This window comes from Sebastes fasciatus, chromosome 22 (assembly GCF_043250625.1).
Source record: "Sebastes fasciatus isolate fSebFas1 chromosome 22, fSebFas1.pri, whole genome shotgun sequence".
Taxonomy (NCBI): domain Eukaryota; kingdom Metazoa; phylum Chordata; class Actinopteri; order Perciformes; family Sebastidae; genus Sebastes; species Sebastes fasciatus.
In genome coordinates this window covers 21,265,610-21,337,698 of record NC_133816.1, presented here as the reverse complement: position 1 = coordinate 21,337,698, position 72,089 = coordinate 21,265,610, and the positions used below count along the sequence as shown (strand labels likewise).

Here is a 72,089-nt window from a genome sequence, read left to right as displayed (position 1 = left end):
AAAGCTCCATAACAAACGTGATGTACGTATTTGGTCTCGCACAGTCTCAGCGGTTACCTCAGTGTTTCCTCCGCCTCACATTGGTTACACCCATGGCAACTCAGAGCATCTCCAAACAGGCTGACTCCACATAAAGTCACATCACTCACAGGGATGCGCAGACGGTTCAAAGGAAACTGGAAACGAGCCACTGGATCTGGTCGTCTACAGGTTGGCGCCTGTTAAAAGCAGCTCGTCTGAAGGCACCTCAAGAGTGACGGATCACGCTGGCGTTTTCTCCGTGGAGCGCCGGGGCTCACCTCTGGAGCGAAGGCTCAGTTTAGTCTACACCTGGAGCTGGTTTGACAAGGATGGACTACTGTGTGGCTGAGACCCAGAGAGACACTAGTCTCAGACAGTTGAAAAAGCGTGGCGCACAGCATTACCTTTTTTTGTCGTTGTTGTTAAAGATGCCCAATCAGACAGAGCGTTTTTTGCAGTTTGCCGTGTCTGTTTCTGTTGTTGTTGTTGTTGTTGCTAGGCAACCATCGAACGAGTGCTTAACACAAACTATGAACTGTACACAACCTAATAGTTAATAGTACAGTTTAAATTAAGGAAAAACTTACCTTAACTTAAATCTCAGTGCCGCACTGATTTGCCTCCTCCTGTTCAGATCATGTAACACAATTTGCCGTCTTGGTTTGGACTACAGAGCCTCCGTGTTGGTGATTCATAAATATAGGCGCATCTTGATTGGTTGATGTGTTTATTCAAGGTAGCCCCGCCCTAAAGCATCCCCTGCTTTATGGTCTATCTGACTCTAAATGGGACCATAATTTACTAAATGAACATCATGCTGTATTGAAGAAGACTTGAAACTAGCGATTGAGACCATAAACTCATGTTTACAATGTTTACTGAGGTAATAAATCAAGAGAGAAGTAGGGTCATTTTCTCATAGACTTCTATACAATCAGACTTCTTTTAGCAACCAGAGGAGTCGCCCCCTGCTGGCTGTTAGAGAGAATGCAGGTTTAAGGCACTTCAGCATTGGCTTCACTTCTCAGAGTCGGAGGTTGCCCACTAGTCTGATCAGCTTCTCACTGCAACTACACAGATTTCTCTACTGTGAAACATCAGAGTTTATGTACAACTGAGTGGCTATAAACTCAGCTTTTTGGTCTCTCTCGGTCTTTGCTTCTCATTCCATCTTTGATTGCATTTGTGATTATTGTGGAAAAGTTTTAGAGACACGCACACACACGCACGCACACACACACACACACACACACACACACACTAGTCCCTGGGGACGGGACCACAGTCTTGTTTGTCTCTGAGGGACGGGGGAACGAAGTGGAACGTACATTGTTTTCAAACCAGGCGCTCTCCGCAAATATCTCCCCCTCGGAGCTCGATGGGAGGAGAAGATGTATTTTAGCGGTGTTGTGTGTGTGTGTGCGTGTGTGTGTGTGTTGGGAGGTGGGGGTGGGGGGGTAGTAGGAAAGGTTGCTTGGTTTTTGGTCACGTCGGTGTGTTTGCCAGCAGCTCAAACCAAAGCACAGCTGAGATCCCTGTTTGGCTTATTTTGATCTCTCTTTCTTTTCTCTCATCTGTTTTCCTTCTTTCTTTCAGACCTCCTTCTGTCTCTTTCTATCTTTTTTAACCTTAAACTCACTTTCCCTCTTGTTCCCCTTCTTTTACTCTATGTTTTTATCTCATTCAATACATTTTACATGCAGTAAAGAAAGTCAAGGTCACTGGAAGAGATCAGGTGAATTGCCCTGTCACGAATTGTTGCTTTAAAGGAACAGTGTTTAACATCGTTGTGTTTTCATTACATTAGAATGAGCAACGTAGTCATTTTAAGCCAAACTATGATGTCTTTTTTACTAAACCTAAACCAATGGCTTTGTTGCCTTAAGCTTACTAAGTAGTGTTGTTGCGTTTTTTGTGTTTCTTGTTTCAATTTACAAATTTAACCACGTGTTTAAAACAGTTTAAAACCTCAACCGTAGTTTGTGAGAAAATCAGTTTCCCTCGAAACGTAGCTGAGAAAAAAAAAATAATAATTGAAAAATATATAAATTAAAAAAAACTAAATAAATAAAAAAATAGAAATAAAATAAATACAAAATTAAATAGTGAAATTAAAAAAAATTAAAATTAAAATTAAAAATTAAATAGTAAAATTAAAAAAATTAAAATAGAAAATAGAAAATAATATAAAAATTTAAAAATGAATTTTTAAATTTTTTGAGAGACAGCATCGCATTACCAGGACTCCATCTGAACTAACGCACCAATCACAGAGCAGCTTCTCTCCTGTCCAGACCACTAATTTGCATAAATGGTCAGCCTGCAAAAATAGTGATGACTTTTGGGAGAACACAGTCCCTGATGGATGTGTCTATAAATCCCCCATGCACATTTAGTTTCCATGCACATGTGTGGTTTTGTATATATATGTGTGTGTGTGTGTGTGTGTGCATGTGTGTATCAGTGTGTGTTATCGTGATTTTCCATATATTTACGTATATGTGTGTGGATGTTTGACAAAGTGTGTGTTCATCGTTCGCCAGCTTTCCAGCATCTTAAGCCCCCTCCAGTGTCTCGTGGCATCAGATGAACTTCAGCAGAGTACTGGGACACAAACCAACATCCCAGTTGCTTCATTACAGACCATCATACCCGCTCTGCTCCCCAGCCAACAATATGACAACAGTAATATTTTACCCCATCGCTTTCTTCTCCAACAATACATGCAGAAGATCTGGGATCTTTAAGGGGGGGATTTTGGTGACAGTAGGAATCAGAATCCATGAGATTTAAAGGGTTGGTAGAGATCTGCTGGAGCTCAGTTGTTACGTGGCATTTTGAAATGAATACTGGGTAGAATCTGGATACTACGACGGCGTATTAGGTAAAAAATAAATAAATTACGGAGCCAGGAAAGGGGGGTAACATAATATTCAAGAAAAAACTTGGAGAAAGTCACAAATTTATGAGAAAAAACACATGAATTGTTATGAATCATAACCATAGCCATGTTCAATACTGTTGCACCTCCTCACTAATGTGTACGTGTGGCATTCTCTATTTGCTGTGGCATCTGTGATGTAATGAGGTTGATCCAACCTTGCAAAGTAAAGCGATGTGCTTCCTTAACAAAAAAGTGTTTTTCTCATAAATTTACCACTTTAATTTAAGAAAATATCCAAGTTGTTTTTATCATAAATTAGTGAGATTTTTCTTGTAAATTTACCACTTTAATCTCTGAGAATATCTTAGTTTTTTTCTTGTAAATGTATGACTTTGATCTTGGAATTTTGAGTTTTTATCAGAATATAACCTCCCTTCCCCGGCTCCGTAATTATTTTAAATAATCTAATAATAATTTTCTTTTCTTTTTTTACCTAAGATGGCCCTAATATGCCGTCTTCGGATACAGTCTATAATTTGTCCCTTTTTTTATGTATTATTTTGTTTTTATTATGTCTTGGTATTTATTTATTTACTTACTTACTTAAAATACCAAATGCTGATGTTCAGAGCAGTTGAGCATGTGCTTTGTGCTTTCAGTGTAGCCGACCTGGGAACCCAAAGTGAACTAAGCTTAAAGTGATACTAAGTACAACTACAAGCCTGTAGCTCAACTTCAATAAGAGAAGGAGTGAGTAATTCTTGCCCAAAAAAATGAATGAACGTAGAGACCTTTTCAAGTACATACAAGATCTGCGCTGGTATGCACTGTTTCCAGGAAATAATCACATCCTCACAGTCTTACAGCTCTCACCCTCTCCCAGAGGTCTGCGTTGCATTTTTGTATTCGTATCAGTGATCAACCATGTGAATGAATGATAACAGCCTTCTGAACCTACTAGTAGGTGTAGTAGGCCCCTTCTAACCCATATCTATGGGGCTGATAACTGCTGATAATGCACATTTAATTGGCTGATAACATCCGAAGCAGGTGGCCAAGGCAACATGTTGTCTTTATGGATTATAACATGTTAATCTGTGACCTTTAAAGGTGCTGATTTTGTTACCTTTTGACAGAGCCAGGCTAGCTATTCCCCCTGTTTACAGTCTTTATGCTAAGCTAAGCTAGCCAGTTGCTAGCTGTAACTTCATATTTAGCGTACAGCTTTGAAAGTGGTATTGATCTTTTCATCTAAAACTATTGCTTTAAATCAGAGTTGTTTTTCTTTATCATAGACTCACTCCCTTTAGCCACTTAAGACTTTCATCCGTACTATAGTAGCACTGTATCGGCTAATGGCAATGCAACGACATTAGCTAAGTACTTCCTCCTCATTACTGAGGCTATGATTTAAACTGTCTCTCTCTCCAGCTTGTGTTGGCACAGACACTATACAGCAGAAATAAAATATGAACATCTAGCTCAATGACAAGCTTTCAGCACTTGGCAGCATTAAGATCTCGACTGCTTGAAATCTACATTAATGAGAATCACCAGCTTCGTCCATCAAAGAGCCCAAAATGAAATAAAAAATGTACTTGGCTTCTGTTAATTTACCTGGGCGGCCCGCCTGGATGTTAGCTCTATACTATGTGGGAAACGCCGGGTTTGTAAATGAACTCTTCAAATGTCAGCACATGTCAAACTCGCATCTGTAAGGCTGGGACTCGTTTGGTTGCGAGGTCATGTAGGGAGTATTTTCTCTTCTTCTTTCTCACAGTTTGTTGGACAGCCAACAGTCAATCCACACTTGTTTTGTCCAGTTGGGTTTTGATATGAAATATGTTTCTTAATCAATCTGATATAAAAACAGAAAGTATCCTCGTACTCTATTTGCCTTTTCTGCCTTTCAACTTGTCCGTTTTTGTTCTTGCATTTTTTGAGTTTTATTCAAAAATGCCACGTCCACTTGTTTAAAAAAAATACAGTTCAAGGCGCCGAAGGTGTCGTTTCAACCGGATGTTGTGACGTTCTTCGACGTAAAGGATGAAGCTTGTAAAATAGTTTGCGGCGCAGCTGTCACGCCCTGAAAAGTAGGCGCGTGGGAACCCCTTGCCCATCGCGATAGCGTCTCTCTTGCTTTTGAACGCACCTTATGAACATCTACATTGACAACAATGGATTAGAGGGCTCCAAAAGGCAGCATGTGAACGGCCACTACTTCTGTCACCTTTTATAAAAAGCTTTCCTCAATTTTTATCCAGCAACAGATGATGTTTTCTGATCATTCGAGACTGCCCATACCAGAAAAAAAGAGTTCTGGTTTGTTCAACTGCTTCAAACTCATTACTGTATGTTTACCTGACAGGTGACCTATTGTGGTCGTGTAAGGCATTAATGCTCAAAGTTTATTGGCTTTACAGCCTTGGAAGGGTTATACCAGTCATTCTCTAACTAGTTATTAGCAGCCGTTGATTTTGCTCATTCGCATCCCGGCTACAAGTGTGGCTTGTCGTGGGTCAGATTGAGGTTGGGTGACGTTTCTACCACAAACGAACCGCCCCAGAATTCATTTGTGACCAGATCAAGACCACTTCCTCCAATGGGTCGCCACCCTCGTCCGATTGTTGTGTTCACATCTGCCCAAACGAATCGTACCAAGATGGAAAGCAAACCTGAATCTGATACAAACCAGAGTAAACGATGTAGCTTTGAAAATGCCTTTAAGTCTTGTCACAACCCAAATTTCTGTGTAATTCACGAAATCGTGAATCAGAAAGTATAACGCTGTGTAGGGAGGATGTCGGGGTGGACGGCTGGGTCAAAAAATACCGGCGTTCGTGTCCCGTGTGAAACCAGAAGTCAACGTTGATTTATTCATCACATAACGTACGTACTTAAGTAGCGCCACTTCTGAAGTTATTTTAAGCCAAACCACAATCTTTTCCTAAAGCTAACTAAGTAGTTTTGTTGCCTAAACCTAACCAAGTTGATCTTTTCCTGAGTCTAACTAAGTCATTTTAATGCCTAAATCTAAGGAAGTAGTTTCCTGTGAAGATGGAAGTTTATTTTGAAATGCATGTGTTGCTGGACATTTGTAGGAAAACACACGAAAAACGAGGATATAACTTTTCCGTACGATATCATACGAACCGTTGCATGAGAATATGTTGAACCAGGTAGTTTTTTGTGTTTTTGAGCATAGACCTAAGCTGAATTAAAGTGGTACGGTATCTCAGTGGTTAGAACTAAGTCCTTCCTTTCCTTCCACAAAGACGTACAAGTCAGGTGGATCAGAACCCGAGATGTTTCCCTGCCTCGTGCCCAGTGCATGCTGGGATATGCCCCAGCTGCTCAGCAGCCCTTTAAGGACATATAAAGTATGGGAAATGAACTCTTCACTTCTCTGCGTGTTTGTTTCTTTGTCTTTCTTCTGCTAATGAACAACAGCGCTGCTCCTCTCCTCGTTTCCATCTCTACATCTGTCTGTCTCTTTCTCCCCCCTTCCCGATTCCTCTATCTCTTTTTCCTCCCTCCCTCCGTGTCTTGTTCTCTTTTCCATAATAATTAGCTCCCCTCCAGCCCAACTTCAAACCCTGTGGTCGGAAATCTGCATTCCGAGGATGGAGAGAGGCTGAGGAAGACGAGGGGAGAAGGAGAGAGTTGGACAGAGAGGGAGGGCAGACGGCTGAAAGAAGCCATTGTTCCTTCATAAGAGCAGATAAGAGCCCAAGAACTGGAGGGCAAGTGTAGTCAAAATAGTCAGCATGATGGCACTGATAAAGAGAAGTTTTCTTCAACAATTTAGATGTTAATGGGCCGATAGAGGAGGTTCGCTAGCAGGGCCAAGACACAGATCCGATACACACCTCCTCCTTCTATTCTTTTATTTCCATATCTTCTCTTCCCATTATGTCCTCTCTTTTACATTTCTTCTCTCTCTCATCATCCTCTGTCCTGCCTTGCTTTTTCCATCTTTCTTTCATTTTTCCTTTCCTTTTTGCTTCTTCCTTCCTTCCGTCGTCTTTGCTTCTTTTCTTTTTGACCTTTAGCTATCATAGTCCTTGTTTTTTCTTCTCCTCGTTGTCTTTTGTCCAGTCTTTCTCCTCTGAAACCTGTAACATCTGAGTCCAGCTTTTGTTCTCTTCATCTCACCTCCTTCCTCTTTAACTTTTTCTTTTCTTGAGTTCATCACCCAACCATAGTTTCCTGGACTTCTTCTTTTACCTCTTTCTCTGTCCCCCTGTGATTTATTTGTGGTTGGTTGATTGATCGATATAAGACACTTGAGAATGTGAGAGATCCATTAAAGTGAAATGTATTCATGTAAAATGAAACAGGATATCTAAAAAAATTCAGAGCCTACTTACGTCATTGTAAAAAAAATACCAACCAATCACTTTCATTGAACGGCGCTGCCCTCATCTCCCTGGTGATATGTAACTGGCAACATTATGAGGTTCAGCTTTCTATTATCAATCAGCTCTATTGATTGGGGACCAATTTGACTCCCCTCTTGTGGTTTGGGGTTTCAACGATTATGAGGAAAAAAAGCACTACAATGAAAAGATCATGTTTCTTATTACTGGCATGTCAAAGTGTCATCGTTGAGCTATTTCATCCACCAGGAAACACTTTCTTGAGATAATCTGATTTATTGTAAATTTTTGGCATGAAACATTAAATGATGAGATAAATAATACAAAAAATATCTGCACTAACATCAAAGACTGCTTGAATTGGGAAAGAAATATCTGTAAATACAGGATACTATAGGCAACTATAGTATGTGTGGACATGTGTAAGGGGATATGCAAAAGCTGTACACATAGAGTATATTCTACCAACACACAGACCTTGTGATCAATAGAGTGATGTCATACACGGTCTGAACCTGATACTGACTTCATTACTACCTTCATCAATAATTCATAATCAGCTTCTGTGGGGTTAAACTCATAAATCAATGCACATTGCTTTTTTCAGGTCCAGTTTCCCATCTTGCTACATATCTGTTTTTTTATGATTTTATGATCTCATATTTATAGATGCTTATGAAAAACAAATCAAATTTAGTCATATTTTATATTCCCCGCATATTGCATTTTACCCTGTTTGATGATACTAGTACAGTACCCATTGCAGGCCGATTGCTTGGCTCTTTGGCTCCCGGTATTGCTGCTTGCAGTGTTGTTCGAGGGCATGCCCACTCTGAGCGCATGGCCATTCAGGACGCGTGCCCGTTCGGATTGGGCCGATTACCCGGCCCCCAGAAGTGCTGCTTGCAGAGTTGTCGAGAACCACTCTTCACTCGTTAACTCCAGGGAAGTAATGAAGGGTTAGATTGTAACGTTAGTATATCCAGCATCCAGCCGCAAAACTGAACTGCAGTCAACATAATCGACTCAGTCCACAGAGCCCTGAAGCCCCGCCCCCAGTGCTGCACAGAGTGCTGTTCGCTTGTTTATTCAAAGTTTATTAATATTGAACCATGTCCAAATGGCACCAAATTCAACACTGTACTCCTTTGCGTCCCCAGCAATACACCCGCCAAGTGCAAAGTAGGTCGGATGAGCGGTTCTCGAGATGTGCGAAAGACACACAAACACACACACACAGACGGACATATTCCTTGATTTATAGTTAGATGATGCTGCTACAGTGCCACCTAGTTGTCAAATGGCAGCAAATTTGCCATGGTCACTCATAGATCATATCTACACATGTTGCAATAGTACAAAGCATTCAGGAAATATGACATTTCTTTGTAATATAGGCCCTGATCACACCATTTGAGCTAACTTCGTCATAAATTGGGCGTAGCTTATATGGATAGATTTTTCTGGACCCACATTTTTGTTTCTGAGACTTACAGTTCAATATATATTTGTATATACAGTATAATATTATACTCTATTTATATCTCTGTACTTTGCACATTGAGGGACTTAGGTGGCGCTGTTTGGCACTTATATATATATGTAAAATAATACCCAAAGTGTTGTAATAGTGAGGTGTCTGCTCATAGTTATCTTTCATGCCAGGTCATGTGGGTGTTACATCAAAGGATGAGCACATCTTGGATTCACTGCACACTCACAGTGTGAATGCATTTTTATAAGGTGTTCCTGTATATCTGTCCTTTTGGGGACCAATTAGAATTGTAGGCTTTATGAGGACATTTTTGGAACGTGAGGACATTTGTTCAAAGGGGTTGTTTTAGGGTTAATTGGGTGGAGTAATGACTGCGATTAGACATGTAGCTATGATGGTTAGGAGGCTAGGAAATGCATTATGTCATGTCCTCCCAAGCATAGTAATCCCAACACAAGCATGTGTCTGAGTGTGTCTGTGCTTGTGCTTTGAACTCAGTTTGACTCCTGCACCTGCCGGGCTGCAGACGCATCATTACGAGTTCACCTGCAGTTCATGACCCGACTGACACACACTAACACACCTGTGGTAATCCCCACACTTCATCTATGATTTTATCATCCCATCATCACCTCGTGTCACTCATTGTTTCACTTTGTGTTTGTTTTGATATGTCATCAACGTGTCTTCCTGCTTATTCCTTCTTTCCTTCCAGCGCTCTCGTCTTTTTCCTCTTACTCTAACTTTTACTTTTCTTTTCTTCATTGTGCCAGTTGTGTTGTGCAACAGTTTCTTCCAGTGTCTTCCAGTTGTCAATGAGTCATGCCTTTTCTTCCTCCACTGGGAAAGAAGTATTTGATAAACTTGAGTAACTTTATATGTGTTGCCAATTTGATATCAACAGTTTCTAGGGGTCATTGGCAGGACTTCCTGTGGTCCTCGGCAACACTTCAATGTTTCTATCACGACAGAACAGTGCAATAGGTGTATTTTTTGCATTAAAATCCTCCGTATGTTTATCATTGCTGACCGGAGAAAACCCTTGTTTTGATCATATTCAGCCTAGAAATATGGCTCTGGGGTTGGTAGTGTTGGTCAGTCCAATTGTGCAATTTGGTGCAGATATTCGCGACCTTTGTGGTGATACCATTACTTCTCACAAAGCACCATCATGGGGTCAAAATTTAAATGTTTCCAATACTTTGGTCTATGACCAAATATTTCAAAACTAATGCAACTCATATTTAATTAATTTTCATTTTTATTTGAAAAGGGACGATGTACATAAATCAACATTCAAATAAATGTAAACAAGTTAGCTGAGAGGCTAGTTTTCATTGGAAGTTGGTTCATTGGTAAAAAGCACACTCAATACAGTTAAGCAACATTAGTGGACAAAATCCAAATACAAGTACAATATGAGTAGCTTACAGTCATGTTTAAGGTGAATAAACATTGTGTTAGTGTTGACTTGGTGGTTCTGAATACCATTGATGTGATGCTCTGAAGGAAAAGACGGCCTGGCTGGATATTAGCCTCAACTGTACATTGTCCTAATTGGCAAATGTTAGCATGCTAACAAGCTTAACTAACATGTTACAATGAATGCAAAAACTGATAATGTTAAACTGTAAAGAAATGACAAACAGTACCATGCATATTATGAATACTTAATTCCTAAATGTTCAGAAAAAAATAACATGATGAAAAACAAAATGTTTCTTTTGTCTCTTTAACTAATTTTTTTAACATATTTGCTCACTAAACACTAGATATGATATCATAGAATCCCACCACGCTCTAGCTAATTATTACATTTCCTTCCCTATGACTGCTAAAAAAATTTTAAAACTGAAAACTGAGAGATGAAATTGTCTTTTTTTCATGGACAATGAAGTAAAACTTTGAATATTGTTATCAAGCTATTGATCCTAATTTCTGACATGTTGACAATATATGACTTTATACACATTATACACTCTTGTCTACGCTGAGTAAATTATCCAGTCTCTCTTTTTTTTAACCATCACCCGGAGAGCAGTCAAATTGTCTTCACATCAAGCTAAAACAAATATTTAAACCTCACACGTAGATGGCAGTGTTTCTTGACGTTTTCTTTTAAGAGTTCTTCTCATTTGGCAGTCATAGAGGAACTGGGAATATGCAGATTTCATGCAGCAAAATTAATCTTTTTCACTCTTTTTCACTGGCTGTACTCAGACTGTAGAGTGATAGATGGAGGTGCAGCCTTTTCAGATGGGAATTTCTGTAAAAAGAAATATTACATGAATCGACTTGAAAGTCCTTGACATGACAAATCTTGGAACCGCTTTGTCTTTTTGATGGGACTAAGAAGGCAAGCGCCCAAATACCTTCCATCAACCGCTCATTTCCTTTGATATCGATTGCGAAAGAGTGAGTGTCAGCTGGTTGGTAAAAGCCACAAGTTCCTTAAAATGGTTTTCTACCAACAGTTGGGGTTGTCATTCATGTTTTCTTTGGAAGTTTGTCATCTACAAATTGCAGCTGGAGTTGTAGACGGTTTAAAATATCCCACCAGGAGCAGTTCACACATGTTTGACACGGAAAACCCCACGTTACTGCAATGAGGAAAATCACACACCTCATGCAGTACATACCGAAACACGTGGCGATTTACCAACAGCTGCTTCTGCCTGGAAATACTGACACTGGTACAAGGACACGCCTGCAGGCCGAGTCATATGCCAGCAATGAGAGGAACAAATAAAATGCATGCACACACATGATTTCATTTGACCTTTTTGTCCCATCGGCAGTTGATCTTTTCTGTTTTAGTACGTTGGCAAAGAGACACACTCTAATTTGTCTCTTTGTCCTTACAGCAAACAGTCAATCTTCCACTCTTTGATTTTGATATGTAATAAAGTGTAATTACATTTTTGTTCTTTGATGTACCGATTGACATGAGAGTGACATTTCCTGTTATACAGCTGGCAGCTGGGTGCCAACGGTTTCTTCTTTTGCTTTCGGCTGCACACTCACTCTCTTTCTCATGAAAGAGCACTCAGGTTGTGTTCTGGGAAACAGCGTTTGCATTGAGATGAAAAAAATGTAACTGACGCAAAATAACATTTCCTCAACATGTGTCACTTTATAAACGTTGAACAGTAAATTTGCCCCAGGACTCACGATTACACAATTAAAACAGCTGACACTTCCCATAAACTTCCATGTAATTCTTTACTGCACTTCAGCATATTAATACTAGACTAACACACATTTGTAGGCCACAACCTGTCTGGTGGGTCACACCAGCTCTTCATCATACAATTACTAAGCTGTCTAAGTCTCAAACAAGCTATTTACTTAATATGGTCACACCAGTCAAATGTAAGTTAAATATTATCCAGAAAAGTTTTTTGTTGCCTCATCAAATCAGGAAATGATTGTCCCTGTAAAAACAACAGGCATCTCTGCATCATGATGAGCAGTAACTTTCCAAACATAATGGCCTCAACAAAACCAGCGGCATAGTAACTCCAGTAATACCTTACACCAAAATAATGAATATGAAAAAACAACAACAGTGTTACAGGCGATGAAGTGAAGTAGACGTGAATAGATGCAACTTTGCGCTGGCCGACGAATAGACGTGAATACGCGTCCCTCTTGCGTTGAAATGTTTCAACTTGAGTGTTTGACGCTGTTTTGCGAAAATCACTGGTGTTTTTTGACCCACTCATCCACCCTGACCTCCTCCCTGCTTGCCATTTGTCACTCTTTATACTTTTTGGTACACCATGACATGGATTACATTCAAATTGATTTTGCGGGATGTACTGTATATGAAGTACAGTGCATTATTTTTTGTAGATAAAGCTACGAACAGTATGAGAACAAACTGATCAGGGACATCCACAAAAGGTAAAATAGTGGTTATTTCAGTCATAGTTGATGGCGGAAGTAAACATTGCTAAGGTATGTGGTATTGAGGTAAGCCTCTCCCATCAATAAGTTCTCCCATTGGCTGTTAAGGGCGAATATTCGCGAGTTGCAAAATATTCGTAAAAACACTCCAGTGGCCGTATTCGCACGAATAAATGTGAAGTGAAAATCCACTTTGTGTTTGGTCTGAACACACCTTAAGGGTTTAGTTAGAGGTTAAATGTAAATTTTCTCATCTTCACATTCAACTTCTCAGTTTTCTTTATCTTCTCCATTCTTCTCTTTATAGATTACATGTTTAAAGTTTCTAATTTTCACTAATCCAACCACCAGCCAACTGCTCAGAGACATAGGACTTTTGATGTACGTTTCTCTTCTCTGATTTTCCTCTGTTTTATTTTCTCTACATCATCCTGTCCCGAGATGGACCGTCACACTTCTGCTCCCACAGCAGTCTGACTCTGTTGACTCAGTCTGCGTGCTGATTGGTTAATGTCTGCTCTCAGCATTTCTCATGATCCCTCGTACCTGCCGCTGAGGGTTCAGCTGTGTGCTTCTGCATCCAGTCTGCTGGATAATAACTGTGGTTTAATCCTTCAGAAGACACGAGAGTCACAGCTGAGAGGACTCTCTGCTCTCTCCACTTCTCTTTGTCTTCCTTCCTTGTTTTTCATTGTTTCTTGTTCTTCTTTACATCTGTCTAAAAACATCATTCATAGACATAAATGTTTCCCTTTTTCAGACAGTTTACCTCTTGCAGTTGTGTGTGAAATAACAGTGTCATCTCATTTGCAAATGCAAAGTAACAACGTCGTTATTACAACACAGTTCAGACTCAGAGACGAGCGTCATGTAATGATTCATGTAAAAATCCTGTTTATTTGGAAAGCTGTAAGAGACTACGTGGTGTTGAGTTCTTGTTTCCATAAATCATATAGAGTCTAATCATCATTTGTCACGCTTTTTTCATGCTGAATGACTTATTTCCAAAAAACTTATGAGCACATCTCTGGTAAACACAAGATTTGAAGTGTTGCTTTTTTGTGATTCTTTGTGGAGAAACTCAGTTTGACAGATCTGTCAATTAAATCAACTAATCGACTAGTCTGAATTTCTTTGGTCGAGGACAGCCCTATAGTTGAAATATACCAGAATTGTAGCCAAAGTGGTTTTGTTGCCTAAACCTAAGCTAATGTTTTTGTGATATTCAAAACGTCAAGCACGTGTTTACTGCAACCGAAAAGTGACACCGAGGGGTGTGACACAGCGTCGGTATGTGACGAGTTGGGATGAGAATGCGTTGTTTTTTTCCCATTGGCGAAGGCATGACCCACCCTACTCTGCCTCTAATAACTCGTTGCCTTCGTTGGTTGGGTTGGTTAGGTTTAGGCATGAGGAGTGAGATTAGTTAGGTTTAGGGTAAGAATATCAGGGTAAGCCAACCAGAGGCAGAGTATGTCGGGCGTGTCTTGCCTTCACCATAGGAGGGTAAAAAAATATCGCAACCGCTAAAGTACGATGACGTAATTTTTTATAATAATCAGCCATTTGCTTTCCTTCGGGATAACGGGCTGTCTGGACAAGAGAAGGTTTTTTTTTCTTTCATAAGCTGAATTTCACTCTTTATTTTACTATTGGAAGCAAAAAAGTTCTTATGCAGCACACTTTTAAAATCCAGAATACAGTATATATACTGAAACAGTTAAATGTGGCCACTCGGTTCAAACTTAGTGATCTCAGAACTTCACCCCATTCATGAAAACCATCAAATTATGTCCACTCATACAAACACAGTCTCTCAGTTCCCTTGAAGTGGTTCATCTTGGAGTCCTTAGTGTTGCAAACAGTCTCTCCTGGCGGCAAAACTATAAACAAACAGAACTGAACTTCTTGTTCTTCCCACAAGCTTTGTGTGTGTTTGATTGTGTGCATGCACAAGTAGCGTATTTGTCCAAATTGTTAAGCCATTGTTTTATTTCAGTCATATTTTAATTCATGTCATTTGTGAATATTTATATTTGTTTTCCAAAATGACTCATGTGCGTTTGTGCATGCACACTCTCAAACCATCTCTTTGAAGTGTGTGTAGTTTTTCTTTTGCTTTTTTTCATCTGCGTTTCGTTGTAATAGCTTTCTCCGTTTCTGTCTTCCATCAAGCGAAAGGAAAACTCCCGGCGAACATCACAGCCGGTTTTCTTCTTGATGTTCACAAACCACAGTGATCTGCTGGCTGGGAAATAAAAACAGATACGGAGGCATTGAGACATCACTCAGTCAATGTGCTGAGAGTCTAAACCGACCACCAGTTTCTGTGTGTTCCCCAGATGACGGGTCTCGGCCCCATTGTTAGACTCATTCTGAACATTTACAACTAAAAAATGTTGAAAAATTTGATTTAATTTAATGAAGTTTTTGGTCTTCTTTGATCCTGTTTTTCTAAAATTGCATGGATCATCCGCATTCACAGCAGCCGTGTTTAATCCAGTTGAACCGAACCCTGGAGCGCTTACCCGCCTTGGTGCGGTTTGCTTGAGTTGGTGTTTACGCCAGCCTCGAACTCTGGAGCGGACCAAACAATCATCCTCTGGTTCGCCTCCGAGCGGTTATTTCTGTTGTGAACACCATTCACACCAATCGCAGGAAATGTACCATTTATGTGTCATTTCATTGGTTAAATCCCCGTCCTACCGGCGGGGAGTCGGACAGTTTAGACCCAGCAGCTGCCGCTGGCCAAAAGCCCGCTGTTTGGCTCATTTTCTGCAACCACTGTAGCATGAAAGTATGGTGGAATTAGCAAGCTAACTAGCTGCTAAATGAGTAAAATTTAACAACTTTGCTTCATCCACACACTCTTGTCATAGCGTAGTAAAGCACATCACACGAGTCGTACAAAGAGCCAACTCTATGACTAAAAATCCAACGACATTTCCACCGTATGACTTTTGTTTGTTACATGTTTTGTAGTGATGTTTGTGACGTGTTTTCCGTACTTATGTTACATCCGTACTTTCCGTACGTATTGCACTTAGTTTATATACTTATTTTAAGGCCAATCATGATGTTTTTTATTAACCCGAGTGGTTTTGTTGCCCCCAAACCTTCATATACGCGAGAATTATATGATGGAACGGTGCGTCTCTGCAGCGTTTACTGCTATTAACAGTTTATTTAAGCGGAGAGAAGGCACCTGGTCTCACTTGTTCCCAATCCACAACTATTCTGACCGTTCTGATTTACATGTCATTGCTTTCAGTGCTCCGAGCTCGTTAGCATATACAGGCCGCCTGCCATCTGTTTGATTTGCATGCTGGATGTGCTTCTGCACATTCTTCAGGTGGTTTATAAAAACACACAAAGTTGCTTTTGCGCTCTAGTATTATGCATGATTACCGATTCTGGAAGCGGTTTGATATCTTGATCTTCACTGCACCTTTTTGTTTTTTGTATTTTTGAGTGTAGTAACTAGTTGGTGCTCTTTGAATCTACAAAAGAAGAGTTGCTATTGTCACTCCTCCCAAGGAGGAAAGGCTAACACATTGTGATATGTTTTAACCATTTTCTCTTTAGTTAGCTAGAGGAAGGGGAAGCGAACAAAATTCACTATTCGGATATCTTTTTACTTTATACTTTATTACAGGAGTACATTTAACAATCACGGTAACAAAAAAGGAAAGGAAGAAGGTAGACCAAGAGATTCATATTTAAACTAAATGAACATTTTTTTCCTGTAAAAAGAAAATACAAATATTATGTACAGAATGACATAAGACAGGTTGAGAGAAACCAACAGGTGAGAGGAAGGGGAAGTGTAGTCGCATGGCACTTAAAAAATAGACATACCTCGCAAGTGCTTTCTGTTTTCCATAATTAATATCAAATAAAATGCAGTGATAATAAGTCTGAATAACCAAACAAATAATAATTATTACAGTAATCAAATCAACAATATTAACATTTTAAACACTGTTTACAATATAACTGAAATACATAACATTCTAAATACATCCAATATTTACCAAAGACCTTCTCATTTAGGCTAAAGAAAACTCTAAATCTGTAATAGAATAAAAAATAGCATTTCAAATATCTTATAACAACAATATTAATCATACAATAACATTAATATTAGGTTATTAGTAGACGTAAATAGCTGATTTTCCCCATGGCTTGCTAAAGAAATGAATATTGTACAAATTAATATACACTATAATCTATTAATGCTCTTTTTGTTTTCACAAAATGAAAATATTTTAATCAGTATATATATATAAATTTATATATATACTGATTAAAATATATATATATATATAAAGGCGAAAAAAATAGCAAATCTCACTCGATACAAACTATTGCAATCTAGAACTCTCAATTAGAAAATGTACACAAGAAAAGCAGCAAAAAAAATCTATTTTTATATATATTTTTATCATGAAGAAATCAGTGGTGTGGTTGGTAGAAAGAGTGAACAATGTCGAGCACAGGCAGAATCCATCTGGAATGCTATTGGACGACGGGATCATCCAATAAGAAAAGCCCTCTGAGCGTGACCCTGCCCTCCCCTGAAACCTCATTGGTCCTTCTCTCTCTCTCTCTCTCTCTCTCTCTCTCTCGAGCTTCGGTTTGGAACTTAGAACTCTATCCAGGGATTCTAGAATGTCCAAGAGTTCCGCTAACAAGTCCCAGAGTTCTGTTGCAGAAGCTTTCCATATATGGGAAACAAGAACACAGTCCTCCTTCTCCGATTATGGAACACACAAAGCTCTGAGAGTTCTGATTGTGCAATCACCCCCCAAACAATAAATCTCTTATAGCTAATAAAGTTGCTTAAACCATGGAATTTATATTGTTTTGCATTCTTAGCGTTGATTGGAGGAGCAGCAAGACACAAATGTCACCTTCTCCACGCAACTCTGCCCCAAAGGAGACGGGAAAATCAAAAACAGCACACACACATAAAACAGACACAGAACGACAAAGCAACACTCAAGCAGCATGTATTTAGGTCTTCTCCTCTCCATCTCCACCTTATCCCTCTTCTGTCTTTTCCTTCCTCCTCCAGCGTCAGGAAGTCTCGCCGCTTCACGAGAGCGACTTCTTTATCCTCGTCGCGGGATAAAGTCACCGTCCGAGAGAGTACAATCTCAATGCAACTTAAAAGTGTAGTTTAGGTATCGAAGCACAGGTTCAGAGAGTTTACAAAGCAGACCTGGACCTCATTACTTATTGACTTGGATTCAGTTACTTTTATCTTATGTGGTGCCAATTGCGAAATTCATGTCGGTTGATTCTGCTTGCACCACCAAAATTGCTTCCTTGGAGGGTGGAAACAAAATGGTTGCAGAAGGAAATACTAATAAGTCAAGTGAGAGCGAGCGCTATTGGAAGCCCTGATATGTTTTTTCTTATACGGAGAGAAGGCGAAGGAAGTAATCAGTCCAACTCTGAAACTACAACAGTGAGTTAGTTACATTATGAGAGTTAAATACCAAAAAGCAAAGGCTTATTCGTTATTCACCACAATGTCTACTCTGCACCTGAGTTCACACATCACCACGGTTACTGTGATATGCTATATATATATATATATGGGCAACATTTTGAGTCGATGCATATGGGCAATCAATGGGTAGCAGAGACTGAGGAAGAGAGTGATGCAAGGTTTTCGCTAGAGATAAAGACAGATCATTTGCAGGTTATTTTACTCAGGCACTACTTGAATAAAAGCTCCGCGGTTCTTACCCTTGATATCCTTTCTATTGTTTTTTTTCATAATGTTGGTCATTTGAGAACTGAAGCTTATTCCACTGTACGATGCATGAATGGAAGCAATATAACTGTTGTGTTAAAAATCAATGAGGATCAAAAAATGTAGAGGCAGCTTTGTGAACAAAAACAACAGAAATTGCCCATTTACATCCATTCACAATGCTATGTGTTCCACCCGTTAAAATATGTAGCCAGTATATCTTCCCCATTAGAACTACATCCCTTATTTTCTCAGCCCTTTCCTTCACTGCCTGAATTGATATTTGACCCTAATTATTTGTACAAATTTAAGCCGTTCAAAAGTATTTACTGCATCATGATACGGCTGTCTTGAAGAAAAGGTGCAGGGCCAATCGGACAAGCTCGGCAACACAGTGTACCTGTGCCACAACCTGCTACCCAATGTGCTGTGATCCTTTTTACTGCATCTGTAAGCAAGTAAACAATTTGAATCTTGGTGGAGCTTTGATGGAAAGCACAATGCCACCACTGATGTTCAAATAAGCAGAAAACATGAGTTGTATCTGGGTGGCGCTTTGAAGAATTCTGGCTCAAAATTTACCAAATTTGACCATAAAAGTCTAGAACTATCAGTCTATATATCCATCTCTTTTACCCTGCTAGACAACTGAAATGGTTCACTGCATTTGATTAAGCACAAGCAAAATGCTAAAATATCATATTCTTTCATCCTATACCCTGTTTCATCCATCTCGCCTTCCTTCCTTCCGCAACCGTCTTTACTTTTACTTTTCTAATTTCAACACTTCAATTCACCAAAAGTACCACCATACTTCTCTTTCTCCCATTGTGCACTACCCACATTCTCTTTCAAATTATATTACATAGCTTTTTTTTTTGTACATACATTTTGTTTGTATATTTCTTTAAAAAAATACACAGAATAGAGCATAATTAAGAACTTTTTTGGCAGCTTCTTCCTTTCTCAGAGGAAAGTCCCGATCATCATCAGGTGTAACAAGAGACGAAGACTTCTGCTTTTCTTTTAGTCTGAAAAGGAACCTCCAACTTGGCAGAGCAAAGGTGGAGAAGAAAAAATAACTCTGAAATTCTTTCTTTCCTTCCTTCAATCTTCTCCCTAAAGACTTCTTCGATCACTCACCCCACCCCCCCTTACTCGTCAACCCTCTGCCCTTCAAACAGTCGCTCCCAGCAGCTCTTCCGACTTGGCCATGATCTCGTTCTGGTTGGAGTCCAAGCCGTAGAACTTGACCTTCAACCCGTCGACAGGGTGGACCACCGGTACCGTGACCACGCGGGGGAACGACCGGGTGGCCAGCTCGAAGCGACTGGTGCTGGCCAGCTCGATAGCCAGAATGCGAAGGAAGAGGGTGGCGAGCTGCTTGCCCAGGCAGGACCGGACGCCACCGCCGAAGGGAAGGTAGTGGAAGCGTCCCTCTTTGTCTTCTCCTCGCTCCTGGCTGAAGCGGTCAGGGTCGAAGGCGTCCACATCCTTGAAGACAGCTGAGGTGTCGTGGGTGTCCCGAATGCTGTACATCACACTCCAGCCTTTTGGAATCTGGACTCCCTGGAGATGGAAAGACAGAGAAATGATGTCAGTAGGCAAATTTGTAAGGGTGCAATCGTGGATTTCTTTGGTGAAATTAATTCTGGAAAAGTTGTTGCACTTGGGCACATCAGCTTGTAAGGCCAGAGATTTTGGAATTTGGTATCTCTAGCTAAGCATTAGGAACTTTTCTGCAAAATTAGGCGAAATTGATCTTGTTTTCATACCAGCTATGAATAGGAGATGTGGGAATCAGTTGTGATCGCACTTTGTCCTTGGTAAATGTGCCCATAAACCTTGTGTTTTAGGGTAGTTTCCTGTAGTTTAATCAGATGTTCGAAGCTCTTCTTCTTTATTCTTTATAAGTTCTTCATAAGGATCCTAGACAATTATGTTCCAACGTCTTCTGAACCATTCATTTGAAATGAGATGGCTTTTTTTGTTGAGACCTTGACTTTTTGGGCTGTTTCCTGTAGATTGATAGGACTATGTTCTTATTCTTGATGGAACTTGCAAAGATACTAGATTTGAAGATGAATTTGGAAAGACGTCTTCATCAACAGTTGACATATGATAAGAGATTATTAAGTGGCTTCAGTATTTTGTCGGCAAATATTACTTGGCTACTCACGTCAAGTTCGAAGGTCTGCATGGCGGTTCTGTAGGCCCCTGAGACGGGCGTAAAGAGCCTCAGCACCTCCTTGATGACACAGTCCAGGTACTTGAGGCTCACGATGGTGTCCAGCCTCAGCTCTCCTGGCATAAGGCAGCCATTGTGGAGGAGACCCCTGGCTCTCAGCTCCTCCCTCAGACGCTCCAGGACGGCAGGGTGGCGGAGGAGCTGCATGATGAGTGAGGTGCTGGCGCTGGCCGTGGTGGCGAAGGCGGCAAAGATCAGCTCGATAGTTGACTCCTGCGGGGTGATAGAGAGGCGAGATGGTGGATCAGTGCACTGGTTCCCAAACCTTTTGCAATACCTACTTATGAGCCCTCGTCACAAGTTATCTATGAGGAGTTCGACTATGGAGTGCTTCCCTCCTCAGATTGTTTCATTTTAAGATGTTCAGCAGTATTTCAAAAGACAAAAGTCATAATAATGTTTGACTCTTCTCCACAAAGGGTTTCGAAAGCCTCTAAACACAGTCTCCATACCTGTCGCTATTACTATTCACCACTCGGCCAGAGCTGGGAAAAGCCAGTCACTGATATGGAAAGTAAAGAGTATTTTTAGCATACCGGGGGCATTTAAGTTGATTTGTCTTTACTTTGTGGGTACGCCAACTGGTTTCTGCTTCAGCTTCTGATGGGCTAATTGCTTGACTCTTGAATAAAGGCGTCCGGAGAGTGGAAATATAGATGGTGGTATTATGTGCTGAAGGGTTCGAAATGTCCAATTATGGACACGATTACTGTTTTTGAGGTGGTAGCAATACAAAAAACACAATTTACGACTGAGCAAACTCAACCTTGCTTTGGGCAAAAACCCACCACCCCACACCTCAAGCCTGGCCATTTGTTTCGTAACAACACAGGGCCAAAAAAAAAAGCCAATTCATAATAAAAGTATGTTGTTTTTAATTCCTAAAAAGTAGCGTGTTTGGAAATATGAAGTTCAAATCCAATAATAACATTTAGCGCGCCCATTTTTAAGGTAGTGGAATAAATAATAGCGAGGCTGGGCAGCACGACTCTCATTATAAACCCCTCATCTGCCATCATCTGTGTCAAAACACATCTCTGCTTCACCCTACATATGTGTGTGTGTTTTATATGCGTGCGTCAGAAAACTGCAGGAGAGTGCTTCGGCATGGGCCTCTGCGACAGGGGCTCCCCAGTTCACTTTGAGTGTGTATTTATATACTGTATGTGTGTGTGAGTGTGTGCGTACAGGAGGCCTCTTTCAGACCCCTAGCAGGGGGAGTGTTGACTTATTTTTGGCCCTGGACTTAACCCAGAAACCACAGAGAGCGAGAGAGAGTTGAGTTTCCACAGAATTCCTCAGAATTACTTTAATAGGTAAATAGAGGGTGTGCCTGTCTATGAGTGTGTGTGCATGTGTGTGTTATACCGTTGCTATCCCTAAGGGCATCAGTTTAGCATCCCTGCAGTCATATTTAATATGAAGATGTATATCATAAGTCACTTTCATTGCCAAGATGATTTGTTGGAGAAATTACGATAATTGTTGATGTGTTCTGCTCAGCTACGACAGGTTTCTCTTTGGCAGCGCTTCACTGGGTAAACAGTGAGTGTGTTCTTCACGTTGTTACCTTCAGTTCCTGCATGGTGAGCTCGGTGCCGTTCTCTTTGGCGCTCTCCATCAGGACGTCCAGCGCATCGCTGTAATCCTTCCCCTGGGAACACAACGGCTTCTCCCTGATGGCCTTCTCTATGCTTTTCTGCAGGGTGTCTCGGGCACGGATACCCTGCAAACACATACAAAGAAAAGTTAACACTAGATACCAAGATTTCTTTAAATGGAGGAGTGAGATTGGTTAGGGTTAGGGTAAGAATATTGGGGTAAGCCAATCAGAGGCAGAGTAGGGCGAGTCATGGGGTTTCGTAATAATGGGCCATCTGAACAATGGCATGGCACTGGCGGAGGTACTGATCTGAGGGGAACATAGAAACGCTCCTGTACCCAAGCATCCATCAGCTTATGTTCCTCTTGTGATGTTGAGAACTCAAAAGAATGTTTCAGTTTTAGAAAATAAATAGGGTAAAAGCACAATTAAGGTGCTCGTTATGCTACCTAAGTAATTAAAACACAATTCATTAGCAACTACAACTTAGCATGAAGGGAATAGTTTTGTTTTTGGCAAATATTTCGTGACCAAAATACATCAAATGGAAAAGCTAGGGGCTTCTTTTTTGTATGAAGAAAGATTGCAGCTAAAAAGGACAAGAGGATGTCAACACGTACCTTCCTGTAGCCGCTAAACGGCAGGTCTATAGGCAGGCTGAACAGGTTGTCAACAAAGTCCTGAAAGGTTGAGAACAGATGCCTCATCTCCTCCTCGGACACCCTGAATCCCAGCAGCACCCTCACCGCCATGGTGAACGACAACCTCTGGCTCTCCCTGTGGAAAGACAACCAATCAGGACCTCAGTCATATCCAATGATAGATCCTCACTTGCATTTACACCCTTTCTTCATAACTGTTCAAAGCAGCATGAACCTTGTCTTTGTGTTATACGAGTCTTACAGATTAGATGTTTCTACCTACGCTGATGATGTTTCGCTTTATTACCGTGGATAGAAACTGATAATGACCTTTACAATGTCTCTGATCGTTTCTACCTCAAATGATGATGTTTCTGCCAATAATGCCTCTTGTACCTGAAGCCAAGACTTTTCTTCTTTAAACTGTTGTGTTTTTTTAAAGACAACTGGAATGTCTTTACTTTCTGTTATATTTCGCCAAAACGTTTCTGGCTTAAGATATTTTATAAGGTTCATTTTTCCATTGTTTGTGATGGCATTTGTAATTATGATGTTTCTATACACTGTATTGGCATTTCTATGTATAGTAATAATGTTTCTTTCTGCAGAAATAGTACAATATCCGGACCCACATTTCTACCAGCAGTAAAATGATGATCCTACCAAATTTTAAGCTCAATAAAAATGACATTTATATCTCTTGTGTTTCTACACTAAGAGGCCCACCGTACCGTACCTGTAGACGTTGATGGGCTCGGGGTTGGAGCTCCACACTCTGAGGCTCTCCTGGATGACCAGCTGGATTTTCGGGAGGTAGGACTCCAAGGCCTCGTGGCTGAACACTTTGGCAAACACCTGGAGAGACAGAGTTAACAGGCATGTTCATAACACATACTGTGCAGACACAGATAAAGATCACCCAGGATTTTCATTAAATGCTCAGAAATTGTATGACTTGGCACACGGACAGAAAGTGTAGAGGAATTTGTTTGAACCAGCGCAAGTCCAAGCAGAGGACAAAAGCACTGATTAGGCAAAAAGACTGCATACCGTAATCCCCTTCCCTCCTATTAGTACTGTAAGTACAAACACCAGAATGTCTTTATGAAACCTCTGAGTGTGGCAAATCCTGACTGACAGGGAGTGTGAACAGATGGCAGGAAGAACAAGTTTATTCTGCTTTAATAGTTAAATTTATTAACACTTTCACCACTCCTACAAATTTGATCCAATCCAACTGCAAAGGATATACATTGTTTTTAGCCATGCTAGTGGTGTGGCTCATTGGATAGCAATGTTGTTGTGTTGGTTGAACTTTCCACCGCATTGGTCCAGACTGAAATATCTCAATAACTGTTAGATGGATTGCCATGATACTTGGCACAGATATCAGTTGTGCCTTGAGGATAAATTCTACTGACTTTGGTGATCCCCTGACTTTTACCTAATGCCACCATGACGTTCATGTTTGGGCTTTTAAGTGAAATGTCTCTAGATGGTTTGTCACACAAAAACTGTTTGGAAAAGTTCAGGTACTATCAAAAAAGTCATTGGCAGGTGATTGGATGAACAATCTGTCAATCAAACTCTTACCGAACCCAGTCGGGAGAAGAGCAAAAACATCTTTTCCATCGAGAAGAGCCTTCAGTGCCGTTCTTTGCTCTTCTTATGCTATTACAGCATCTACGGTAACCTCTTCCAGGAGCCGCCGTTGTTGTTTTCGTGTGTCATTTACACGCCACAGGCTTAACGTTGTGAAACAGCTTTTCACATGTTATTTAACTCCACGGCGTTACTGTGAAACGGATCTCGGTTATGTTTATGTAACACTACAACAGTAACAGCCACAGTTAGCTTTAGGCAACTAAACCACTTAAAATAAGTAACAAGTAAACTAATTGAAATACATATCTAAACAACGTAATATAAGTACAAATTGTCAACAGAAAACATGTAACAAACGTGACTAACTAACTTCAAAATGAGTCAACAACACTTTGGGACACGAACACCGGTCTTCTGTTTGAAAGTCCTGTGTTTGTTGGGCCCATCCACCTCACCTCCCACCTACCATAAGCAGACTCTCACCTTTTATTCTACATCACTAGCTCTGAGCGTAGCATATTCACACGGATGCGTTTGTATTGCAGTCAGTACGGACTACATGACACGCCAAAAGCAACAAAGGCGTTGTTATCGCTTGCAAAATGACTTACAAATTAATGTATCATTCATACGCCATTTGGTAAGACCAGGCTTCACAAAACTAAACCACGCTCTCAGCTGCCAGTAGCTCTTCACAGGACTCTTATTGGCCTGAACTCTGGTGGTCTGGACACAAATGCATACTTGAAGCCTGACAACATGGATTTTTTATGTGATCTCTTGATCCCGCTATTCGACAATCCAGCTACCGTGAGGCAAAATTGCCCCGACAAGTACTGGATGGTTTGGCATGAAATTTGGTGCAGCCATTCCTTTCTCCCTTAGGATGAAATGTATTAACTTTGGTGATTCTATGACTTTTCATTTAGCGCCTATCATCAGGTGACACATGCACATTTCAATGACAAAAAAAAACTCCAAACTTTTATATTTAGCCTATTAGAACTATGTAAAAAAACTTTGACCTAATAGTCTGTACTCCCTTGATATGTTGCACAGTTAATCCTTGAACAAAGTTCCTAATATTCCCCTTCTTTCTCTCTCCTGTCACATCTCTGCAACATTTTCTATCCATTAATCCCCCTCGTCTCTCTCTTAAATTATACCTAGACGAGACTTTCCATCGTGTGTTCATTCTTATTCATTTTCTACGATGCCCGTTCCTCAATCATCTCCCTCCCTCTGTACAGAGACTTATACATTGTGGAGGTTTTTCCCTGTAGTCAGCAGAACTAGAATGACAGGCAGAAAGAGCAAGAGAGGAGGAGGAGGAGGGGGGGGAAGAGTTAAGTCTTTCCTGGCTGCTCGTAGTATTTCTTAGTATGAATCAGTCACCAGTCGTCAGTGTTGTTTGGACAAATAACATTCCATCTGATTTAACCTCCAAAACTGCCCTTAAAACAGTCTTGGGAATGATTTAGAAGTGGTGAGGAGAGGAGAAAAAGCGAGCGGACTGGACTAGAATAGGGCTTTTATATTAATATGAATCAGTCACTGACACTTAGCTTTATTTGGATAAATAACATTCCTGTGCATTTAACCTTTTGAGCTCTCCCTCAAACAGTCACAATTTGGTAGAAGAGAATGGTAAATATCACCGCCGCTCGGGGCGAAATGTCAACTATTCGGTGATGAACACGAACAGTTGAGCTTTTTAAGCAATGATACAGTGTCTTAGTGTCTAATTCTTCAAGCTTCTAGGTTTTTTTATTCGATCAGCAATCGCAGGAGGGCGACGCAGAACATTGCCGAGCGAGTTCAGCGACTGGTACACATGGTTTGCATTTTCTGCCCAATGAAAATGGACTGGAACATTTGAACAAGCACATTTTATATTAGAGATGAATACTTCTGTCTAATGATCGGTGGCTGGTCCATCAATTCACGTTAAGAGCCTTAAAATCGTTTTGTTTCGCCGTATTAGTTGCTTTCCTTTTTTGTTTGTGTTTTTATGAGCTTCCTTCTTTATTATCTAACCTGCATTAACTCATAATTACATCTTGTCTGTGGTTTTTCTCAATTTATTTTATCGTTGTGGGTTCTTTTTATGGCTTTCCTTTTACTTTTTATAACCATGCAGATAAAATAAACTGCGCTTAACACAATGTACACTTTACTTTTAATAACTATGCTGAACATTAACATGCTGAATCTCATCGAAAACCCTTTTGTAAATGCATCTATCCAGAATTAACTATTGGAAAACCATAGGACCATGGATTTATAGCTTTTTAAGCACATCATACACAAAGAAAAAATTAGTTTAATGTGCATTTGTTAAGTTAATGCAGTGAAATAACATGGTTATACAGACAAAAGTGTTCCTGCTGGTTTTCATTGAGACATAACAGAGGCTTAGAGGAAAGAAAGGAGCTTCTAGTGGGATTTGAGCCCCGGCCAGTAAGGGCATATGCGGTTCCTGAGGTCGTTGTTTCAGCCACCAAACCATCAGTTGGGCACTCGTACCCTTATTTTGTCCTCTACCTCATTTTCCTCTCATTTTCGTTCTCCTCCGTTGCCCTCTTCCCTGCTTGCTTCCCTCCCTCCCTCCGTTGCCCTCATGAATGAATGAACAATGAGCTGGTGCTGTGTGCGTGAAAGTGTGTGAATTACGTTGTATGGGTTTATATATATATATTTATATGCTGTGTGTGTTAGGGAGTGGTTAGTGCAGATCACAGGGCACTCTAAGACGTTAGCAGCGCGACATTTCCTCTGCTGCCGCACCCTGGAGCCGCTGGTCACAGATCAGTTTACATGACCTGCTCTCCAACCCCGACCACAGGGGATTACACACACACTGTCTGACCTCAAAACAGTCTGAGGAGAAAGCACAAGGCTGTCATGGCCGTTCTTTGGTTTGCTTGTTAGATAGCGATAATGTCAATGTGTGATTGATTTGTCACTTGTGGTTCATCCATTGTAGCAGTATGAAGACGAGGGTTAGGGTTTTGAAGACTGCTAATTGGATTTGGGTGAAACTTGGAGGAAAGATGCATCTGTAAACTGTCTTGCAGTATTTTTAAAATGACATTGATTGTCCCATGAGGGTTGCCATGGTTACATGTTAAAACAAGCTGGCGTATTGCAGTAGATTGGCGCCAAAAAAAGCACGAATACTTCTGTCTTATTTGTTTATCACTAAGTTACATCAAGTCATCTCTTGTCATTTGAGTAATCTGACTGATTACTTCAGGCTGGCTCACACTGAAAGATCTTAACCTTTACCGGAAGTCTCGTAAAATCTCTCGCAATCAATCGTGACTTTAGTGTAAACAAACATGGCGGACGACGGGCGAATTAGCAACCTTAGTTTTGGCACTACTTTGTACTGAAAATTCACAAAGAAAAAAGAAAAATATATGGATAAAGTCACCGAGACACGTTAAATAAACACTGCCGCTAATCAACAAGTTGGTCCTCCAGTTTTGAGCTCAATCTTACTACTACTTTATGTTTTATGTTTTATGTTTTACGTTAACCACGGCCGCCACGACTGCGGTTGTTGTTCCTTCCTTCTTTCAGTCAGCTTGGCTATCGTTCTTTCCCACGTGACTGTGTGACTCGTGTTTACAACATGGGAAGTCGTGTACATGATATGCTTGGCGTTGAAGTGGTCAAGTCGTGAAGAAAACCGCTGCTAAGCAACGGCAATATTAACGTTACTGTCGGCGTCTAGAAGCCACTGAGGCTAACAATTTAGCAAGCTAGCAAGCGGGTAACGACAGAGGAGAAAGACGAGACCGTTGGGAATATCAACATTTTCCTCAGACATGTTATAAAATTACAAAGAAAAACAGTACTTCTATGGCCTCCGCCATTTCTGACAACGTCAACAAACACGTCACAACTCGTGAACTCGGAGCTTTCAGAAACTTTCCACTTACGAGGTCGTGAATACGACAAGAGGGGGCGTTCATACGGACTCTTCTCGTGGTAAACGTGGTAAACACGACCCCATTTGAAGGCACCATTATTCAGCATTCGGTTGTACTTAGCTGCACCCTCACGTGTCACTTCTGGTTGCAACAAAACAAGATAGTGACCAAGCCAAAAACCCAAACTGGCTTGATTCTCTTGTAGTGTGTCCGGCATGAGTACATCATTTATTGAGTTATTTAGTCAATAACTCCTGTGGTTATGGCTGTTTTAACGCCTGTTAGAGATTTAGTTGGTTGCGTAGTCATTCACTCATTTTATGGGTTTCTTCGTCAGTGAAACTGGATGGTAATCGGTCGGTTAATCAGTCGTTTGATGATTGAATTAGTTCCCAATCAATCAGCTGTTCACCTCAGTGCTTTATCCGTAGCTGAGCCAGATGTTCAGCTAGTTTGTTGATCACTCGCCAGAGAGGACTAGAAAGACTAGACGACCACGTTTCAGACTCATCAGGGTTAAGCCCGAGGAGGTTGTGTAACGTAGTGAATTCAGCCATTTAACCCGTCTGCACTGGATCACGCGTAATTGGTCAATTTGGGCGGCGAGTACTTTACGTATTCCTACACACACACACACACACACACACACACACACACACACACACACACACACACACACACACACATTCATAAATAGTGTGAGCAGCGTGGTTGAGCTACTGTAGGACCAGTGAGTCAGTCAGTCGTGTGTGTGTGTGGTGTGTGTGTGTGTGCAGGCGGACGGGAGGCCAAGACTCTGAAAGGTAACTACAGGTCAGACTAACACACACACACACACACACACACACGGTATCTCCCTGCAGTGCACGGCCCGGCTGCTGCCAATCAAACACTGTTTTTTTTTTTATGCAGTGTCACTCTGGGACGGTCCAAGTTCCACACAGGACGGGGGTGGACGTGGTGGTGGTGTTGGGGGGGGGGGTCGTTCAGTCATTCGGCTGCACCACAAAAACGTGACTGTCTTCTGTAGCCTGCAGCGCAAAGACACAGGCTTAAAGACACACACATACACACACACACACACACACTGCCAGACTCTTATAGTCACACACACACACACACACACACACACACACACACACACACATACACAGACACAGTCGTCCTAATAACGTCCATATGTCTTAAATTATGTGAAAGTGCTGCGAGCTGCTGGTTCCACAGACATGTAAAGACTCCTTTATTCTTCTCTCTGCCCTCTCTCTCTCTCTCTCTCTCTCTCTCTCTCTCTCTCTCTCTCTCTCTCTCTCTTTACTCCCACCTCTTCCCGTCTCTCCCTGCCCCTTCATCCATCCTTTTTTTTTTTTTTTAAATATTCCTTTTTCTCTTTTAGTCAAACAAGCAGCGGTCCATACGTCGTTCCCGGCTTCCATCATCACTTCCAATCAGAAAAGAAGAATATTGTTTTGCTTTATTGGCGAGCTAGAGGTCAGAGCAGCCGGATGAAGTTAATATTACCAAAACATATAAATCACATTATTTTCAGATTTATATTTAAAACAGCAACAAAAAACAACTTTGTTCTTTAACATCCACGACTGTTTCTTTGATGCAATGTGCTCTTTCAGCTGGATGGACATGTAGATCTGAGTTTACTTAATGAATTCCCAAAGGAAAGCTGCATTAAAATATAATTGATTTGCAGAACTGGCTGTTAACGTAAGTATTTATTTTTACGTTCGCATATATATATATAGGTTTTTGTACTTCACTTGAGTATTTCCATTTTACGCTACTTTATTCTTCAAATATTGTTCTTTTAACTCATTTATTTGACACCTTCAGGTCCAAATTTTAGACACAAAACATGATCAACTACTAAAATATAATGCCGTTGTTATAGATTAAACTACCCAACAGCATTTAAAGTAGTTATAATTTGCCCCACGTCAACCAGCTACAACATTAAACACTGCTTACATGTGAAGGCATCATAAATAATGTCCCAATAATATAACATAGTAAACTTGTAAATCATGTTTATTCAAGCAATCGGATTGCTGTATTCTTGGGATGAAAAACGTATAAACAAAGTCGCATAATAAGTACTTTTAAGTATATTTTGCTGATAATGTGTTTACTTTTACTTTGTAACAGAGTATTTTTTACATCGGAAAGTACAACTTAGGTAAAGATTCTGACTATCTCTTCAACCACTGCGGTATTTAAACATTATAGTACTGTAATACTTTGGCTTTGTACTTATTTTTGGGGGGATTTTGATAATTGCTGCTGGCTTTTCTCAACCATTAGAGGACCGCGTAGTCCCTCAGCTTTAATGGGAATATAAAAAAACTACAAAACTCTTTTCAATCTGACCTGAGAGACTGATTAAAGTGAGTAGAGCAAAGAGGGGACAGACAGGATGGGCTCCAGCTCAGTTAGAAATGGCAGTGCCCTCTACTGGTGATGAGCAGAAACACAGGAGACATGACTGCTTTCACTGCATCTCTTGTGCAAAGCAGCTTTGTTGTTCTAATTTATTAATGGCACACTTATTTATTTTCTGATTATCACTGCGAGATAGATGGAGAGGAAAAGGAAAACTGGCCTGATTGTAAAAGCCAGGTTCAAAGTGCCACTTCCTGTCCAAACTCACCCTCTACTTTCCCTCCTTGTGTTTCTCCTTTTCCTTAATTTAGAGGATGGAGGGATGGTTTTCCAAAAAACAAGGGGGAAGGAAAATGTGGGGAGGGAAAGAAAGAAAGAGAGAGAGAGAGAATGAGGGAGTTTAAGCGGAGGAGGAGGAACAGAAAAGACCGAGTTCGAGGTATATGTCAGAAGGGTGAAAATAAAGCGCTGGCTGCCACTGTCAACACGGTGCCTAACTTGGATTCACTCCGCAGTTGTTTCACTTTAGAGGGACGTTTTTTCCACTGCAGGGTCATGCAGGGCTCACTGAGGCCACTTCAGCGTGTTTACAGCACACTTACTGTGCATGTTGTCAGTTTTTATTATAGTTTAAGTCCTTAAAGGCCCATTTTAGGGGGGAAATATTGGCAGAGACGGAATATGATATTAATAAATATGTTTTCTTTAGTGTATAAATAAGAATCGTTGTGTTTTCGTTACTTTAGAATGAGCTGTTTATATCTACATTGGGTATTGTATATATAGATCCACAAAAGTGAAGCTAAAACATCTGGATCGCCCCCTGGTGGCTGGCTGCAGTATAGCTCATAAACCTCCTCCATGTTAGCGGATGAGACAAACTACAAAGTCAAAGTCAAATAAGTTTTTTCCCAAAAGATGGTTTCCGTCATTTTAGGTAGTTCTTATCACGCTGATGTATGTTCAAATGTTTTAATTAGTTATTTGATGCTATAAAAAGGTGGCGAGACGTCATGATTGACAGCTGTGAGTCTCTCTCGCTGACCAGCATCGGCTCGCGATTGGTTCAGGCGGGTACCTCGATTACCGCGGCTTCACCGCCCGATCACTACTGCGCAGACTCTGGCTCCAAAAACGTCAAAATCTCAAGATGATCGCTCCCGTATCCGGGATATTTTGGCTTCACTTTTGTACAGTGGGGTCGTGTCGTCCATCTTTATATACAGTCTATGCCCAGAACGGACAAACCAAATACTTTTTGCATTTTCATGTTTTTGCGTTTTTGCATCAGCCACCGTAGCTCTCCTACATGCTTGGCACACGGTGTCAGTTTCAGTTGGTTGCAATCTGCAACCACACCGCTAGATGCCGCCAAATCCTACACACTGGCACCTTTAATCATCTCTTTATCTTATTGTGTACAGCTGAGGATAAGAAATGACAAATGTACTTTGGTTTTGTTCCATTTACAAAATGAAAACTAAAGAGCTGAACTAAAATAAAGTCGACACAGTAGCTCACTATTGTCATTTCCTCATAACCGTGAAGAAGTCTGTCTTTAGGAATGAAAGTCTTGACGTGATCGCAGCAACACTGGTTCCAGGTTCAGACTGAAGCCTTGATATGTCGACCAAAGTGATAAACTCTGTCCACGGCAGAAATACGTTCGTTTGACGTTGTTTTTCAGACGAGGATGATGTGTGAGCGCTGGCTGGCTGGCTGGCTGGCTGGCTGGCTGGCTGGCTGGCTGGTCCCCGTTTGGCCCGGTCCGGCCCCGTAGTGGAAAACCAGGCCGCTGTGGCTCTTTGAGGGAGTTAGTTTCCTAGCTTAGCACGGGGGTTATATGGAAACTGGCTGGCTCTGTTGATCCACCAAAGGCTAATGTGCTGTGTGAAGATTGTTTTTCCGTACGAAAACCACAAGGAGGGCCGACACACACACACACACACACTGAGAGCAGCGGTTCTGGTCCAGTGGGTCATTCCTTCTCTCCAGTTGATGTTGTTTCGCTTCTGCTGTTGACTTAGTTTTATTATCCAGAAAACAGGAGGGAGCGCTGCCAACCCACACACACACATACACACAAACACACACGCACACACACACACACACACTACACACTACACTAGACAAGCCTTTAAAACTGACCAGCTGACCTCTCATCTATTTCTGTCTGTTGACCCTCCTGTTTATTATCAAATTGATGCGACAGTCAGAAGGTCAAACAGCCACCTCACGTCCTGTTGACCGCAAAAAAGCCAAAACACAACGCCGCCGCTGAACGGCCTGCGTCAAAACAGCCGCGGGCATTGATTGATGCACAACGTCACACAACACTTCACGCCACTGTCCTATTACCAGCTTGACTTGCGATCTCCTCACTCGCCTCTCGCTGTCGCCGTCTACTCTGCGTGTCCACAAATGGATGAGGAGAGACTAGTTGTTGCTATACGACCCACAACGGCAAAAACAAAAGCTGTTGCCTGGCGAGCTCTAACTCTGGAGATCGACTCTTCAGGTGAGAAATCAAGTTCAAGTGGTAGGTGTCCACACATGATTTAAAGCTAATGCAGAGGTGGAAGAAGAAGCTTTTCACTTTCATAAAAGTGGTAATAACACGATGTAAAAATACTCTAGACGCGATGCAGCACGACACTTCCTGTTTGTGCGACGCACATCATATGACGAGCTCCAGCTTAAGCCTCACACTTATAGAGATACGTATATATACACCGATCAGCCATAACATTACGCAGCCGCATACGCAACAAACTGCGATGCACTGTCAGAACCAGCATTAACTTGTTCAGCAGTTTGAGCTCCAGTAGCTCTTCTATTGGATCGGACAACACGGGCCAGCCTTCGCTCTTCACGTGCCTCAATGAGCCTCGGGTCTGACCCTGTCGTCAGTTCACCGGTTTTCTTTCCTTGGACCACTTCTGGTAGGTCCTGACCACTGCAGACCGGGAACATCCCACAAGAGCTGCAGTTCTGGAGATGCTCTGACTCAGTCGTCTAGCCAGCACTATTTGGCCCTTGTTGTCAAAGTCGCTCACATCCTTACGCTGGCCCATTTTTTCTGCTTGGAACACAAACTTCAAAGTTCAAAATGTTCACTTGCTGTCTAATATACTTTCACCCAGGAGACAGCTGTTATATCCCGGAAACCAGAAGTCAACGTTGATTTCTTTGTCACGTAACTTCCGTACTTAAGTAACGCCACTTCCGTAGTTGTTTTAACTGGAAATGCGTTTTACATTGGAGCCAATACAGTCAAACTCTGTAATACGACTCTTCATCCTTTGACCTCTGTAGGAAAAACCTCTTTCCTCTTGCCTCCTCAGGGGGGTCAGAGGTCATGGACAGAACGGCAGCAGGTATGAGATGTCTTGTCTTTGCTCAAAGACACTTTGGCAGTGAAACCTTTCGACTATAAGCAACACCGCCGACCCTTGTACCCGTCTCTGTGTTTTGCTGTTTGGGTTGAGAGCGGGGGAATGTTCAGGTGTGTGTGCACATACTATGCTTTTGTGTGTTATATGTGTGTGTGTGTGTGTCGCCCCCACAGAAAGCCCCTCTTTGTGCTGTGTTGGAGGCAGCCTTCCTAATCAGGGGTCATTACATGAGGTTAGTGCGGGGGTCTCCAGGGAGAGGAGAGGGGATCAGAGCCCAGATTAGACCCAGCCGACCCCTCACTGTCCCCGGGCACCGCCGTAACGAAACCCGACCCCCTCCTCCATATACCCTCCTTTCCTCTCTCTCTCCCTCTCGGAGGAGAAAACGAGAGGCTGATTTACAGGAAAACACAGCAGACTCTCGTTTTTCTGTCCTTTTGTGTGTGTTTATCTGTGACTTTGTGTGCGTATGTGCATCAAAACGAGTGTTTATGTGGCGAGAGCGAAGGTATGTGCCCCGGGGATAACGGGGATAATAGGGGAGGGAGAGGTAAGTGGCTGATTACCTGAAATGGTCCTGGCACGGAAAAGAGAGAAAGGGAGGAAGCAAAGAGAGACAGAAGTTGAAAAAGACACAGACAGAAAGAGAGAGAGATATAATAGTCCGAATAAAGGAGAAATTAAGCAGAGAGGATGAAGAAGAAACGGGTAATGGAGGGCGGGTGGGTGTTGACCTGAATCCCTCTCTCTGGGATGGGTAGAAGGAGAGGACGGAGTGATGGAGGAGTCGTTCTCACGCTTCAGTAGCCAGAACGCTGCTGATAAGACTGAGAGGACGGGATAGCTTTACACTGATACTCTCTCTTTCTTTCTGTTTGTGTGTCCTACCTTCCTCTTTGTGTAGCAGTGCTTTTGACAGCGGATGCATTTGCATGTTTTGTGTCTAAAAAACATTATAGGGATGCCACGATACCAGATATTTCGTAGTCGATACAGATACCAGTGAAATTTCGCGATATTCTCGATACCATAACAAATACAAAAAACAAGAATTAAAGTAAGTACATAAAACAAAAACTCACGTACTTCAACATCCACTCCTTTATCGCCGTTTGCATTCTGGTTGTTGTTATGAAGTTAAACAGGCTTTAATTCACTCTCTATTATCTATTTTACAAAACTGCCGTGAAAACATCTTCAAACAACTTCACCTAGAGCTAGTTCCCGTTCGCTGTTAGCAGCCGCAGAGCAGCACAGTCCTGTATGGAGCTAACCGCTAACGTTAGCTCTCCTCCTGACGATTTCAACGTGGATTTTGTTGTTTCAATAGTGAGTTTGCTGTCGTCACGTTTTCCTTCGTCCCCGAGACGCCATTTGTCTCGAGCCCTGATGTCGTTTACCAATGTATGCCGATTGTAACCTTTCCACTAAAGACAAAAGCCAGATGTTAGTGGGTGTTAGAGGTCTTTTTGTCCAGTGGGAAAAGGCCTTGAGTAAGACTCTTCTCTTCTGCCTCTGAGAATTGTAAATGGTGGAAAAAGACCAATATTTGCATGCATGTTTACCCTGTGCATGCTTTAGCCTTTCCGTTAATGTGACTGCATTCAATTCTGACTTTGTGCAAAGTTTTACTTTCTTTGCAAGATTCAAACTTTTCAGAGCCACATTTTAACCTCAAAGGGATGCGTTTTTATTCCAAAGATCACTGGAATGTTCCTTTAACGTGGCTGCTTTTAATTCAGATTTAAACACTGCGGGAAAAGTTGAGTCTCGTTGTGATTGCCGGCATGACTTCTACAGAAAAATACCTTTTCAAGCATGATGCTGAAGTTCCCAGAACTTGTCGAAGGTTTTTTTTTTCCCTTCCTATGACACCCCAATCTCCACCATGTGCGTGTATGTGTGTTCATGTATCTGGGTGTGTGCTGACCTTTCTCCTCTTGCGGTGGATGTCTCCGATGCTGTTGGCCAGCGAGTTGGGTCCCAGCAGCGTGGCGGTGCTCTGAGGCCAGTCCACCGTCACCAGCGTGTGCTCGCCCATCAGCACTTTGCGCACGTTCTCTGCGCCCGTCACCCGGATCAGAGGGCGGCCCAGCAGGTGGGTCTTGAACACGTTGCCGTACTTCTGCCTCCGCGACGCGTGGAAGCCCGAACCCTGGACATAGAGCACACATGAAGGTCAATCTTATGGTAAATGATGGACTTGCATTTATAAAACGACTTTCTCTCAAAGGGCTTTACACTACATGTCAACATTCATTCATTCATTCACTGATGGCAGCGGCTGGTATACAAGGTGCCATCCTGCCCATCAGGATCTAATCTAAATACTCATTCACACACTGATGGCAACGCCTTCAGGAGCAGACCTTTTCCATCGGACAAATAATAATAACTAAGAATGCGCAAAGATTATTAATCAATCCATGGGACTCAAAGGTTGCTCGCATTGCATAAAGATTTCTATTTACGTAAGAAGGTAGAGACACCTGAAGCCTGAAGAAAGTGATAGAAAAAGATGTTGTAAAGGATGCTTGGGCAGAGCGAGACTGTCGTGGGAACGATGTGAATTTTGCTGAAAGGTGGAATTTCCCTTTACCAGAAGAGACGTATGTACAGCAGAAGGTGTGAGAGGAAATCCCCGAACACTCCACCCTCTTCAGCCAACGTTAGAGAAACGCCTTTTCTATTTGGTGAATGGAGATCCCCTTCATCTCCTACTTCTGATTTACTATCATTTCATTCTCTCTTGATCTCTACTTTCTCTACGCTCAGTCTGACTTTAAGCTGAAGACGTATAATATCACATCACCAGCTTCCTTTGCTTTTTAAGCATTCTTTGTAAAGTTGCGTCAATCATCATCTTTCCCAACGTCATCCTCATTCTCTTCGTCCTCACTATCACATCATCAACTAAACTCGCTCTACGAGCTGCCACATGACGCCGTGATGGTATTTTGCAAACCAGACAGAAAAGTGACCAAAACCTTTCAAGTTTAAGCTCTGCAGCGATTCTTATTTTTCTTTTTTTTTTACGCTTGCTATTAATTTAAAACAGACTTTAGGATCTGACCTTCACTCCAGCTTTGATCTTCACCTCTAAAAGCTCTGAGTAAGTATTTTTTTTCTCTCTCTCTGTGGTTTGGGGCCCAAACAGACCATTTTCTGGTGAGTCCCCCACATGCTAAAAGTTACTAATGTTTCCATCATCTCGGCTCCCAGAGCAAAAGTAAACTTATACACTAAGACTGCAGATGTTTAAGAAGCCCGTATACACACCAGGTTAATTCAATGAAAACTGATTCAGGATGCCTTTAGGATGTGATCGGAGTTCAGCTTTAACATCAACCGATGAGTAGTTGAGGTCAAAGGTTCTCAAAACATTTTCAGCTCCGGCTTCAAGTACAGTAAATTAAATTTGCCATCAAGTAAGGACCAGATTGAAGGAATGTAAAAAGATCTTGTTTGATCAGTTTCAGTCTTGGTTCATCCTTTTTAGCTAATGCCTCTTGAAATATTGTCCAACACTTTTTATCTACCACTAACTAGGGCGGTCAAAACGCAAAAAAATGTTTTTTATCACCATTAATTTCTTAAACGCATAAACGCAATCAATCTTTCTGAGGTTTTAGCGGGCTTAGTTTTAAAGCCAGATACTGAGAAGATAGTGAAGATGCTGGAATCATAGGAAACTACAAGACCTAAAGAATCCATTGGTACCAACCATGTCACACTAGCTTGTCGCAAAGGAGGCTAAATAACGCTCAAAACTTGCGCTAAAATTGGCGAGGTAAAACTGGAAATGTAATTAGCAGATGGCCATCGTTCCTTTGGCCGAAAAGGCAGCTGATTAGACAGTTATCAGGTCATTAAATGGGCATTATCAGTGATAAGCCTCATAGACGTGGGCCAGTAGGGGCCTGCTACACCCACTAGTAGGTTTTATCATCTATTCACCTTGGGCGATCACCGAAAGAAGTAATAAAAGGAGACGACAACGACCTCAAGAGGCTGTAGTCATTAGGGTCTGTGGTCTAATTTATGTCGGTTTAGGGGTCCTCGACATGAAAAAGTTTGGGAACCACTGCAGCATGAAACTCCTTATGGGGTGGAGGTCTGGGGCGATGCGTGGGACACAAAAACACAGAACTATCAAACAGGAAACTGGGGTTTGCATCCGGCGCGAAACCAACAACATGTAGTTGTCTTTATGTTCACAAGCGTTAAGTTTCACTTTCACACTATATTTTCCCCTGAACTTAACCAAATGGTTTTGCTTTCTAGACCTAAAGAAGTTGTAGTTTTTGTCGCCTAAATTTAAGAAGTTGTTCTTGTTTTGTGTTGACGTAGGAGGCCCTACTGACCCACATCTATGAGGCTTGTAACGACTGATAATGCACATCGAATCAGGTGCAGCAGGAGAAGAAAGGGGACAGGAACTCAACCTGAATCTACAGAAAATCAGAGGAAGGAGACGCCAAAATTGACAGCTGATCTCGAGGAATTGGAGCACAGAAACACACAAACGGCAATGATGTTAAAAATGTCTCGTAATGCTTTAAAACTTCCTTGAAAACCCTTCATTTTCACGCTGGGACCCACCAGAAGAAGCCAGCACAGCTCATTTCGGGGTCCCCGCACCGCAGTTTGAGCAGCCCTGCTGTCAGTAAACCCCCAGAGGAACCAGAGCTGGAGTCAGTTAGCGAGCTGACCTGGGTTCAGCTTTGACGCTGACCTCTAAACGGTCCGGGTCACGGCAGAGCGAGAGGGAGCCGACCCCAGAACTGTAAATGGGCTGTTTGAGTGAAAAGAATATATATCAGCCCGAGGGCAGCTTACTGTGTTACACACACACACACACACACACTCACACTCCAACACTCGCAGACAAACACATCATTCACACACACATACAGTGAAAACACACATGCATGTTCAGGTTCACACAAATTCATAAAATTCTCCAAAAAAAAACGTGCAAAGCAAACAAACACGCGGAGGCCTAACTGCAAATTGCCGTGACAACACTAACTGGTTTGACCCCAGTTTACTCCTGGGGAAAGAGATATGTACTACACACACACACACTAACACACACACGGGTGACATATGTAAACATACGCACTAAAGAAGCAGTACTATGAGGTGCTGTAAAACAGTTCGGTCCCATTTCGGCATTTTTCGTTTTTAAAATGATGCAGATAAGATCAAACTTTTCCTTTTATTCTGAAGGGAATTCACATTAAGAGCTACTGTAACACTCTACTACTGCTGGAAACCATCAGTGTGTTTGTGTGAGAGAGAGCTTATGTACGGTATGTTCGTGTGAATGCAGACTTCTCTCTGGGACTAATTTTAGCAGGTAGTTTGTTTCCTGTTTGAGCTTCCACGTTAATCCTCACAGTGATTCTGGTTTAACGGTGTAATTTGTGGCTCCGCGTCCTGCAGTGAAGCCTCCATACGTTTTAAAACGGAGGAAACAGTAAATGAACTACCTGCTCGACTAAATGTGAACAAAAACTGTCGTTGTTTTTGCTGGAATTTTTGAAGAATCTGTTCATCTTTTATCGTTTCTTCGTCTGTGGATCATGAGGTAAAAAATGCATTCAGCATGTTTGCGAAGCCTTAAATTACCCTTTAAGCCATTTGTGGCCACAACTGAATTTTTAAAATTCCCTTTGGTAGAAGTGTCCTCTGGGCTGGCATGAGCACAAATGTGAAGAAATATTTCAAAGTCGGTCAAACGGTTTGGCTGAAAAGTGAGTTTGGTACATGGGACTACTGCAATAGACTCAAATAGAAAATGTATCAAACTAAATATAGTATGATAAAATGTCTGTATCTCAGAAACTACAAGGAGCACAATCAAGTATTTGGTATCTATGAACTCATAACAAGTCGAAGATCAAAAATACGCACACCTATGCTGCGTAAAATATATATATATTTCGTAAGGAAAACATTTAATAAACACAATGTTAGCGTTTTTCCTCATTCTTTCATTTGTAATCTTTTTTTCATAACTGACATAATGAAAACACTTCATTAATGAAATGAGTGATGGCCGGTACGCGCTGTCTGAGGTGGGATCCCGGCCCAGCGAGGTCGGGCACACCACCGTAAAGTGGTATCGGTGCCATTGTATCAGAGCCGTTTTGCGAGTACGAGTACATGAGCACAGTATCGGACGCGATACCCGATACCGGTATCGGTGCATCCCTAATTTGGTACATAATATCATGACTTACGACGATGTTCTCCTTGACTTGTTAAACAATATCTTGCAGTTTTTTTTAGGCTTTCTTCAACTAATCGGTCGTTTTGGTCTCAATCAACAAAGATTTCTTTAGTTTTTTTATGCTTTTTTCATTCTGATGACTTATTTCCAAGAAACTTCTGAGCACATCTCTGGTAAACACGAGATAAAGTGGTGCTTTTTGTGTGATTCTTTGTGGAGAAACTCAACGAATCCAAGAATTTCTTTGGTGGAGAACAGCCCTACTTTATTCACACGAAGACGAATTGCTTCGCAGAAATGCTCAGCTCCTCCACGTTTCAACGGGCAAGGTGCGACATGAGAGTGCGTTTTTTGCGGTCTCGCCTACTGTTTAATTTTGCTCCTTGCAGCTCATCTCTTTCTTCCCCTTCCTTGCGACGCAACCTCACACATCTCCAACGTCTCTGTGTGAACTTGGCCCAAATTGAGCACAGATGCTTCAGCCTCTCTGCAGCTCTCTGTTGGCTGTTTCATGTTGCTTTGAAAACTCTTGATTGCCAGACTGCTTTTATAGATGAAAAATGCTGCTAATTAGCATTCACCCCCAACACGCCCCACCTCTGTGGCTGTAGTTTGTCACTGCGCTTAAACTGCTTCAGATGTTAAGACCTTTTTCATGAGGTGTTGACATTATTTTACGCCGTGCATTTTGGAGGTTTTCCAAAAAGTTGTACTCAAAATGCATCTTTTTGTTACAGCTGCTCCTTTGGTTGCCATCTCTGCTGCTTCTATGATGCATTTCTTGCAGTCGAACGTGCAAAATGACGACTTAAAAAACAGCCACTTTATACTGGACACTTAAACCCTGCCATTGACTTTCATCATAGTTACTGGAAATAACCACCTAAATGTTGCCCGTCAGGTTGATTTTAATTTTAAAGAAACATTCACTCTTCTAGCCTTCTCCTTTGCATATTTCAGTTTCTTTTTCTCTCTTAGATTGTTGAAACAATTTCTGCCATTGACTTTCATCATACTTACTGGAAATAAACACCTAAATATTGCCCGTCAGTTTGATTTTTATTTTATTTTTAAAGAAACATTCACTCTTTTATCCTTCACCTTAGCAGACTTCAGTTTCTTTTTCTCTCTTAGATCGTTGAAACATTTTCAGCCATTGACTTTCATTATAGTTACTGTAAATAACCACCTAAATGTTGCAAACCAGGTTGATTTATCTTTTTAAGAGGGTATTTTTAAAGAAATATTCACTATGTCAGCCTTCATCTTTGCAGCTTTCAGTTTCTTTTTCTCTCTCAGATTGTTGAAACAATTTATGCCATTGACTTTCATCATTGTTACCGGAAATAACCACCTAAATATTGGCAGTCAGGTTGATTTTTATTTTATTTTTAAAGAAACATTCACTCCTCTATCCTTCTCCTTTGCAAATTTCAGTTTCTTTTTCTCTCTCTTAGATTGCTGAACCATTTTCTGCCATTGACTTTCATCATAGTTACTGGAAATAACCACCTAAATGTTGCAAATGAAGTTCATTTTTCTTTTTAAGAGTGTATTTTTGAAGAAGCATTCACTCTTTTATCCTTCACCTTCACTGCAGATTTCTTTCTTTTTCTCTCTCTTCGATCGCTGAAACGTTTTCTGCCATTGACTTTCATCACAGTTACTGGAAATAACCACCTAAATGTTACAAAACCAGGTTGATTTGTCTTTTTAAGAGTGTATTTTTTAAAGAAGCATTCACTCTTTTCAGCCTTCACCTTCACCTTCAGATTTCGCTTTCTTTCTCTCTTTCTGCCGATCTGTCTGGGCGCAAACTGTTGACCTGAACTGTTTTCACAGCTCCTGTACACTTCCTCTTTTTACCGTGGCATGCGCACACACGCACACACACACACACACACACACACACACACATTAGCACACACACCAGGTCGCCGGCTGGCCTCTGGAGCCCTCGGGGTGTGTGTGTGTGCGTGTAAGAGTGGGGTTGTTTTCCAGGCTACATTTTGCTGCCACATGGATGTAGAGTGTTTTAGTATGTCTGCCTGGCAGGCCTGCACACACACACACACACATACACACACACACACACACACACACACACACACACACACACACACACACACACAGTCCAATACGAAGGGAGTTCCTCAGGCAGCCAGACAAGGCTCCCTTTCACACTCCAAGATACAGCATCAGATTGGGCCGATTGTGTACTTTTTTCAGTGTGTGTGTGTGAGTGTGTGTGTGTGTAGCTACGTGCGTTATGTGTGTATCTCCTCACACAATTTCTCTTTCCATTTCTTTCTATTTTCATTTCACACACACACATTTTGGCAGCACACTGATGGTTTTCATCTGTCTTAGTCCCCGGAAAATAATTGTGTGTTGAAGAAAAAAGTTAAAATAATCTCTGTGTGTGTGTGTGTGTGTGTGTGTGTGTGAGAGTGTGTGTGTGTGTGTGTGCCAGGGGTGTGGTCTGGATGACATTTAGCGTAAAAGGTGAGAAGTGTACACCCCCCCCTTCTCCCCTTCTCCCCTTCTCAAATCTGGCAAAACACACACACATACATACAGAGCGAGCATGGAAAAGTCGTGATGTAATGACGCCACACTTCTCATGCAGGAGAACACGTACAAAACCGCACGCTGGATCACAGCACACACAGTCTTAGCCGTCGCCGCGGAGACACAGGCGTCACAGCTTCACACTGATTGCGCCGGGCTGAAACACACTTTCCCCTCCGAACGTCAGTGAAGCGAAGGAGCTCCTTCGCTGTAAACACTCGCTTAAGTTTCGTAAAAAAAAAAACAGAAACCAAAATTGCTACCGCAACATTACGGCTGATTTTTACCGCCGATGTCACAGGCAACCAACTCTGATGTGAGCTGAAAACCATGAAGAGGTTTCTCTTAATGATGGAGGGCATAACGTTTTTTTCCTTCTTGTGGATACCTAAGAGAAGTACATGTGGAGGCACAAAACATGATGTGTATGTAGAGGGGGAACCACGCTGTTATTAATGTGAATAATCTGCAGAAATCAAAGAGTTTAAGACGCATTCACACGGTTTTTACTTTATATGTGTTAAACTGCAGCACTCAGATGGAGTATTTACTGTGAATTTAAAGCCAGTATTACTGTAAACTATTTCATTTTGACTTCTTTCATCGCCGCAATCAACTGCAAAATATGTCTGCAAGTTAGACGCCCCTTTTTGCAACATGTTAGAACTTTATGTAAAATGTTAGAACCTTATGCAACATTCTAGAACTTTATGAAACATTCTAGAACTTTATGCAACATGTTAGAACTTTATGCAACATTCTAGAACTTTATGCAACATGTTAGAACTTTATGCAGCAGCCAATCAAAACGCTGAAGTTGTCTAACTTTACTCTCATTCGGATTCTGTTATTACAACCTGATAATAGTAGAAACAGCAATAGACGACAATGTTTCTTGGACAAAAAAAGAAAGCAAAAGTCGTCACCAAGTTCTGTTTTTTTGTAGATTTGTGCACTATTTTATTTAATTCCATTTTAAATGACTGTTAACGACATGACAGTTGCAAAAATTAAGATTTTTCTTTGTTAGAAATAACTGCTGTTTCGTCAAACTAAAGTTAATTCAACCTCACGCTATTTGCAAATTGACAACGTGACCAAGTTGTGTGTGTGTAGTGTCACATCTTAACTCTTAGATCAAAGTTTTAAAACACAACCTGCACTATCAGCAGATAAATTAAAACCTTTATTCTTTGACTTGCATGTATGGTTTATAGAAGGTTTACTCTGGAGGAAGAGACACCAAAATGTACAACAAAAGCCCCATGCACACCACATTTAAATCCGGGGTATAAAGGCTCCACGATGCATCCATTTCACCACAGAGTCTCTTACTTTGAATCTCCTAATCTCAACAAGCTACACGACAACGTCTCCTACTTCCTCCTTTTGCACTCTGGTTTGTCGTATACGATGACGACGTCCTCTTTGTCGCAAGCGCACAAAACAAACATATGCAAATAGAAGATCAAACTCGTAAAATGGTTCGTTTTTTATTCAACCACTTTCTGTCCGTCTCGCTCCAACACTCCCCGTTCACTTTGAGGTAAAAATAAAAAGCGGCGCCGGCAGGTTAAGAGCAGCAAACGCAGCTTAAAACTGAACCCTGAGGCGTCATTAGGTCCAAAACACTGCACAGGTTAGGATTTAGGATGGAGAGTTGAGGTCAGATGAAGGGGTTAAAGGTTACGCACACACCAATGAGGGTCAGGAAAAGTGTTTAATAACAGAGTCTAGTGCTTTCAGCTGTGTGTCTACAGTCTGGACGTCCTGGTAGCCAGCGATGTCAGCTTCCACAGACTCCCCTTTTATATTTTTTTGAACAGAGATTTATCAGATATTTTACAAGAACTTCAATAAAGGAGGGAAAGAGAGATTTTCCACACACGCCATCCAAACACTCTCACACACACACACACACACATATTAAAGCTTTCATTACACACTCGCATACACTCAAAAAACTCTGACAAACGCCACCGAGATCACAGAAAATCCTCATAAACATCTCCCTGTCTCTCTTGTTCTCTGCAAAACACACACTCCTTCTCACACTTGTCCGAGCAGAGCGAGCTAGCGCGCCGGCCCCCGTGCTAAAAATACCCCCGTCTGTTCTGTTGGGGTTGGCCGGGGGGCAACCTGGGCCCGGGCTTATAAATGTCCTCTTTGTAGCGCAGTGGAAATGTCCAACAAATGACTCTTTTATTAGGGCAAGACAAAAAAACACAGCTAATTATGTTTACTCAGATCAACGCCGCGGCTCGACCAGCACACACACACACACACACACACACACACACGCCGGCTCGCTGGGGTGACAGCGAGAGTGTGTGTGTGTGTGGAGTGGGAGAGAAAGTGTACATCTGGAGTTATAAAACAGAAATGTTAAAGTTGACGCTCAGACGGAACAGAGAGAGAGAGAGAGAGAGAGAGAGAGAGAGAAACAGAGGCTGATGGGAAAACAGTAGCAGGAAATGAAAGTAGGAAACGAAGAGTCATGTAGTGGCTCAGATGCGGCTGATGCTTTGCATGAAAAAGGGAAAAGGAGATGAAGAAGACGCAGTAGGTGATGATGTGAAGAGCGGGAATGAGATTAATTTTTTTTGCGGCTGAAGTTTGCAGCCAATAAATTGTCAAATACGTTCCAGTCGATGTTCTTTCATCGCATGCGTACAGTAAATGCTCGACGGAGGCACAACTGTAGACGACACTTCACTATTTTTTTACCACTTAACCTAATGCAAGTTGCTCTCTGCCAAGTGAATGTATTGTACAGTATCAACAGCTCGTTCTCATTCTCAGGGCGTCAAACACGAGGCTTCGTCACGGCCATCAGCAGTCGATACCGCCACACACGACACCCTTAAGCGCCGGTATGTGACGTTCCATTAACTATAATGTAAACCCATCTGCAGCAACAGTAAACGCTCAGGGAAAGTGTTGTGGTGACGTAGTTTAAAGAGCGAAAAGAGACACACAGGTTTGGAGGGGAGGTGGAGGCTTTCATCCAGGAGGCCGCTGTTCACGTCCCGTGCATCACGTTACAATCAGCCGTTCGTTCGTGTTCCGTCTTCACAACGTTAAGTTGCATTTTTACGATAAAAACATAGTAATTTTAAGCCTCAACCTTTTTAATTCACAACATTAAAGGTCCAGTGTGTTGGATCCGGCGGTGTCTTGCGGTGAGGCGAGGAGATTGCAACCGACAGAAGCCTCTCCCGTGCGCCAAGCGTGTTGGAGAGCTACGGTGGCCGACGCGAATGGCCCTCACTGGAGCCATCTGGAGCAGAGCCACTGCGTAAAGCACGTGGGAAGTGAGTGGTGAAGCAAGAGAGAGAGAGAGCGGCGGCGACAGGAGAGAGTAACGTTCTCGACTCCGGCACAAGCAGGAAAAGTTTACAGAGTTTTATTTGTGCCTTCTGGGCTACTGTAGAAACATGGCGGACTCCGTGAAGAAGACTCGCTCCCTATGAAGATATAAACGGATCATTCCAAGGTAACAAAAACACAACGGTTCTTATTTTCAGGTGATTAAACACTAAAGAAAACATACTTATTAATATTTTATTCCATTTCTGCCAATAGATCCCTCTAAACGCGAGTTTACTGCAACTGAAAAGTGACGCAGAGAAAGCGTCAGTATGTGACGAGTTGGGATGAGAACATGCACGTGAATGCAAACTTAATGTTGCACGATATTTTCTGGATTTAAATATTTTGGCAGGGGAAAGATGCAAAGTTTTGACTGGTTGTTTCCTCTCATTGCCGGGGCTGAAGGTGCGTGCACGGCCGTTTGTTCAAGTGCAACTTTTAACACGGGGAAGGCGATGAAACGACGTGCGTCGGTCGATGTTTTGTCAGCTTGGTGCGATGGCGGCGACGGAACAGGTGAGTCAAATGTTATCATCAGTAACGGGAAGACAACAACGTATTTATTAACGAGAGGGATTGCAACAAAGAAAAGCTGCGTCGCCCACAAAATGCAAAAAAGGGCTGAAATAAAGCTTAAAAATGAAAAGTGAAAAAGCAGCAGAAGTAGCAGAGAAGGGCGAGAGAGAGAGAGGAAACGAGGTCAAAGGCTGTGAGGGAATTCCTTCTTTCTTTTCAGCTGTCAATCATTCAGCCGGTGCCAGAGATACCGAGGAACCAGCGTGTGAGTTTTTATATGTGTGTTGTTTGAATGGTGCGATAGGTCCTCGACTCGACAATGAACGCCGTCCCCTTCGCGGTCACGCCGCCGCATCAGAGAGACAGAGGGAGAAGACGTAACAGACGGAGTAAGAAAAGTAGGATGAGAGAAAAGGAAAGAAAGAAAGGAAGGAAGAGTGATAAAGAATGAAGAAAAAAAAAAAAAGGGTGTCAAAGAGGTGGGCGCCAAAAAGCGGGGCGAGAGAAAGCAAGCGCAGAGCGTGGCAGAGGAGGCGGAGAGATGGGGAAGGGTGCTCGTTTTCAAAAAAAAAGGACGGATTAAGGAAAAAGGGCTTCGGATAGTTCAGCCAAAAAACAAGGAGAATAGAGAGAGAGAGAGCGGGAGAGAGAGAGAGAGGGCTGGCCCCTGACCCGCGGACACTATAGGACGGGAGATTATGGTTGTTCAAAACTCTCTAAGCAGTCACCCTGGGACCCCAGCTAATACCCTGACACACACACACACACACACACACACACACACACACACAGATGGAATAGAATAGAAAATACTTTTTTATCTGTTCAAAATGTACCTTAAAGGGAGATTTCTCAAGTATTTAATATTCTTATCAACACGGAGTGGACAAATATGCTGCTTTATGTAAATGTATGTATATATTTATTAATGGAAATCAATTACCAACACAAAACAATGACAGATATTGTCCAGAAACCCTCACAGGTACTGCATTTAGCATAAAACAATATGCTGTAATCATAACATGGCAAACTGCAGCTCAACAGGCAACAACAGCTGTCAGTGTGTCAGTGTGCTGACTTGACTATGACTTGACCCAAACTGCATGTGATTATCATAAAGTGGGCATGTCTGTAAAGGGGAGACTCGTGGGTACCCATAGAACCCATTTACATTCACTGATCTGGAGGTCAGAGGTCAAGGGACCCCTTTGAAAATGGACATGACAACTTTTCCTCGCCAAAATGTAGCGTAAGTTTGGAGCGTTATTTAACCTCCCTCACGAAAAGCTAGTATGACATGGTTGGTACCGATGGATTCTTTAGGTTTTATAGTTTAATATAATACCAGTATCTTCACTCTAGCTTTAGAACTGAGTCCGCTACAACCTAAAACTCACAAGTTACGTTAATGCGTTATTATCACCAAATGTGTATTCATGAGAAATGAAAATATGTGTTTTATAAAGTTTGGAACTGAGCGCCACAAACAGCGTAGGGAGACAGACTTGTTGGTTTTGGTCTTTTAGAAACAAAATAATAATAATTCCAGCCGTATTCTTCGTATTAACACACATATACAACGTTTAATAAGCTCCCTCTTTCACACATGCACTCATTGAGAAAGACATTGTGCTCTAGACTCGACCAGGGGACAAGAGTGTTTGGAGGAGGGAGCAGTGTGTTCTCGGGGTGAAAGAAGGGGCAAGGGAGAGCGCTGCCAGCACCTCCTGCTAGCCTGAACAAGAGGAGGAGGAGGAGGAGGAGGAGGAGGAGGAAGGCAGGGATGGATGGTTAAAAGCTGGATGGAGAGCGATACTTTTACCAAAAAAAGTTAGATTTTTAAGTGATAAATTCACACGACAAAAGCGAAAATCAACATTTTTGAGTTCGGGAAGATATGAAAAACATAGCGGGAAGTGAAAGGGCGGCCGTAAAAGGGATGGAAGATTTAAAAATTCAAATGCAGACGGTTATAAAGGACGGAAGAAGTGACGAGAAAACGAGAAAAAATAGAGATAAAGCTACGTTAAAAGAGGGTGAAAACATCGACTTTTATAAAAACAAAAAATAAGCAGCTGTCGATTTTTCGTCGATAAATTAAACAAAAGCGGGACTAAAAAAGAACGCTGAGCAGAAGACGGTGGAGAGAAGCTTTGAATAAAGGTTAGCGGGGTGTAAGAGGATCGAGTCCTCGGAGGTTCAAGGGTCCTGCCTTGAATGTTAACACTGTCACACACACACACATAAAGGGCTGCCCCTTGTGCCCGCTCAGTGAACTATGTATCACCCAACAAACACACACACACACACTTCCACCTCCACTTGTAGAAAGAAAGAAAGAAAAGAGTGGTAATATGATCAGTCTGAGCTCACACACTCCCGTTTGTCTCGCTGTGTTCATGCTACATGCTCTATATGTGCGTCGGCTGCATGTTATGTGCTCATATACTCATAGTATTTCCATCTACTGTGTGTGTGTGTGTTAGGACTGTGTAACCGCAGCTATGCAGCACACAGCGGGCTTGACCGCAGTAATGGAACCTTACTATAGATGAAGCCACCGGGCCTCACAATCCCCGCTCTGTCTGAGCTGGTTAAAGGCACAATCCACCTAAAAACTAAAGGTCACACGTGTGCTGTAAACTAGAAAACGGGTCCGAGGAGATCGGCACCATGTAAGGATGGATGAGTTGTTTTTAAGATCATAGAGAGAAACAGAGCAGCAATCTTTCGCCACCTGATTCACTCGAAGCTGTCACCATTAAAGGTGCAGTGTGTAGGATTTGGTGGCACCTAGCGGTGAGGTTGCAGACACCCGATCTGACTGTTATCAGGCCATTAAGTGTGCGTTATCAGTGGTTATAAGCCTCATAGATGTGGGTCAGTAGGGGCCTACTACTAGGGTTTGCTTTAGGGCGGGGCTACCTTGTGATTGACAGGTCGCTACCACGGCGTCGTCCGGTCTGGGAGTTGTCCGTGTTTTTGTCTTAGAGCTTTAACCCTTTCACAGTAAAGTTAATTATAACATAAGTTAACTATTATAACGATATGCGTGGCGTTCAAGTGGTTAAGTCGTGAGAACGCCGCTGCTAAGCAACAGCAATATTAACGTTACTGTCGGCGTCTAGTAGCCACAGAGGTTAACGATTTATCAAGATAGCAAGTGGGTAACATGCAAAAACATGACAGAGGGAAAAGATGAGGCCGTTGGGAATATCAACATTTTCCTCAGACTTATTATAAAATTACGAGGAAAAACAATAACCTAACCATTCCTAACTACGTCAACGAACACGTCACAACTCGTGAACTCTGAGCTTTCAGAGACTTTCCACTTACGAGGTCGTGATACCGCAAGAGAGGGGGGCGTTCATACGGACTCTTCTCATGAACGCGGTAAACACGACAACATTTGAAGGCACCATTATTCAGCGTTCGGTGTACATAGCTACGCCCTCTCGTGTCACTCCTGGTTGCAAAAAAAACAAGAAGGCGACGGACAAAAACCACGATGGCGACGGCTACAAACCAAGATAGCGACGGCCAAAAAACCAAGAAGGCGACGGCCAAAAATGCCAAACTCAAGGCCTCAAAACCATAGTCCACAAACCAGTGGGTGATGTCACGGTGACTACGTCCACGTCTTCTTCTTCTTCTTCTTCTCACAACGGACAAACAGAGATTAAAGAACGAATTCACCCTTAGAAAGAGAACTCTACCTCGGGTCAATCCTTCACCGGCGGTTAAATATTGAGGGGTTTGGTTTGTAAACGTGTTTCCAGAAAGAGCAGGAAGCAGCAGGACAGGTGTAGAAGAAGAAGAAGAAAACAGAAAGAGAGCTGTCATCACTGTGTGAGATGAGAGAGAGAGTTTGGTCTGCAGGACTGTTATTACTCTGCCCACCATCATTTACACTTCATCACTGCAACAGACGGAGACAAGAAGACAGGCTGGCAGACAGAAGGATAACGCATTAGTGTGTGTGTGCTCAGTATTTACTGTATGCATGTGAGCTTTATGCAAACTGCTGTAAACTATAAAAGGAAGACATTGATAACAACCTTCTGCGTAGGGATTGTTGCTCTTTCTGGCTCATTCACAAACTTAAATCACACAAACACACAGTACAGTCTGAGCGTCTGTGCCATGTGTTCATTTCCTCCGGTCTGACCCAGATTCAGTCCAGCCTGTCTGCACTGCGTGTATGTATGTGTGTGTATGTATGTGTGTGTGTATGTATGTGTGTGTGTATGTGTGTGTGTGAGAGGTATCAGGACCAGACCAGGAGAAACTGGATCCAGAATACCGGATAGGTTTCCCTCGCTGATTGAGAACAGCATCAGTCGGACGTCTGAGTCAGTGTCGATATCGATTCTGTCAAACGAGGAAACTCGGCGGCCCTTAGATGGGCAGATACGAGAATTTTTCTGGGAAGTTTAAAGAACTCAAATATTGTATTAGTAACCTGAATAAAGGTTTTAATTCCACATCTAAACCATCAATTAATTCAAAACCACATCCGGGAATTTTGCACTTTGGAGCCCCCTAGTGGCAGCAGACGGTAACTGCTTTAATTCCGACAAATCTTAAGCGCGTATTTTGTATAAAGCGATTTTTATTTTGGCCCTAGTGCCACAGGAAATACACTTTGTGGACTGCAAAATGTGTGGACTAGAGCAGTTTTTAAAACAAAAATGTACCCGTAACCTTAACTTTTACGCAATATAATTGAACTCCTAAAAGAAAGAGCAAAACTTAAACAAATTAGCACGCTGTTCTAACTCAGAAACATGCATTTTATAGTATTTCTTCTAAAAATACTTCGTACAAGTCGTGAAAACACGTTGAAGTTTATAGATAAAGACATTTAAATGTACGTACGTTGAAGTGTGCGTGTGGACGTCCATGCTTTGTGTTTACATTAGGGCCGTCAAAGTTAACGTGATAACAACGCGTTAACGCAAATTCGTTTTACGCCACTAATTTCTTTTACCAATTAACGCAACTTGGGATTTTTAGGTTGTAGTGGCATCATATGAAACTAAAAAACCTAATGAATCCATCGGTATCAATCATGTCATACTAGCTTGTCATGAAGGAGGTTAAATAACGCTCCAAACTTATGCTGAATTTTGGCGAGGAAAAGCTGGGATGGCCATTTTCAAAGGGGTCCCTTGACCTCTGACCTCCAGATCAGTGAATGTAAATGGGTTCTATGGGTACCCACGAGTCTCCCCTTTACAGACATGCCCACTTTATGATAACCACATGCAGTTTTGGGGGCAAGTCATAGTCAAGTCAGCACACTGACACACTGACAGCTGTATTTTAATCGATTGACAACCCTAGTTTATACATGTGTGTGTGCACCTGTATGGAAAGCATATCTGTGTTTATCTCCATATGTACATGAATCTGCACCATGTAGGTAGTGTTTCAGTGCGTGTGTGTGCGTGCGTGTGTGTGTGTGTTCGGTAGTAACGCTGCTGCTTGGCATCGTCCCTTCACAAAGCTCCAGCCTCTAATGAGAGCAGACAGGTCTCTGGCAGAGTGACCGTAAAACCAGCTCTAACTGCGGATCGCTTTAAAATGGATCCGGCACAAAAATGTGCTTCTGCTGCTGCTGCGCGTGTGTCGAGTTAAAAATATACTCTACGTATATATATATATAAATATATGTACTCACATTCAGACATAAAGAGTGTTTATGTAGGACATGTGGAAGAGACGTTAAGAGAAAAGAGGAACAGGAGTAAACCAAGAAAAGAAGAAAATGAAACTGGATAACTGGCAGTTATCCAGAGAAGTCTGATGCATCTATGTATATACTACTATAATACCTTTCATTTCTCTTCATTAAAGCGGCTAAAATCCGTATTTATATTGTGTCAATAGAAGAAGTACTTAGATCATTTACTCAAGTCAAAGTAGAAATACGATGGTCTAAAAATACTCTATTACAAGTAAAGTCCTCAAATAAAAATGTTACTCAAGTAAAAGTACAGAAGTATTATCAGCAAAATGTATTAAAATATACGATATACGACTGTTGTATGACGATACGTTGATCTAGTAGAACAACCTTTGACTAAAAGAAACAATGTTCAAAATCAATGCAAGACTTGCCGTTGTGTTTTGGCTCTATGATGTATGTCGTTCATCACTTGGCGCTGTGTTTGACATGAAAGTGTTTATCAAGAACTGCTTTTCTCTTTATCAAATGCTGCTCTGTTCTTTTCCTCTGACACTCTGAATCAAAACCAACATCTGCCACTTCATTTCTTGGCACATTCGGAGGTCTTTTCACCCCCTCGACTGTCGTGAAGAGAGACGACTCGTCTCTGAGCTCGTCTGACATGTCGTCTCCGTCTCTGAGACACCGAGCAGCCGACTAGTAGCTGAGACATAAAAACAGCATCTGGGCAAGAGGGTCCCATCAGATCAACATCTGTCTCAAAGTCTGTCTCACTTTCCCACAGATGATGATGATGATGATCAGGCTGCAGCCCAGCATCTCTCTCTAACTCCCTCATACTCACACTTTAACAGCATTCATTGACTATCCTTGACCTTAACTTTGAGATCAGGTCAAAGTGAAAGAAGCCGAGCAGCTCTTCCTGTAGATTCTTCTCTGCTTGTGGGGACATTTGGTCCTCATAAGTATAGGCACACTCAGCCTTTCATTCCTCCATCTGACTGACATGCCTCCCCCCCCCCCCTCTCCCTCCTCGCCATAAACTTGGCCGTGGTCCTCGGTTGCATTCCGGGAACGCGTCTCGCTCGGTGTCAGATGTAACGGAGAGGAGCACCGCGAGTTCAAGCCCCGCGCACGGCCAACGTGCCTCCGCTCGTCGAGCCCCCGCTTTCGCTTTTCTTTTTGAGGTTTTTCTCTTTCTCTCTCTCTCCCCCCCACCACCCTGCTCTCTCTTTCTCTTCTCCTCCACTTCTCCCCCCAAAAGCTCTTTCTGTCGGCGTGCTCCAGGGAGCCATCAGCTCGCGTGCAGCCCCGGTGGGGTCAAACTACAAGCCTGAGCTTTTCTCCTCAGCTGATTAAAACTCCCTTTCTCTTTCTGTCCCTCTCAACATAAAGGTCAAACACACATTCAGACACATTACCCTGCATGCAAAGGATTGTGGGAACTGATTGATCAGGAGCAAATATGCTTTGCAGAAAAGGTGTGGAGTGAAGCATGTCACCAATACATGATCAATACCTCCTCTCTGAGTCACCATCAACACATGCACGTTACAGGGTTTTTCCTTTTTCTGCAACTTTACACCATCTGTCAATCAATGTGTAAGAGGAGGAGTGATTTCTGAAACATGCAGCATGCTGGGAACTTTTTTTTTGTTGGATGCAACCAGGATGAGGATTCACCAGCGAGGAGGAGAGAGGAGAGGAGGAGAGAGGAGAGGGAGTGAGCTTTAGCCTCACTTTAACCCTTTTACGCACAGAACTCCTCATCTCTCTCTCTCTCTCTCTCTCTCTCTCTCTCTCTCTCTCTCTCTCTCTCTCTCTCTCTCTCTCTCTCTCTCTCTCTGCGCAAACCTCCCCAACTAATCACATTCCTGACATTTTTTTGCACATGAAACTTTAAGTTGAAACTTTCTATTCTACTCTATATTTAACTTTGCTGATCACCTCCATATCAGATATGATCGATATCCTATCAGCCTGACTGCAGCTCGACCTCTCCTCTCTGATCTGATCTCCTGATGGAGCCACAGTAAAGAGTGGGAGAGAGAGATTACAGAGCTATAAACTAATCAAAAGTGAAGTGAAAGTGGACTGGAGTCTGCTCTGTGTTGCACCACAGTGCGCGCAACATGAGGATGAACGCTCCTAAAGACACATATCTACAGGAAAACAGACTACCCTGGAATAAAATTACACTACATGAGTAGATTCAGCTTTACGCATCAGGGGATGTTGAGCCAAAATGCTGAAACTTGTAAAATTACGCGCAAATTGGCGATTTTTCAAGTAATGCATGTGGCAAAATCTGTTTAAAAAAGTGCAATATAGGTGGTTTAAGGTCTTTCTACTAGTCGATATGAAGGTTATCTCAGTGTCCCGTTGCAGACTAACTCATCAGTAAGTTGATATTGCAGATATTGATCCGTGATAGGAGCGTGCACACAGTAAAACCAGTGAAAGAGTGATGAATGAACTCAGAACTAAACATGCAGAAGTTCACTTTTTACGCACCAAATATTTGGAACAAGCTCCCAGAAACCTGCAGGACCAACTCCAACTCTGACTTCTTTTAAATCAAAGCTTCAAACTTTCCTGTTTGCTGCTGCTGCCTTTTATTATTAACCACATAATGATCTTATATATACTGCACTAGAGCTTTTACTCTTGTGTGTTATATTCTATTCTAGCTTGTTTTTATTTTCTAATCTTTAATGTTTTTATAACTGTTTTAATTATGTCTTAATGTTCTTGAATGTTTATGTAAAAGCACCTTGAATTGCCTTGCCAGATCGCAAAAACGCAGAAATGCCAAAAATGCAAAAATGCATAAATAAAAAAATAAAAAAAATGCATTCAAAAAATGCAAAAAATGCAAAATGCAAAAACAAAAAGTCTGGAAAGAAAGAGTCAATAAATCGACCCAGATGCGCTTACCTGCAGGAGCCAGTGGCAGGTCTCTCCGATGAAAGGGAATCCCATGGATCCTTTGGGCATGGGCAGCTTGCAGTTTTTATCCCGCGTGGCCGTCCATCTGAGCTGCCACAGCTGCTGGGAGACTGCGAGGAGCAGAGCCATGGACACCAGGCAGGCGGCCAGAGTGGCCAGAGCCGAGACCAGGTCGAAGGTGTCGAACAGCATGGTGATGGAGAGCCCGCTCGTCTCTCTGGAGCTGCTGGAAGACTGCTGGAAGCTGCACTGAACTTTCTTTAACTGGATGATTTTCAAAGTTTTTTCATGCGTAAAAGCGCTCCTTTACGCACTCCAAACGCAGAAGAGGAATGAATGAACTGTGTGGAAGTGCAGATAGATATTGGATCTCTATCCTCAAATAGTAACAAAGTGGTGTTTTCTGTGCATAAAAAAAAAAAAGTGCAAATCAAAGTGTCTGCTGAGCTTTTGGAGATGCTACAGGTGAGCTGTTTCTTCAGTATCACACCTCGGCTTTGTAAAGTGGAAAACCATTAAAACTCACTTTAATGATTTAAGCTTTTAGAGCAACAATCACACCAGGTTTGGGATGTTTGAAATCTCATTTTTGGTCTCGCTTTGTGTCAGTGACTTAAAATGAAGTTGTTGTTTTTTAAAAGTCTGCAAAAAATGTCTCAAGGTGACACGTTTTTATGTCAGGAGCTGCATGGGACAGCGTGGTGGGACAACGTGGAAAAAGAAGTGGAGTCGAAGTCCTGGAACTAAACAGGAGATTTACTTTTTGAGGACTTCTCGATGGGATGGAAAGACTTGGTTTGGGGGAAAAAATGAAGGAAAAGTCTTCCAGGAATCGCGTCTCTCTCTCTCAACTCCAAAAAATAAGACTCCAAAAAGTTGTAATCTCTCTCTCTGGAGCAAAACGCACGAGGAGGATGAAGAGTAGACTCTTTAAGATCCGTGATGAAGAGGTGCTGCAGGAGATGATGCTCAGGAGGAACCGTCCTCTTTCTCCTTCTCTTACTCTCTGTCGTCCACTCTCTTCTCTCTCTGTGTACCTTTCTGTTTCTGAGAGCGCTCCTCTCTCTCTCTCTCTCTCTCTCTCTCTCTCTCTCTCTCTCTCTCTCTCTCTCTCTCTCTCTGGCTGCCTATACAAGTCACCCTCAGTGTGTGTGTGTGTGTGTGTGGATGCGTGCGTAAAAGAGTGTGTGTGTGCGTCAAAGCCAGAAGGCACCAATGAGTGTTTATATAGTGAGGAGGCAACTGGAAGAGAGAGGGAGGGAGAGAGAGAGAGAAGAGAGAAGAGGGAGAGGGAGAGAGAGAGAGAAGAGAGAGAGAGAGAAGAGAGGGAGAGAGAGAGAGAGGAGGGAGAGAGAGGAGGGAGAGAGAGAGAAGAGAGAGAGAGAGGGAGGAGGGAGGAGGGAGGATGGGGGAGAGAGAGAGGAGAGAGAGAGAGAGAAGAGAGAGAGAGAGGATGGGGGAGAGAGAGAGGGAGAGGAAGAGGGAGAAAGAGAGAGAGAGAAGGAGAGAGGGAGAGAGAGAGAGAGAGAGAGAGAGAGAGGGAGAGAGGGAGAGAGGGTGAGAGAGAGATGGGGGGAGGGAGAGAGAGAGGGGAGTGAGGGAGAGAGAGAGAGAGAAAAAGAGAGAGGGAGGGAGAGAGAGAGCAAGAGAGAGGGAGAGAGAGAGAGAAAGGAGAGAGAGAGAAGAGAGAGAGAGAGAGAGACAGAGAGAGGGGGGGAGGGAGGGAGAGAGAGAGAGAAGGAGGGAGGGAGGGAGAGAGGGTGAGAGAGAGATGGGGGGAGGGAGAGAGAGAGGGGAGTGAGGAGAGAGAGAGAGAGAAAAAGAGAGAGGGAGGGAGAGAGAGAGAGAAAGGAGAGAGAGAGAAGAGAGAGAGAGAGAGAGGGGAGGAGAGCGAGAGGAGGGAGAGAGAGAGAGAGAGAGAGAGAGCGACTCCCCTCCTCTCTCCCTCCTCTGCTCCACCTCTTTCAGCTCCTGGAGGACCCCCTCTCTCTCTCTCCCCTCTCTCTCTCTCTCTCTCTCCCCTCCCTCCTCCCTCCTCTCCTCAGGAGGGGTGGTGTAAAGTGAGCAGCAAGCGGAGCAAGAGGAGAGGAGGTTTGGAGCGTGCTGGAGCTGGCTGAGAGCCAGAGAGAGAGAGAGAGAAACAGAAACAGAGCTCCCAGTTACTTTTATGTGACTTCTGTCTCCGTGTGGGACGAGAGAGCTCTCTTGAACTAATCACCTGCAGACTGAACCACATCACGATTAAAGGGACTGTTTGTAAGAATCAGAAATGTCTTGTTAACAGCGACACCTGTGGCCGTTAAGTCAACGAAAGTCAGCGTGCTGTTGCTCGCACTTGTGCTCGCTCTACAACGTGCATCGCTCAACGAGGTGAGGCGACACACGTCAGCTAAAAGCACAATATCACTCTATATTTCAGCTGCTTGGCAGTAATGTTAGCTGACCAGACGAAGGTCTCTCCATGAATCAATGCTGATCCTAGTGTTGGCTTTTCCTGCATCAGCCTCCCGACCGCGGTCGGAAGGAACAGGGGAGACACCCGAGTTTTGGTCGGAGACGATAACGTTTCTCTCTGCGGAGCCCCGTCACTTCACAAGACACGGGAAACCTCTGTTGGTCTGGAGGAGCTGCAGCAGTTATTTCTGCACAAACGTCCACTGTACATTCACTAGATATTCTTAGAGCTACTAACTCTTCTGCAGTGTGCAGTGAGCAGCATGCACGTGAGGTGGAGTGAGAACCGGCGCGGTGTGTGAGTGAAGACAAGCAGAGGAGCGGTCAGAACAGCGTAGCCACACGCGAGGGACCCCGACCCCGTAGATTTATACGTGTAAAAAGTTACAAACAGTCCCTTTAATGTAACCCAGTAGAGGCATTAGACTCAATTAGAATCAATAACAAGTTAGCGATGTTAAAATGATCGCTCCAGATGCGCTTTTACGCACAGAGTTTTGGCGCGTATTTTTAAGTGTTCTACTCTGCGTCTCCAGCTCAATATCTTCGTGTGTTTTTTTCCCGTGCTTGTTCCCGGTGCATCATGGGACACGAACCGCACACCGAAACTGGCATCATTTGGTTCCAAAATGATTTTGTGCCAAATGGCTAAAATCAGTCAATCAAGTGTAGTTAGGTTAGGGGATGTTGGTGTCACAGTGTGGAAATGATTCATTCAACTCTTCAGTGGTCATTTCATTTACACATTAGCACCTTATTCTCTCCATCCTTTACTCTGACGCTCACTGGAGCGGTGCCTTGCTCAGCGGCACTTTAACAGAGACAGAGACGTCTTTCTGTGTTTCTTTGTTTGTTTGTTTCTTTTCATTGTTTTCTTCCTTTCTTTCTTTGTTGGTTTTCTTTCTTTCCCTCGCTTGGTTTCCTTTCATCTTTCCTTTCTTTTCTTTCTTTCTTTCTTTCTTTCTTTCTTTCTTTCTTTCTTTCTTTCCTACCAACTCTTCCTCTGCTCATCTTTACATTGCAGACTCTACATATCTGTGTTTTTATCATATCATCTGGATTATTGGAGCAGTTCTTCCTCTTCAGAAGTATAATTTCCTCGTTGATGTTCCGTCATCAGTCGGTTCATCATCCATCATCTCTCTCCTCTTCGTCTCTTTCTCCTGAATCAAAAATGACTTGACCTCTGACGACCTGCGAGCTGAACCAGTGGCCGGTAACAGAAAGGTCACGGGTTCGACTCCAGCTCCCTCCCGTGTCCCCGTCCTGTCCTGTCCTGTCCTCGCCTCGGCTTCTCCTTCCTAAGTCTTTAGAAAACAATCGGATCAATCGGGCGCCGGGGAGGGAAGTCCGGGTTGCTGTCGGCACGCTGCTTCTGCTGCACCACCTCCGTTCCAAAGAAAATCACTGGCTTCAATTAGGTCCTCTGACTGTGATCAGGGATATTACCGGCCGTTACGTAACAGAGAGGCAGAGCGGAGACCCTGACCCCAGCTGCTGCACACACACACACACACACACACACACACACACACACACACACACACGCACACCTGCAAAAGGTCATTCAGACAATAACCCGTGTGAATGAATCCATCTCATTCTTGATGTCCTCTCTCATTATCTAGTCTCTGATGCTGTTGGTTTTCCCTCCTTGTCTTTGGTTTAATCTGCACTTTTGTACCTCTTTCCCATCCCCTCATCTCCTCATCTCTCTTCCTCCTTCCTCTCTTCCTTTCCTTCCTTTATTCCCTCTCTCATCACAGAATAAGGAACAAATCTCAGAGGGATTTCTGCTCCTTTGGGATACCTCTCTGAAGATCTCCAGGTTTTTCTTTCTCTCTCTCTTTCTCTTTCCTTCCTCTTCTTTCCAGCGTCTCACACTCAGTTCTCTGACAGCGGCTCAATGCTGCCGCCTAGCGGAGCAGAAACACATGGCAGCCGGCCAGAAAGAGAGGAGGAAAGAGGGGGATTGATAGGAAAAGAAAGAGCAGCAGGTTTACATCATTTATTATCTTCAATATCTGAAGGTGACTCAATACTTTGTTGACGTTTAAAGAGATTCTTGATCTCCTTTTTAGCAGCCGTAGTGGATAAATAAGAACAGAAGCAGCATCAGGTCTGGTGTCTTTTATTGTGACGGGGTTGTGTTATCAGTGTGCAGTTTGGAGAGTTCAAATGTGAGTTTAAGATGGATCGGTTTATCTCAAACCACAAGATCCATTTAATAGCTGTTCCAGAGCTTTTGGTCGTATCACACGATCTTCTTCAGCAGATGGATTAGCTGGGATTGTCAAATTTACTCTGAGCACTTTAAGGAAAAGTTGAGATTGAAAATTCATTCTTGATATCTTGATTCTTATAATTGAAGAGTTTCTTACTTCTGTATATAGTTTATACTGTAAGTGACTGTTGATGTGTCTGTTTTTTGCACAGTTTTATTCACACTGTGTAGCGTTTAACACACAAAATTACAATTACAAAAACAATATTTTTTCATTATGAAAATGTATTTTAAGTTCATGACTAGATTTTTTTTATTTACAACATGTAAGAAAATATAATAAAAAAATAATAAATAATAATCATAATAAAATGGTAAAAAAAAGAAAAATATATGAAGAAAAAAAAAAAACTCTCAATAACAACATAATTAAATATTGCATGTCCAAAAAATGTATAAAGGTATGTTTTTGCCTACATGATAGTACAATATAGTACTAGTAATATTTTTTGTGGTACTTTTTAACCCCTTTTCATGTACTACATCAATGTCTGGTGCTAGTAAATAATAAGCTTTAAGTGTAGTTTAAGTATATACATAAAGAGTAGACAAAAACACAATTTCCAGACTTTAAAAAACATTAAAAACTGTACAATTAAACTCAAATGCTGAAATGCGAAAAAGAAAATAAACCCCAAAAAAACCCACAAAATAATAATAATAAAGAAAATGCTTTCATGTACTATGCCAGTGTCGTGTTATTAAGTTATTAATAGGCAGTAAGTGTCAGTACATGGAGACAAAAGCAGAAGAAAAGCGAAACAAAAATGCAGAAACTTCAAAAACTACTATAATAATAATAATAATAATAATAATAATAATAATAATAATAATCGTTCAAAAACCCAGTGAATGAAAGATAATGTATGTATATACATGAAGCATGTTTAACCTCAGCGAACATGCCAGTGCCTCATGGATTACTGTAAAGAAAAGACTGAATGTAATGTATGTAAATCCTCCAGAAAAACAGCCTTAAGGTACAATCCTCCACATTCATACACTCTAGAGCCTGTTTTTCAAAACAAGAGCCACAGATTATGCCAAAGGTTACTGAAACGTTGAAAAGGGAAAGTTATAGGAACCGTGGGAAGTGATAAACTCTGCATTTATGTTTGTGTTTATAAAGTTCAAAAGGTCGTTTGCTTTGCAGTTTGAAGTTGTTTGCCACCTACCGTCCCAGTGGTTTCACTTGGATTTCACAATAAAAGCCTGAAACTTGGCCTCGCATTCAACTTTTGACCAGTTTTGCTGAATCAGAGCTTCATGAATATTTAACTTTGGGTGATGTGTTGGGAGTGTCAGCACCATGGATAGCGTCAGAGCACCACAGATAGACAGACTCAAGCTATTTATAGCTTCTCTCAGTGGTGGAATGTAACTAAGTACACTCACGCAAGTATCATTTGAGGTACTTTAATTGACTATTTTCATTGAAGTATAATTATCATAGCTTAAAGGAACAGTGTGTAGCATTTCGGGGGATCTATTGGCAGAAATGGAAAATAATATTACGTTTTCTTTAGTGTATAATCACCTGAAAAGAAGAATCGTGTTTGCGTTAGAACGGAAAAAACAAACTGTTAACTTTTCCTGCTTGGGCCGGAGTCGATAACGCTCGAGTCGATACTCGCTCTCGTCGCTGCCGCCGCTCTCTCTCTCTTGCTTCATCACTCACTTCCAAAGCTCGGTGCGTTCAAATGGGGTCGTGTTTACCGTGTTTACGAGTTGGGCCCATATGAACGCCCCCCTCATGTCGTATTCACGACCTCGGAAGTGGAAAGTTTCTGAAATTTCTGAGTTCACGACGTGTTTTTTTCATGTTGGCAGAAATGGCAGAAGTTATAAAAGTTATTTTTCGGTGCATAATAAATTAATATATTGTAATTTTAGCAGTATATTGTTTTTCTACGTAATTTTATAATCTCTCTGAGGAAAATGTTGATATTCCCAACGACCTCATATTTCTCCTCTGTCATTATGCCTTTGCATTTCCTACATTATGTTACCCGCTTGATAGCTTGCTAAATTGTTGTAAACCTCTGTGGCTTTCTAGACGCCAACAATAACGTTAATATTGCCGTTGCTTAGCAGCGGTGTTCTTCACGACTTAACCACTTTAACGCTGAGCATATTGTGCACACGACTTCCCGTGTCGTAAACACAAGCTCACCAGTTTAATTTGAAGGCACCATCTTACAACAACTGGATCCAGAGACGCATTTTTTGCATCGGCCACCGTAGTTCTACGGCACACTTTGGCAAATGAGAGACGTTGTAATCTGCACCGCTAGATACCGGCAGATGTTCCATTAAGAGAGTAATATTGGAATATTTCCACCACCACTGTGTTTTCTTGATATAACTAAATAAAGAAAGAAAAGTTTTATTTTAGTGGACAAACCGTGTTTTTACGCTCAGTTTATATTTGTTGTTCCGTGGCGTCTTTGTGTCCAGGCAGCCGACACTCCACAGACCAGAACCACGTCTCAAATCCAACAGCGAGATCCTTGCATAAGAGGGTTAATAAGTCTGTCTCATCAGTTAAACATTGTGTTAGCCTCCGAGCAGAACACTTGACCACATGGTTATTTTGGAGTTACAGTTAAGATCATGCATTATATCACTAATACCCAGGCAGGAATTCTTTTACAGTGATTATGGGTATGACAGTGATGTAATGGACACTGTTGGCAGCATTAAAGAAACCATAATCACAGAGGAAAATGCCCCTGAACCATTTAACTGCTCGAGACGGAGCGAAGTTTCTACTTCTTCATGTGCAGTTCAGAAGTTTAGTCCCAACCTGTAGAGGTCGGCCGCCTCTAAAGGGTCATGAGGAGGGCAGTCATATGCATTTTTCTTTTCTGCAATCTGTTTTGTTTGTTCGTTTGGTTCATTCCTATTATGGAGCAACATTTCGGCTTCATAACCTTTAACAAAAAAGATGAATTTTTCAACTTTTTTTGGGATTATATGAGAATGGTGAGATGTTTAACTGTCAGGAAAACATATTGGTCAATCTCAAATAATAATCTGGCGAGGAAAAACATCTCTAAGCAAATTCATAAAACAAACTTTTTTACAGTTGGTCTCTCTGGCATAGAGCAGCATATTTGCCCACTCCCATGTAGATAGGAGTATTAAATACTTGATAAAATCTCGTAAAACACGTAAAATTACTACTTTATAATATTACGACTTTATTCTCGAAATCTCCAATTTATTTTTTTTTCCTCAATGTGTCCCTAATACTCCGTCGTACCGTCGTACCATAGACCTACAACAATGATAAATAAAAATGGAAATGTAAACAAAAAAAAAGTTATTCATTTCCATTTTTATAAATCTACAGGGAGCCACTGGAGAGGAGCTAAAGAGCTGCAGGTTGCTGACCCCTGATCTAGGTGGTTGCATTAGAGGCTGTGCCAATCATGACTCATCACATTCACTAACCATCTTTAATCATGACGCACTGACAGTTTGGGAATCCTCTAGAGAGTTTACCTCAGAGGAAACCTTTTGTTTTCTGAGAGTTGGATGGAAATTAGATTCAGTGCTTGAAGAGGGAAGTGCTGGTATTCCCCTTATTCACATGTTGACGTGTGAATCCCGGTATCAGCAACCTCTTGCTCTTATTTATTCATTTATTATACTTGGGCTATGAATCTTCTATAGTAGACCTATAATATTCCAACTGGAACATTATAGGGTTAAGGTGACTCCTATAGGCTTATGTTCACATTGTATAGCTGAACTAATTGTGTAATATTGTGAGGATTGGACTAATGACCAGGCAGCAGAGCCAAAGCTCAGTGATATGTTTTATTAGTTTATACATTTTATATGTCGTAGCCGTTAAAAGAAATGGTTCAACTTAATATTACGAGCATATATTTTGGTATCCAAAAGTTTATTATAAATTTGTTTATTATAGCTTTGGGTTGTATTTGTTTTTTTTATATTATAAAGACCTGCATGTCAGGTACCGCCACACCTTTAGCTATTAGAGGCAGGTGATGCAGGTGCAGTTTCAGTAAATGTTGGGTGCAGCCGTGGTTGATATATAGTCTTTTGGCCACTATTTGACTTTTCTTATGACATTTTTTGTTTTGTTTCTTTATGAAGTTAATTTAGAATGAAGTTTGGAACATTATTTTTTAGTTTGTTAAATACATTAATTACATTTTTGAGGTAGACAAGAAGCTTTTTACGAAGTGAGTCAGAGCCGACCATGTATTCAGTGCCCTCAGCTTTTAAACACAGACACATGCTTGTTTGCATATTCTGGGCAACATCGTGGAACCTCCTCTTTACCTACTTGTTTTATAAGTCAATATATAGCCTATTAGACATCCTTACATTACAAATACAGTCAGCTGAAGCTCGTATCATCCTGCTGTGTGTACATTATGGTCATTTAGGTCTTTGGGACAGAAAATAATATCAGATTTTGCTCATTTAAGTGTTCAGTTGAAATCCAAAGAGCTGTGGTTTGATTGAGTCATGTGTCCTGAAGTGAATCTCAGAGTTTGTAGGAGAGTTGATGATTCAGATTGTGGCGAGGCAATGACTCGTTTTGTCCGAGTTCGGTAGCGGTTCAGAGCTCTACTGGAGCTTCAGGTGACCTCATCCACTCCGTTACAAGGTCACGACCTCTTGTATAACGTGTCAGACTTCCCAGTGTTCCCAGTCCAGGTCAGCGACGGGGAAGATTTGGCGGTGCTTAGCCCATTAATGCCGTTCTCCGTGTAAGTTAGATAATTACCGCTTTCGTGTGGCCGCGGCGCGAGTGTGTGTGTGTGTGTGTGTGTGTGTGTGTGTGTGTGTGTGTGTGTGTGTGTGTGTGTGTTCTTTATATAAGCAGAGACGCCTTATCTTTACATTCCTCAGCTATGTCCGTTTAAGCTTTTAACACTTTACCTAAACACACACTCACACTCGCTTACCTCAGTTAGCCCGGGTGGAGACAGTCAGCTAGTCAGGAAGAGAAGTGTGTCAGTGTGTGTATGTGTGTGTGTATGTGTGTGTGATGATGGCTGTGAGTTTTGCTAGCGAACGTATTTTCAATTTCCTCTGACCCTGGAAAGACCTTTCACAACCGAGGTGTTTAGCTTAGGCTTTAGAGGGCTTAGTGGGACACAGGAAGTGAACACACACACACACACATACACACACACACACACACACACATGACAGGAGAGAAGAATGAGAGCGGGAAGTTAGTTTGGTTTTATTCCGTCATAAAATAATATATGCACGACTTAGTTGCAAAAATATACACAAAACAAATAATTTTATGTTTATACAAAATCATACAAGACACCTGTTTACACTGCTGACAGGTGCGTAGGAGAATATAGAGACTAAATTATGGCTGTCAAAGTTACGCGATAATACGCAAATGAGTTTTAACGCCACTAATTTCTTTAACGCATTAATGCAACTTACGATATTTAGCTTGTAGCGGGCTCAGTTTTAAAGCTAGAGTGAAGATACTGGTATCATATGAAACTAAAGAACCTAATTGATCCATCGGTACCAACCATGTCATACTAGCTCGTCACAAAGGTGGTTAAACAACGCTCCAAACTTGCGCTAAAATTTGGTGAGGAAAAACTGTCATGACCTGCAGGGGTGTAACAAAATAGGGGGCTCATCCGTGACTAAAACCACATGCAGTTTGGGGGCAAGTCATAGTCAAGTCAACACACTGACACACTGATACCTGTTGGGCTGCAGTTTGCCATGTTATGATTTTAGCCTATTGTTATCCTAAATACAGTACCTGTGAGGGTTTCTGGACAATATCTGTCATTGTTTTTGTGTTGTTAATTGATTTCCAATAATAAATATATACATACATTTGCATAAAGCAGCATATTTGTCCACTCCCATGTTGATAAGAGTATTAAATACTTGACAAATATCCCTTTAAGGTACATTTTGAACAGATAAAAATGTGATTAATCGCGATTAAATATTTTAATGGATTGACTTGTGTAAGGTTTTGAATGCAGGACTTTTACTTGTATTTTTATACTGTTATATAACTACTTTTTCTTTATTAAAACATCTCAACCACTGTCTTTTGCACACATGATAATCGGGAATTTGGGCTCTCCGTAGTTCACAACACAAATCAGGTAGTGCAGCAGAGCAAATCACAGGACTCTTAGAAAATCCTAAACAATGTATTTCTCTTTGATACTCCTGATAATGAGACTCGTATCTATAAGTAGTGACACAGTATTGATAGAGACTCTCTCTCATGCAAGAGGCAATGAACCACCCAAGAAAGTTGCACAATAGATCTATTAAGAGCGTAATATGTAATTCTAGGTCTTCAATTAAAACACAAAAATGGTACAAACAAACAAAATTGACCTAAGGACAACATTCAGAAAACAATGAAACCATAAAAAACAATAAATAGCATGAAACACAGTCAAGATGTGCTGCATAAAATTTAACTTGAGTCAATATAAAAGGGGGAGGGACGAGAGACAAAAACAAGACAGAGGTTTTACTGTCAATAATGACCTCATTACCACACACACACACACACACACACGTTAGTGGCACCCTGGTGACCCCACAGCCTGCGTTACATTAGAGCGCTCGCTCTATGAGGTCAACGGGTTATGACATCATCGCTGCCTACTGACTCACAGCAATCACAGACTTACAGTAAGATGCTGATTTACAGGCAGCACAGTCAGACTTCTGAGGGTTCACAACAAGTCCCATCACAGCCAGAAACTCATTCATTCTCAACAACAAGACGTGAGCATCGTCAGACTTTTTTTTTTTTAATTTGTGGGTGTTCCAAAGCAAAAACAGGAGGGATTATGGGAAGTCATAGCCAGTGCAAAAGGTCAGCGCCGCGGGGTCGCTATTATCTGTTAATGGATCACAAGCGATTTACGGATTAGGACAAATGTTTAGGAGAGTTTGGCACGCAGCCGTGGCAGTTCGGTGGCTGCATCGCTGAAATATGTTGGATAACTTTTTAACCTCTTCAACCCTGACAGACTAACGGTGGAAGAAGTATTCAGACCCTTTACTTAAAGGAACCGTGTAACATTTAGGGGATCTATCGGTAGAAATGGAATATATTATCTCGTTAATAAATACGTTGTTGTCTTCCCAGTACTGATGATAACATCTGACTCACCTGTTCCATCGCCGCCATCACACCAAGCTGACAAAAGATCGACCGATGCACGTCGTTTCATCGCCTTCCCCGTGTTAAAAGTTGCACTTGAACAAACAGCTGTGCACACACCTTCAGACCCGGCAATGAGAGGAAACAACTAGTCAAAACTTTGCATCATTCCCCTGCCAAAATATTGTAATCCAGAAAATATCGTGCAACATTGAGTTTGCATTCACGTGCATGTTCTCATCCCAACTTGTCACATACTGACGCTTTCTCTGCGTCACTTATCAGTCGCAGTAAACTCACGCTTAAAGGAACAGTGTGAAGCATTTAGGGGGATCTATTGGCAGAAATGGAATAACGTATTAAGTATGTTTTCTTTAGTGTATAATCACCTGAAAATAAGAATGATTGTGTTTTCGTTAGCTTACAATGAGTCATTTATATCTACATAGGGAGCGGGTCCTCTTGTTTCTACAGTAGCCCAGAAGGGACAAACCAAACACCGGCTCTAGAGAGGGATATTAACGTTTCGGCCACTGTAGTTCTCCTAAACTTTTGGTAAACGTGAGAAGTTTCAGTCGGTTGCAATCTGCAACCTCACCACTAGATGCCGTCAAATCCTACACACTAGACCTTTCAGTAGAAGTGGTCCTGGAGTTCAAATGTTCTTGTCAAAGCACAGAAACGTGTCACTGTGGCAGTGATGAGGTTCAATGTAGTACCAGTATATCTATGTTTGAGCCCCAAGTATTTGTACTTTTTAAAAGTTTGTACCAGAGGTGGGACCAAGACTTTGTTTCGCAGTTTTTAGCCATTTTCAACCCGCACGTTTTACATACTGTAATTAGTTTTTTGTTGACTTCCACATTTTTTTGTACGTGAAATAAAATCATCTTTGGTATTTTCTCCCGCTAGTGCTCGGTAACATAACATTCATGGTTCTTTCCTGCAACTCGATTGGATGCTGTCGGATTCGTTCAAATGAAGAGGATCCGGTGGATGAAGTGTTGACCTGCTGAGAATGAATCCTGTTAACGTTAGTTGATTCAGACAAGGAAGGGAAATGAATGGATTCGTGGCACACTTTTTTAAAATAACACAAGTTACATCAATATGTTTTTTTGAACTGTCCTTTTTGTCATGAATACTTTCACACAGAACGCAAATATTACGCTGCAAAAAAGCAAGGTCATTTCTTTTTCTGAACAAGGTTGATTATTCTGGGTTTAAATGCATCAACCAATCACGTTGTACAGAACGATTTGACATGCGCCTATATTTATGAAACAACGACATGGAGGCTCTGAAGTCCGAACTAAGATGACAGCAAACTGTATTACTCCTTTCAACCTTGACAAAGAGCAGCCAGATCCACCTTTTCAGCTCTTACCTTTCACAATAAAAGCCCTAGACATAAAATATTCACAGGCGAGTATTTCCCATTTTCATGTCGTTTCTTCGCTCCGCCTCCAGCGTGTTTCTATCTTTATGATTCATGGTTCAAACAGCTCTTCTCATGAAAGCCCGTTATTTTCCTGTCATGGTTCATCTGTGACTAATGTACCTTTCAATTCAAAATTACCACCAATTTATCTTGACTTTTGGGTGTTTGTCTTGGGTTTTAATGTTTCACTCAGTCGCGGCTTCACACTGTTTCAATGAAGTGTAAAATAAGCAGATAGTGTGGTATTTTTTTTACATATTTTAAGATGTTAAGAGGTTAAACAGGCAGATAAATAACATTTGAATCAATTCGGACTTCACAGAGAGTGACGTTCTGACTGGAAAAAGATGATCATCGGAAAGGCTTTCATTATATTAATTTTAAATGGGTTAGTGAACATTTCGCTATGTAATCACAGGCTGCACCAATTAGCTTTGCACATTTTATCATCGTTTGTGCTCTTAGGTAACCTCCATTAGAACAGCTGGACAGCTGCAGACCTAATGGGGATGAATACACTATAAAAAGTGACCTGAAGAAGACAACAACACAACAACAGAGAAGCCACACTAAAGAGAAAACATTCAACTAAACAAACTGGAACGTTGAAGTCGTCAGGAGTTTACAGATGTGGCTAATGGTTCGTTTTACTGGGGAGTTTTTTACACGTGGCGCTCTCTTTGTTCTGCTGCTAATGAACTCTATCATCGTCTGCTTCTCTCACGCTTAATAAACACTTAATGAATGTCAGATTAATTAAGTCTGTAGCTGTTTTTGTGAACTGTGGTGGCAGATGTAAAAGTTCAGAAGGTCAATACTCTTTTTTTTTAGAAATAACAATAACTTTTTATGCATTTTCCAAAACAACAAAAGCAGATTTAGAAAAGTTTTCTTTGCAAGTGTGCAGTTAAAGACGTGTCTTTAAATAAGAAACACCAAAAACAGACATGTTTTGGGGGTAAATTTAGTAGGAAGAGCTATCTGTGCTGGGTTTGATGCCTGCAGGATACGGGTCAGTGACTAAGTGTGGTTAAACAGGACAGGATTTCAGTCAGATTCCTTGAAGTAATTAAGTACAAAGTGGCCGTCTCCCCCCCCTTCGCCAAATTTTCTGGATCGGGGCTTGTGGGAAGACTTCTGAGTAAAAACTAGGATGTGGTTGTTTTTTTTTATGCAGCTCCACAATGTTTGTGTGCGACAACTTAATTAGAGCTTCATTTGATCAGGACTGTGTGTTTCCATGTCTGCAGGGTGGAGGACAAAAAAAGTGCTTTTGTGGGCCGTGAGGTTGTGGGTTTGAAGCCTCAATGTTGCCGGAGGGAAGTGCGTTGGTAACGTCTCTTTCCTCAAACATCACTGCTAATGAGCCCTTGAGCAGGGCTGTGTGTCGTACTCCAGTCTGGTCACAGTCTCAGGACGGGGTTTATTTCTATTACTGTCTTATTTGTTTGTTTGTTTTGGGGGTTTTTGTTTCTTTTTCCAGCCCGCCGTCCTTAGCTGCTCTCGTCGCCAACAAGCAGCGATGGAAGAAGCACTAAGTAGAAGTAGAAGTAGCAGTGTAGAAAGTACTACAAAGTTCTGCATTCAAATTTGTACTTAAAGTTACTACGAGGAACTTTTAACTGGTTATGAAACAGTCTCAAAAATAAAGTGGGCATGTCTGTAAAGGGGAGACTCGTTGGTACCCATAGAACCCATTTTCATTCACATATCTGGAGGTCAGAGATCAAGGGACCCCTTTAAAATGGCCATGACAGTTTTTCCTCACCAAAATTTAGCTTAAAGGGACTGTTTGTAACTTTCTAAGCGTATAAATGCACCGGGTCGGGACACATGAGCGCTTGAATATCATCCTCCTCCTCCTCTGCCTGCTTGCCTTCACTCAGACAGAGCGCGCGTTCTCGCGTACTCGCTCCACCTCTAGACGTGAACGCGCGCTCACTACACACTGCAGAAGAGTTAGTTTAGCTCTGAGAATATCTAGTGAATGTACAGTGGACGTTTGTGCAGAAATAAATGCTGCAGCTCCTCCAGACCAACAGAGGTTTCCCGTGTCTTGTGAAGTGACGGGGCTCCTCAACGAGTTACGTTGTCGTCTCGTTACCGACCGGGTGCCGGTGTCTCCCTGCGGCTGCCGGCTGCGGTCGGGAGACGATAACGTAACTCGTTAAGGAGCCCCGCTGCTGAAGCCGGCGCTGAGGCAGGAAAAGCCAACACTAGGATCAGCATTGATTCATGGAGAGACCTTCGTCTGGTCAGCTAACATTACTGCCAAGCAGCTGAAATATAGAGTGATATTGTGGTTTTAGCTGACGTGTGTCTCCTCACTGTGTTGAGCGATGCTCGTTCACGTCCATTTAGAGCGAGCACAAGCGCGAGCCCGACGCTGACTTTCGTTGATTTCACGGCCACAGGTGTCGCTGTTAAGAAGCATTTCTGAAAGTTACAAATAGTCCCTTTAAATTTGGAGCATTATTTAACCTTTTTTGCGACAAGCTGGTATGACATGGTTGGTACCGATGGATTCCTTAGGTTTTCTAGTAACACTATGTCAGAGCTGTAACAATTTTAATTGGACGGCGATTCATATTAGACTGTAAAAGTCGTATAAATAGATGCATTTCTTTTTAAGATTATCCCTTTTCTGTGTGTGCTCAAGCACCCGAGCAGGGTTGTGTTGAAACATCCGGATTGTTGTCAAAAGTTGTACTTTCATTTGTCGTGTTGTAGCGTGATCAGTCAAATTACACAATCTGTCACTGATTGGATATTTTGACCTGATATTATAACTCCAGATGTATCTAGTTTTTAGGGGATATTGTGTACTCGTATTATTTTGTCGTTATTTTGGTTCGGATCAGCGGAAAGTTTTGGTCACGCAAAAAAATGCCCGACATCACCACATCATGAAAACAACCAACATTTGTTTTCTTGTAACAAGAATGAAAGATCTGCCATAAAACTCTTTACGTCTGACGGAGCGCCCGACCGCAGCAGACTGGCATTTCACCGGGCCGACACCGAGCAGCTCGTAACGCCGCCGCTCCGCGCCGACACGTCTGTGTGTCCTCGGGGTGTCGGATCTCCCGCTGACAGCCACGCCGATCGGTGCCAACAAGGCGATG

The 72,089-nt window shown here is 41.9% G+C and overlaps 1 protein-coding gene across 1 annotated transcript; it reads right to left on the bottom strand.

Annotated features, from left to right (window-relative positions):
• Positions 1-16,317: 16,317 nt before the first annotated feature.
• cyp26b1 (cytochrome P450, family 26, subfamily b, polypeptide 1) lies at positions 16,318-56,811 on the bottom strand. Its single transcript, XM_074624250.1, has 7 exons — positions 55,606-56,811; positions 36,204-36,428; positions 23,681-23,799; positions 22,924-23,080; positions 22,271-22,426; positions 20,632-20,913; positions 16,318-20,021 (listed from the first exon to the last, which is right to left on the bottom strand). The coding sequence occupies exons 1-7, from the start codon at positions 55,807-55,809 to the stop codon at positions 19,629-19,631; spliced, it is 1,536 nt and encodes a 511-aa protein (XP_074480351.1). The 5' UTR covers positions 55,810-56,811; the 3' UTR covers positions 16,318-19,628.
• Positions 56,812-72,089: the final 15,278 nt, after the last annotated feature.

Coding starts and splice junctions, on each gene's coding strand:
- cyp26b1 (XM_074624250.1), bottom strand. CDS start 55,809: ATGCTGTTCGACACCTTCGACCTGGTCTCGGCTCTGGCCACTCTGGCC. Junction 23,800..36,203: donor TCCACCGCAAGAGGAGAAAG/GTCAGCACACAC, acceptor CTGTCTCTCCAG/GTGTTTGCCAAAGTGTTCAG. Junction 20,914..22,270: donor TCACCATGCAGGAACTGAAG/GTAACAACGTGA, acceptor ATCACCCCGCAG/GAGTCAACTATCGAGCTGAT.